The 60081-nt window shown below is 42.0% G+C and overlaps 3 protein-coding genes across 6 annotated transcripts; 1 reads left to right on the top strand and 2 right to left on the bottom strand.

The window, feature by feature from the left end:
• The first annotated feature begins 14034 nt into the window (after positions 1 to 14034).
• Positions 14035 to 26692, top strand: LOC109636551 (transmembrane protein 125). Of its 2 annotated transcripts, none has more exons than XM_020098321.2 (2): positions 14035 to 14263; positions 23997 to 26692. In XM_020098321.2, the coding sequence occupies exon 2, from the start codon at positions 24261 to 24263 to the stop codon at positions 24957 to 24959; it is 699 nt and encodes a 232-aa protein (XP_019953880.1). In that variant the 5' UTR covers positions 14035 to 14263; positions 23997 to 24260; the 3' UTR covers positions 24960 to 26692. The 2 variants fall into 2 exon arrangements, with proteins under 2 accessions (XP_019953880.1, XP_069377700.1); XM_069521599.1 differs by lacking the exon at positions 14035 to 14263 and adding an exon at positions 19386 to 20537.
• Positions 26693 to 28748: 2056 nt separating this feature from the next.
• ap1m3 (adaptor related protein complex 1 subunit mu 3) lies at positions 28749 to 49548 on the bottom strand. 2 transcript variants are annotated; one of them, XR_011240578.1, is made up of 12 exons: positions 49284 to 49524; positions 44978 to 45134; positions 44325 to 44392; positions 43954 to 44084; positions 40177 to 40324; positions 38704 to 38830; positions 35381 to 35523; positions 34771 to 34842; positions 34359 to 34517; positions 32812 to 33054; positions 32335 to 32410; positions 28749 to 30166 (listed from the first exon to the last, which is right to left on the bottom strand). XR_011240578.1 is itself a non-coding variant. In XM_020098571.2 (12 exons), exons 1-12 carry the CDS (start codon positions 49323 to 49325, stop codon positions 30144 to 30146), a joined length of 1272 nt encoding a protein of 423 aa, XP_019954130.1. In that variant the 5' UTR covers positions 49326 to 49548; the 3' UTR covers positions 28749 to 30143. The 2 variants fall into 2 exon arrangements, 1 of the variants encoding a protein (XP_019954130.1); XM_020098571.2 differs by having other exon boundaries at positions 32929 to 33054; positions 49284 to 49548.
• Positions 49549 to 50679: 1131 nt separating this feature from the next.
• c3h1orf210 (chromosome 3 C1orf210 homolog) lies at positions 50680 to 56837 on the bottom strand. Of its 2 annotated transcripts, none has more exons than XM_069521598.1 (4): positions 56607 to 56837; positions 52664 to 53253; positions 52259 to 52447; positions 50680 to 51594 (listed from the first exon to the last, which is right to left on the bottom strand). In XM_069521598.1, exons 2-4 carry the CDS (start codon positions 52719 to 52721, stop codon positions 51395 to 51397), a joined length of 447 nt encoding a protein of 148 aa, XP_069377699.1. In that variant the 5' UTR covers positions 52722 to 53253; positions 56607 to 56837; the 3' UTR covers positions 50680 to 51394. The 2 variants fall into 2 exon arrangements, with proteins under 2 accessions (XP_069377699.1, XP_069377698.1); XM_069521597.1 differs by having other exon boundaries at positions 56615 to 56837.
• Between the last annotated feature and the right edge of the window lie 3244 nt (positions 56838 to 60081).

Below are 60081 nucleotides of genomic sequence, written 5' to 3'. Positions count from 1 at the left end.
ATAGTGTGAATGAGTGAAGAATAGTGCTGTTATTGTGTTTTGCTGTATTTCTGTAAAAACTCTCATCTCAAGGTCGATTTACAAGATTTCTCCTGGAGCTTCTAACCACGTCCCATGGCTTCACCAGGAGCTCAGGTTGTCAGGGTTATGATTTGACTGTCGTCACATATATAGAAATTAGAAATTAATCATAGACTGTAAGATTGACAAGGCTCCTCCTCCCCAGACGGACGGAATGGACTGTGGCAGGCTGGTAATTGCAGAGGAGGATGAGTCTGGAAGTGGAGGTGAGCAGGTGCAGTGAACCTGAGGCGCAGACGGAGCATTGAACTAGAAAACAAACGAGCGAGGAGCAGAAAACTTGGCCAAGATGTCTGCACCACATTGATGACTGAAAGATCAGGTGGATGAATGAAAATGAGTTCTATACTGCAGAGGCTGCAGGAGCACAGGTGGACACACACACACACACACACACACACACACACACACACACACAGTGCAGTCCATAGACTTTCATTAATTTCCCCAGAGACCACCTTCACCCTCACCCCAACCACTAGTAATCTAATCTTAACCTTGAGCTAAATTCAGCCCAAAAAATTAACTTTTCTCCTAATTGGGACACAACTTTTGTCCACAATTAGAGAATTTGTCCACAGACATTTGGTCTTTAGTTTAGAAAGAAACACACACAAACATGGACTCAGACAGACTAGGGACATCGATGAAGCAGCAGGAAGATGAAACACTGGAAGCTAAGTCGATATCCTAACACAGAAAAGCATAGACAAGGCTGCAGTGGACAAAAAGCTGTATTCAGTACAGTGACTTTTCATATGTTGGTTGCTACTAATCACATTAGATTAGGTTCTGTGCCTAAAGGGAACGTGAATGTTATTAATGTCATCAGTAGTCGCTGCATTCGCATGTTTATTTACTATTTCATGTCAAAACGTCTGATTTATGAATCCAACTTCTTCCAAATCACAACAGGCAGCATTTCATACAGTTTGTTTGTGCCCTCTGCAGTGCTGCACCACTTCTCCTCTTCAAGGTGGAATATAATGTATCTTTTTATGGTGGCATTATATTCATGGTGTGTGGAACTCAAGTGTCTTTATGAAACATCTGCACAAGCTGAGGTGGAAAGACAAAATCTTGCATCGCCCCATAAGAGAAATGTGTTTCATGATATTCTTGTTTACATTTCATTGTTAAGCTGCATTTAAATGAAACGCTGCTTTAGTTTGGATGAATGAATGAATTGTTGTGGTTGTATTTGGCGTGAAGGGCGTACGAGAGATTCTGATTATCCCTCCATTATATACCCATTGATAAAGTCCTCTTCTGAAGCAGGGTGTGATGAGAGATCCTTTAAATCAATAATGGTAATTCTACAAAAAGTGACACTGGTGATGCATAAAACATGTTTATGCAAAAGGAGCCACTGAGGAAAAATTATGATAATTAAGGACCAGTTGCAGACTCTAGGGGCTGAACGGGAAAACATGTTGTAGCATCAATTTCAAGTAGATAAATCCAGTTAAGCAATCATTTAAAACAGCTTGAATTCTGGGACATTGATATGCACACACTCCACTCACCATCAATGCTGCATATGAGTTGAGACATAACGACGCAGGTTGAGGAATAATAGGCTTCATAACGCTCCACAGTTTGCCTCCATGGGAGTGTTTGACTTTTCAGCCGATCGCTGTGTTATCCCCCCCCCCCCCCCACATACCAGGTGTTCTATTGCCCTGCCGAGGCATTTTATGGCATCAGCACTTCTTCACTCGCTCCCCTCCCATCATCTGCTTTTTCCTCTTCGTCTCGATGAGGTGAAAATTGCACACTTGCAATCACGGAGCCAGGAGACACAATGAACACCGTACGAAAATAACAACCCCGAGTCTCATAGTCAGTTTCCTGTTATATTTCATGCCACGTCTCCCGCTGTCACTCCGGTTAGCTTCTCTGCCTCTTCCTCTCCCTGTAACTCAGAGCTTTAGTTTTAATTAACCTGTTGCTCATCGTTCTGAAATCGTCCACGTGTCCCCAACAGACGGGTTTTAGTATTATCATCTTAAATACTTATATGTAGGGGATTATTACACAAGTATGGACTTTCAGTTAGAAATCTGTGCACCACATTTATCCATCAGCTAATTCCACAAGTCTCTGTCTGTCTGTATGTGTCTCACATATCTCGAGGACCTTTTTCCTGATTGGCTTCACACTAAGCATTTATATTGTTAAAGGCCTAAGGAAGTGCAGAGTCAAATTTGGTGCAATTTGGACACAGAATACATTGAATATCAATGAACTTTGAAACAGGTGACTATAACTCTGGAGCTTTGTGCAGCTGCGGTGGTGCAGCTTCAGAGTTCTGCAACAGGTCTTTACTCGCTGCAGCTCAGTCACTTTTACAGTTTCAGAAATAAAATCTTGCAACAAGCATCAACACAGGACAAGCAAACAGCAACATAAAGTTTACATAGATGAACATCAGACCAATATTTATATAGCGTGTCACCAAGAGGCCAAAGTCAGAAGTTACCCATGAGAGCCAGACAGAGGAGACTGCCATGACGTCCACTATGAACAAAAGTGGATTCCAACAGTGTGATTTTATTCCTCCTTTAAAAGCTATTTATGATTTTCAGTACTTGATATTGTCTTTCAGGACGAGGGTGTTGTAAAAGAATCAGTGACTGTGCTGCTGAACCTCAACAGTGGACGTTATTCCTCCCTGTTCATTTGTTGATCTTTTGGGGTTCACTCTAAGAAGGTCTCCTGGTGGATCCTAATCAAACGTTTAGAGGCACCTTCCTCTCTCCCTTGTTTTGCTCTCCTCTCTCCTCACTTCTCCCCATCGCTCCTCCATCCCTGCGTCCCCTTCTCTATCCTGACACTGATTAGAAGCGAAGAGACAAATTAATCAGGGGAGCACCGGTTTGCCAGCTCCCTCTGACGGAGGACATCCACAGAATTTTTAAAAGGAAATGCGACGTCAACTTCCATCAATGCTGAAGGGCCCGGGGTGTGTGTGTGTGTGTGTGTGTGTGTGTGTGTGTGTGTGTGTGTGTGTGTGTGTGTGTGTGTGTGTGTGTGAAAGTATGGGAAGGAGCAGTGCAGGGCCCATGCATAATCACCTTATTATATCCCTGTGAATGGAATGGTGAATTGATCTGATTAGAGGTTGGATGAGAAAAGAAGGCAACGGGAGAGGTCTGGCATGTCGAGCAGCTTCCCCTGAAAGAGGAGGAAAGAGGAGAGAAGGGAGGGGAGAGAAGAGCGGCACAGGATGATGAGGAGAAAGGAGGATGACGGAGAGTGATGGAGAGAAAGGAAGGTTGAAAGAGAGGATGAGGACAGGGGAGGCTAAAGGAGGAGCAGTTGATGAGGGTGGATGAGAGAGAAGGAGAGAGGAGGAACAGAACTATCTCACCTGAGGTCCGTTTAATCGCTGCTCTGGAGCGTTTGATTGAAACACATGGTCTGAATCAACTGAAACATTTTGTGAACAGACAGTATTAGACATTACAAATACGTTTGTTTCTTCACATGGTGTTTATTTAATATTGTATGGCTGCAATCTCACATCAGTTTGAATTTCATTCTGTATAAATCGAATCAAAAATCAAGATCCCTTTTTTAACGACTTTGGGATCTGAACTAGATTTTGAAAATTAAGTTTCGTCGGTTGCAGAGCGGTTTTTACCATAGACTGTAGACTATATAAAGATGGACAATGCATCTCCACTCGTTGTTCAAAAGTCAAGCCAAAATATCCCAGAAACAGGTGACGCCATCTTGAACTTTTGATATAATACGTGTGTCTTCACAAGTCACGTTATTGAGATCCCACCTTTACATGTTCTCTCTAATTAGAAACAAACAAATCAGAAAATGTGTAAATGTAACACAAAGCTTCCTAAAATGACTTATCTATGACTTGTGGCCTTTTAATTTTAGCACATGTTCTACCACTAACATGGAGGAGACAGGGTTTATGATGTATAATGTAGCCAGCCACCAGATGATAATTCGGCTTCCCTGTTAAGGTTCTTACTGTTTGACTCCATTGGGTCATTGAAGAAGCTGCACAGCTCTTGCACACAGAGCTGAGAAGAGTTTGATGCGAGTTCATCTTAATGTTGATCTACGGAATTTTTGTACTCTAGAAAATACCTGTAAAATGAACGTCTTTACAAAAAGAGGCTGTTGGATCAGTGCAACACATCCAGTTCTCTGCTGAGACACTGAATCAACAACTCTTCATCTCCAACTGCTTTTCACGCCGTTGCTCCTGTTTTCCCTCTGAAAACTCTGGATTCACCACAGACGAGCGGGCGAACACACATCGACCAGTCAGCAGTTCTCCAGGAGGCTGGGCAGTAGATCATAATTAGAGCCAATCAAAAACAAGCGTACGGCCTGTTACTTCCTGCCAGCCAGCTAGCCAGTCCATCTGGCCGTGCTTATGCCGTCTGTGCTCCGCTAACCCCGTCACCACGGCTGACAGGTCACTTTCATTTATTGTGGGAACAACTTCAATGCATTTCTTGGCAGCAGATTTAACACATGCATGACACCACTCTTCAACAGCGTGTGTGTGTGTGTGTGTGTGTGTGTGTGTGTGTGTGTGTGTGTGTGTGTGTGTGTGTGTGTGTGTTTTAGAACATTTATAGTTTTTGCTCCTTCATCATCCAAATGCATTTATCATCTGCATGTAGGTTTGTGTTTATTAAAGATCAGAATTAAATCTCTATTTGAAACGGTGTGTTGAGAAGTGACTGACTGACTGTGACTTGTGGTGGTGACTGATGACACTTATCTCACCCCTTATCTCTCCCTCACCTCCTTCCTCTGCAGCCATCCTTCCATTTATCTCCCCCTCTCTCTTCCTTTGTTTTAAACCTCTCTGTCTCTGTCTGCCCTCCTCTCTTTGCCCACTCTTCTCCATTCCACCTCTCCTCCTTTCACTCTGTTCCATCCTTGCACATAATTGCCTTCCTCACTGACTCATCTTCCACTCATTTATCTGCTGTCTCCTTATCTTTCTGATTACCGCTCTGCAAATCAGGTTCCTCCATCCCTCCACACCTCCCCGCTACTTCTTGTACTCCTGCATACTGCAGTTGTACGGCCTTCAGCGTTCTTTCAGGTACATGTACACAATGTTCCTGCATTACCGTTTAACAGAAATACAATAGTGTGATTATAATGCATCACGTAACTCCCATGAGAAGATCATTTTTACACTATTGTGTTCGTCAGGATCATGAGGGATTTTCCACTTGAATACATATTTAACACATCTTTTATCATGTGCTCTTTCAAGTGCAGATAGAATCATAATGCAGTGCATTCACACAAAGCAGTACAGTATTCATCCTCATAATAGAAAGAACACCACACTGACCTTGTTCCTCAGACATACTGTATACTTCATTGTTCTTTTGTTGTTGTCATACACTGAGATGAATAACTGTCCGTGCTTTAAAAAACAGCCAACTGAGATACCGCTCACTAATTTCATCACTATAACGATCCTTATATGTATATTCCTTGCTTATTGTTACGTCCCCTGGGTGGAACTACGATTAAAGAAGGACGACAACACACAACGACCCTATAAATTGATGGAGTCAGAGCGGATGTGACAAATAAAGGTATCTTTTATTTTAATTATAAATTCAAGTCTAGTGCGGACATAACTCTAAGGCCTAAGCTGATTATCTAAAACTGAGCTTCACTGAAATAAACACAAAGGTGCCAGCGACCAAACTGACAAGTGTTTCTAAATAAAGAAAGAGCACCGACGTGAGTGAGGGTTCAGGGTTCCCAACTTATCTAGTCCCTCCCTCCCAACACATCTATCATTGAACTTTAACAAGTCTGCTCTAATACAACAAATGCTCAGGGTGCTGCACACAGGCTGAGGTCAGAGAGAACCAAGAGAACGAGACCGTCAGGTGTGCTCCTTTTGTAGACCCCCCCCCCCCCACTGCTGGTTGGACAAGCTCTAATTAGAGGAGGAAGGAACCACGCCCATCTCACCTGGAGAGAAATCAGGGGGAGGAGCTGAGACAGCAGGAAGGGAAAGACACACACACACACTCACACACACTCACACAGCACTATGCCCACTGGCTAGTCAATAAATTGTCCTCTAGAGCGTAAATTTGCGAAATTACACAAGTGTTGTGATCATCTGGAGAATGTTAACAAAAAAAGTAAAATCTTCATTGAAGACTAATTATTCCCTGATGTTTTCACTCTGATCAGACCTCCTCTCAGGACTGTGTGAGTGTGCACGTACTGTTCTGCATTAACATCGTCCTCTGCTTCTTGATTTGGTTGCAGAGGAAACAATTACACCTTGATTTCAGATCCTTTATATCTCTTCCAAAAGGGAATTTATTCAATCTCCTTCTTCTAGCAGCAGTTTTTTTTTTACATATGGGCATTAATGCTGTAGACTTTAAAAACCCACAAACTGAACACAGATAGTTCAAAGGTGGGACATCAGCTGTGCCATGAGATTTGCCTTTGAGTCCCTATGCGTCTAAAAGCTCAGGCTTGTAGCTGAAAGTGTGAATGAACAATAATCTACTTATAGAAAGTTCATGTCTCCAATTATCAGCTGCAGGTAAACATCTGGCTGTACTTCCAGCTGTGGTGCTAATGAGGAAATCTTACTGTGAACACCATGAGTCCAGCTTCCATCAACACAGTCCCAGACCCTGGTTTTGGAGACACCGGGGACTTTGAGACCACCGATGAATAATCTGTTCAAACTTGTTCTTTTCATCTGATTGTGAAAGTGTGTCGTGACTCGAGTCAGAGTTAAATGAGTTGCTCTCAGCCTTGAAGTCTTGTATACACACTTCAACTGTCTCGGGTTGACTCACACAGACATGAGCTTTGTCCATTCAACAGCCTGAAGGATTGTATCTTGGAAACTGACGAGATGGGCGGCAGAGTATCTGAAGGTGTCTTAAGAGAAGTTTCAAAAGAGTGAAGAAAAAACATTACTGAGATAAAAAGCATTTTATTTCAAAGTGCAATTGTGACACATTAAGTTTTTTGAATTCTTCCAAATTAACCTGAACGCTCTAAAAACTTGCTCCTAAAGCACGAAACACAGTTTGATACAAATACATTTCCATATGTGAATATTTCTAATACACAGATGGTTGTTTGACAGTGTTCCGCACTATTTCCCCTTTTCCTGACAAAGCAGTATTCAAGGTTATGGTAATCGAGGTGGTAGAAGTTGCTTGGGATGCAAACCAAAATCATATAGTTTGAAATATGGCTGGAAGAGCGTCATCTCATCTCATCTCTTCATCCATTATATTTGCACAAGCTTTTCTAAAAACTCCATGAAGGTGTGTACACTAATGAGGTGGGGGTCATGAATGAACACACTGAATCCGCCTGCACCCAAAGAAACACAGTAAGAGATGGCAGCACATTGTGTCTTATTTTTCACTGCAAGTAAAATGAATGTGGTGGCCAAATGTTTTGTGAGAGGTCATCTGACTTACAGGGTAAAAATAGAGACAATTGATTTTGGCATCAAGAACAGCGATTTAATCAACCTCCTTGACCAATGCAACCATGCTGTGGTGACTCCACGCCCGATAAAGATCAGTTATACTGGCCCAAAACTCTGCCCATTCATCACAAGCTTTAGCAGAAGTCGGATTGTCTGTAACAAAGCTCAGTGCTGTCCGTGTGTGACGGTCTGGCATTTGCCTTCCCTGGAAGTCCATATCTCATCAGCAGCACCACCGTGCTACTGTCCAGCAGACGGCTCGAAATTTACATCCCGTCTGTGGTCGCTGTGTGTCTGTGGCTTCCTTTGTGAGCCAAGGAGGGAGTGTGTGTCTGTGTGTGTGTGTGTGTGTGTGTGTGTGTGTGTTCAGGGTGGTCATTCAATGATAAGTTGTTTTCTGTGTAAATGTCAGTTGCTGACTATGAAAAGAACAGTGAGGATATGTATCTGAAAACTAATTGGATGAAAAACTAAATTTGATTTTCTGTTTGAATACAGAGTTGTGTGTGTGTGTGTTTGTGTGTGTGCGTGTGCGTGTGTGCGTGCATGTGTGTCAAACAGGGAAGAGTTTGTACATTCACCGCCCATTCATGAATAAAGATTTGCTTGGAGGGCAGCAGCTGCTGTTCACAGGCTCTGTTGTCAGATTGGTTTGTGGATGTCTCTAATTATATTCCATTTAAAAACTGCTGCTTACATTTCAATTGGGTTTGATTTGATCACATCACTGGGTTTGAAAACACAGGTCGTATTTATTCTCTTCTATCAGAGCATCATAGGAGAGAACTAAAAATAAACCCAAACTTTGAATGTACTGTACAATACGACACTTTAAATGTAGATAATGGAGCAGACTTCATGTCGACGTGCTCTTGGTTTGATGCACAATTTCCCATATTAGCCTTAAAGTTGTGGCAGAGAGCTGTGATTATGAGTCATAATGAAAGAGAGTCGAGCTGGAGGTTTTCAAGGTTGTTCTGGAGTAAAACGAGAAAAATGCGATGAAAACATGTTGAACCTCAAGAGAATTACATCGGAGAGATAAAACACACAGCAAAAGCCTGTCAGGTGAATTCAACTCTAAAATTGTGTAAGTGAAAAAGAAATGAGGCTTCGAGCAGTGTGAGTGAACGACCGTCAGAAAACTTCCATTTATTTTTAAGAAGGATCCGAACCCAAAAGACAAACCTCTTGATTTAAAGGTTGAAAGGTTTCCCAACAGAAGACTGCAAATAAAGATGGATGCCATGACGGCTCCCCAAAGGTGAAGCCAAAGTACCTAGGTCGCCCCCTGGTGGCTACAGTACCTGGTCATAATGGATTAGACAAATTAATGAGGTCAAATAAATTGTCAGATATGATTTCTGTCGTTTTTGGTAGTGACTGACTTGTGATTGAAAGTGTGCGAATCTCTGAAGCTTTAATTCTGGAGCTACATCAATTATTGGTATGACGTGGACTCTGGCTCCAAATGACGTCATTCGTATCCAGAACCTTTTTGCTTAATTGCTGGATGGTGGGAGGATGGTTCTGATTCACTGTCTCACCGCACCAACACCTCCCCACCAATAACGCAGCCTCTTGCCCTGTTTCAGGTCTGGGTGTGTCGAAGCACTGAGGGCTGCCCCCCTGATGATGGATCTGTAACTGGAGGGATGTGGGGAAATGGACATACAGTATTATTGGCTACCGCTGCGACTCAGACTTAAATATGCAAAAGAAAATCGATTGACGTTTTCTCTAATTTATCAGCTGTATTGAGTATTAGCCTATAGCTTACAACGGAAAGAGAAACGTGAATAAATGCATGAACAGTAACACAAAGGCTTGCTCTTGAGATGATGTATGGACGATTTATGCAATGATCGATCAAATAGTTCATTTTGTTGCTGTTATTGGGCAAGAAAAGATTTCTGCTCTCCTCATCGGTGGTGATAGTTTGTAGTGTCCTGCCAACTTGGGGTATCTTTAATTTAAATGGAAATGAGACACTGGTTCTTATAGATCGAAGATCAGGTCCCTGATCATTGCTCGATCAGCCTCTCCTGTAACCTTGTGTCTGTGTGTGTGTGTATGTGTGTGTGTATTTCCTGTATTTTAATGCATTTCTCACACACACACATATTGAGAGGAGCATCTGTAAACAAGAACTGTGCACAGGTTGTAATCAAAAAACCTGATTCCAATGTTTTACAACAAAATAAACAGGTAACAGAAGTAATATTTACTGAATGCTCATGCTCGTCCACTCTCGTATGTCAGAAACAGGCACAGATGGATTGGAAGAGTTAGCATGTCCGATCATTTACATTGGGCTAATTTAGATTAAGTTAATTACATTACAAAATTCCTTTCAAAGCCCCCACACTGGTGAGAAGACGAGGCAATGCCCAAGACAGTGAGAGAGTTTAAGAGAAGGTTCTGGTTTCAGTTTTCAGTCGCAGTCTCTTTGTGTTTTGACTTAAAATAGAACCTTTCAAAACTTTAACCACGTGTAACGGTTTCCTGGCAGAAAGCCTCAGAGGCAAACCTTTCCCATGTGCTCGTGCGCAGCAGGATCCCTGAAATTCAGCCGATCAGCATGAAGCATGTGCCAATGCATGTTTTATACCAAGAGTGTGACTGGGAAGTGGATGTAAAAGGAGAGATTCATCCACGTGTATTGTTCAGAAGTTGATCCAAAATGTGTGTCTTTTTGTGTGTGTGTAGTCATAACTCATGTCTCCCTCGTGGAGACAAAATCCAGAACCCACAACAAACAGTATTAAATTCCAGGGTTTAAAGTTGGTTGATGAAAAGGTTGAGGTCACTGGGGAATAACTGTCAGTCAGTGTGAAATAGTGTGTTTGTTTGTGTTTGTGTGCCATAAATTTAAAAACGGAGCCTCTGTGCAGAATGAAGAGTAATTGTATTGTATTCATTCTTGTGTGCATTAGTAATAAATACAAATTGCTGTAAGACAACCACCCTGTTATCTTTAAGTGATGGATGAACATCTGTAGTTTTTTAAATAAAGAATACTTCACATTTTTTAGGATGTGAATATGTTTTCTCTGCATTTCAAGGATGAAAGTGATTTTCTTTTTTTTTAACAGCAGTGCCACCACTGTAAACAGACTGTCGTACATCTGTCCACGGGAACACTCCCCCTTTCTCCCAGGTGGCGCTAAAGGTGTAATAAACACAGATGGAGTTTTCCTGCCACAGGGAGCAACAGAGGGGAAAAAACATGTCAGCCCTGAAATGACATGATGAAAAACAAGTTACTGAGATTTGCAGAATGTCGATCGTTTGGCAGCTCGATGCTGTGTTTGCAAGAATGAAAAGACCTGATTCTATAATAATAATGATAAAAAAGTGCCTTGTATTTCAATGCTTTAAATGGATTATCAAGGTTCTAAGAAAGGAATGACTGTTTGAATAAAGGTGTGTTTGTGTTGTTTGTGTCCCTGTTGAGATCCAGTCAACCCTCAAACAAGATCTGGCCTCTAGTGCAGCTAATAAACTGTGTAATGTGGTCTCTAAGTCAGTCAGCACCTCTTTCATCAAAGTGTTTTGGATTTTCATTAATTGCAACTTATATTCGGTGGTTGAGCTCCGTTCTTGGACCTTTCTGCTTCTCCACATGTAAACAGGGAAAGCCCGAGGAAGGGAGAGCAAACCTCCCCATACCGTAATATGAGCCTTTATGGAAGTGAGTATGGGAGAGGATGAGCTGAAAGACCACTGGTACAGAACAGAGCATCAGACATGAGTGACAACACAAGACATTGATCGGGTCAGATTCAGCACAAAAAGGAAATGCTCGAGCGCAGAATATGAGCCGTCAGCTGACGCACTGGATCGTGGTTGAACTCGACTTTGTGACCTGACTGAACTGACGCTTTGCTCAATAGGCAAATGAACTGTAGCTATGTCACAATCCAGGGAACGAGTAGACCACGAAAACCGAGCGAAAAGAGACGGTCTGTCTTCAAGGATGCAATGAGTGAATGAATGAGTGAGTGAGTGAATAAGTGAGTGAGAGAATAAGTGAGTGAGTGAGGTACCAGAGGCTTTGCAGGATTTAAATTAAAGTGCTGTAATCAATATAATAATTATGTGTGTACTGTAACAAGTGCTGTGTTAGAAGCCTTTTTAAGCAAACCTGATTTTTTTTTTGCAGTTTAACTTCACTTGGTGTAAAACATGCTGCTGTGAGAATCCATCAATAACTATTTACTTCCCACTGGTGTTTCAGCCTCCCTCTTTGGGGCCATTTGGTGGCAGCTACTTTAAATTCATTCATTGTTGGTATTTGGTCGAGATCAGTAGGAGGGAGCATAATGCAACCGGAAAAAAAAACACAAAAACAAGAAAATAAGTGAGCTGCTAATGTAACCAAATGAGACTGTCTTTGTTATTCTCAGACATCTCCCTCTACAGACCCCTTCATCGCGCTGAGTGAGAGCACCGGCAGGATCAACAACACCGCACTGCATCCACACCACATGCAAAACATGAACCGGCACTTGAGTTTTGTCAAGTGTCCACTTGTTTATTTAAAAACTAGAAGTAATCGTATTTGGAGGAAATTATAGGCACTTCCGCCTTGATTTAACCTCCCAGACCCAGAATGCGTCCAGATTTATACACAGTCTATGACAACGATGAACATTACAACTAATGGAATTAAAGATAGATTAGCTTATACAGAGCAAATGAAATACACCAGTCAGGCTGTATATTAGTGCTCTGTGTTTATATACTCTGAGCACGACTGTCAGTACGAATGATGGTGTCTTGCTCTTCCCTCCTCCATTATTGGACTTAAACACATTTAAATCTGTTTTACATGCTGCTTTATTCACTGGAGTGCGATAAAATGTTATTTTTACATTAGTCCAGTTATGTTGCATCACTGAGCCATAGAGGAGGTAAATTAATGTGAGCTTCTCTTGGCACAGCCAAATAAAATCAATCAATAACAGCCTTTGTGTCAGAGAAGCCATGATCGATGGGTAATGCCACAGGGAGGCTATTTATTACAAGAAGCAATTAACTGTGAAGGCATTTTTCCTCTAAAAAGTTGAAATAGTTTGCATACTCGATATCAGCAACACAAATGCATGTTCACACAGCACAACAATGTACAAATATAGGAACATACAGAGTTTTTGCATCCACGTGCACACTCTACATGCACAGTACCCAACCAACACAACGCCCCTGATCAGTTCTCGTTGCTTTGGTCTATAAATAAGACGCCTCTGTCTGCATATGCCATTCTGTGGTTGTACCACAATCTGCAAGCGACTAACTGTGAATGAAGCACTTGATCTAATTTTGGATTGTAGCCCTAAAGAGGATGAAAATATCAAACCTGAAGTAATCGAGGAGAAGGAAGCCTGCTGGAAAAAAAAGAGGAACCTGATTAATGTGATCCAGATTCTGAAGAATCATCAGGCGAGGAGGCACATGACAGAGCTGAAGCAGTTGGTGCATTAATTAATTAGGTAGTTGAACTACTTTTTCCTGCAAAATACCAAATAAAACATTTCTCAGTTGTGAATATTTGCTGCTTTTCATTGTTTCCTATGAAAGTAAAGAAAGCACATTTTGGTTTTGGACTGTTGATCAGACAAAGAGAAAGACAAAAGCAGATGAATTGGTAATAATTTAATTGAAAATGTTCACATGAGGGTAATTGTTGTGTAAGCACTGCGTGTGCACTGCATCAGCACAAGAGCTCTGCGTGAGTGGGACTTTGGGGGCCCCGGGCCAAAGGGACCAGGAGGCCCCGCATCGCACCAAACCAATATTGCTGTTGCTGTGGACTAATGTAATCAACCATTCTCAGGGGCCCCTTCTCAGCTCGGGGCTCCACGCAATTGCCAGCTTTGCAACGTAAGAAGCTGTGTGCGTATGGAGTGATGAATGAAAGAAATGAAATAGTGTCAGCAGATGCTACGACCTTATTGGTAATCGTTTATGGCCATTTTATTACAATAAATAAAACTTTTGAGTTTTTATGACTGAAGCTACCACAGGTTCTCCTTCATGTTTGGAAAGGGAGGGTGAGGTGAGGGGTGTTCAGCTGCAACATGCAACTCCGCCACTAGATGTCACTAAACCCCACACACTGAACCTTTAACTATTATTGTCATTACACTTAAGTATTGCTTGTTACTTATTATTACTGCTTCCTGTTTTTGACTCTTACTGCTGTAAGATTGCAAGTTTGCAAGTTTCCCCAGTGTTGTCTAATAAAGGATTGTCTGATCTTATCTGTGGTCTTCATTGATGAATGTTCTGTATGAGGATCATCCCGCAGCTCTTCAGTCTGTTTTATTTATTTATCCATCAGAGTCACAGCCGCTGCTCTGAGCTGCGGTTCATCCACAGCACGGAGGTCGATCCACCGGCTCTCTGTCTCCTCCCATCGCCGTCCCCCCGCTGCCGTGCGCGGCCACACCTGCAGCAGACCGGAGGGGGGGGGGGGTGAAGTCAGAGCCAGAGACGGTGTGGAGGAGAGAGGAAGCCCGGACACATCCAGCAGCTCTCACCGCTTCAAGCTGGACGAACTGACATGAACGAGGGTCAATGCACGAGACACGAACAGCGACTGGAGCCGGTGACACTTTAAATAATGGGGATTAACGATGAAGAGGAGGAAGAGGAGCAGAGGCTGAGACTGAAGAGAGCGCACAGGTAAGAAAGGTTTCCGACAAACAAGACAGGAACTGTTCCAACTTTTTATCATCAAACATCTTCATTTCATACTATGATGAATTTAACTGATGCTTTATCCCTGATTCAGTCCTTCCTCATTTTATGTCCCTGAATTATGAACACATGCACAACAAACACAACATTTGATAGTTTAACACACTGAATCATCCCTGTTCAGATTCATGCACATCTATCTTTGGTAATCAATAACCCACAGTGAGTTTATATTCAACTTGTATCACTTGTATGTTCCTGAATCCCTGCAGTTCTTTAAAGGATGACATATTTCAGTTATAAAAAAAATAGAGGCTACATCTCTAACTCATCGGTTAAATAGCTCATGTATTTGTGTCTCGCGTAAATGCATCTTATCTCTTGTAATCCAATGTAAATGAATGGTGACAGTGATGCTTTTTAAAAAATTCATTTATGAGGAAATCTCCTGTGTAACAGCAGCAAAAAGGAAATTCACACTCAGTGAGGTAAAGCACAAGGAACTTTAACAGATAGAATCTGTATAACATGTCAACGGTAAAACTGTTTTGCATATAGTATATGATAATAATTTACTCCTCTCAAAGAAGACATGATGATTTCACTATCTGGCCAAATCCCACATAGATTTTCTTTGTGTAACCTTATCATACTCCTCTCATGATCTCCACAGTCACCCTGCCCAACTGAAAAGCAGCCTTTGTTGAGTGTGAGGAATTTCTGTACTGCTCATCTACAATAAATATTAATAGCCTTTTCGGATGGGTTCTCCAAGCACAAACTGTTTAGTGTCCTTCTATCTGGAAGTGAATATTAAATCATTATGAAACAATACAAGCAAGCCCGTTAACACTCAGAGGAATTAACCTCTAAACACATTTAATCGCGACTTCTAGGAGAAAATTACTGCATCTTTAAATGATAGGAATCTAAGAAGTGGTTCCCCTGTTTTTTTTCATAGAGTGTTTCTGTGTTTGTGAGTTTCCCAAAATAAATGAACTACCCCTTTTTACCATTATATGAACAGGGAAGTAAAACGTGTTATCACTGTATCACACCCTGATCTTTGCACTTGTGGAACGGCCAACAGTCGCCACTCGTGGGCCCTGTAACAGTGAAGGCCTCAGATGCACTGTAGATCATCAATTCATAGGGTTACTGTCATATAGTTGGAGGTCAGTTTTTGCTGCATTGTGGAAAATCCATAAACCACATAGAGGGGAAGTGTTGTTGACGCTGCTTTCAAGTTATCGGATCAATGCAGCGTCCAGGCATGACCCGCTGTGCCACATAATCTACAGAGCAGGGACGGATCATGACGGGGCGACCGAAGCAGGTTACATTACTAATGCAATATACCAAAAACCACGTTAAAGATCCTCTGAGAGGGAGGCTAAAAAACAACTCAGGCTGAAAACAACATGTGATAGACCTCATTAGGAAAGAGCCTGAAGTCAACACAAAGCACTGGATGAAAGAACAGGAGAAAAACAATGTGAGCTGGTGATTGAGTCTGTGGATGACCGTGCAGAGCGGAGGGGTTATATGAGAGCTGTGTATAGGTGAGGTGTGTGTGTGTGTGTGTGTGTGTGACATAGATGCCAGACAGAGTGGAGCAGAGAGTAGGCCAGAATCTTAAATATCCCCGAGAGGCATTTTGTTTCACAGTCAGCAGATACACAGAGTCAGGCATGTAGAGTGTCATCAATAGCCGCTGTGGCGAGTGTGACCACCTCTGTCCCTGGACGTACAACACACCAGCCAATCAGCATAATCAATCCAATAAACATGAGAGTTGGTGACAACGGGTACAAGAGACTTTCCCGTCTCAAAGCTTTAAGCTGCTCATTGAGCTTTAAGCTTTGTGCACCTGTACTGTCCTAAACATTTAGACATTGGGTGAGAGGCGGGACACACTCTGAACAGGTCGACAGTGTATCGCAGGGCAATGCTAAAGTTTAGTAGCGTACCATTTTCTCCATCTTAGTTCACTGAACACAAAGTGCAACAAAGGCTGATGGGAAGGTTATTCGCTTTCCATGTGTCTGGCTGGGACAATATCTTCGCCAGGTTGCTAAGCAACAGGAAGTTTCTGGTCTTGGCTTATACAGACTTTATCCACCTCGCTGCTGCAAACAAATTCACGTGATCTACGCGGCGGAGTTGATACATCACTTCCTGACTCTGTTTGCTGCGCCCGGCATCTCCACCTCTCGCTTGAATAATGTGGAGGATTTGTTGCTGTTGCAGAAAACCTCCCGCCGTGTTGTGCATATGTGAAAGGCAAACCCTGGGTAAACGTACTAACTCTTTAAACGGACTGGTGAATTTTGTTGCCGGTGGACGGAGGCAGGCTAAATGTTTCCCACAATTTCTAGTCCTCGTGCTGAGCTAATCTACCTGGCTGCTGGCAGCTGTAGCTCCTAGCTTTAGTCTGCAGTGAGAAAGGTATCAGTCTTCTCATCCAACTCTTGGCAAGAGAGCGAATGAGCGTTTTTCCTTAAAGCTCCCATATCATCCTGTGGGAAACATGAATGTCAAATCTCTGTAAATGTAATTCATTCAAGATGTTTCACATAAAACCACAAATGTGAAGCTCATGGTGATGCGAGAGAAAAAAGGCCAAAACTTAGTATATGTCTGGAGCCTGTATGGCCATTGGATGGAATTGAGGATGTAGTTACAAAATGAAAATTACATGGAATGGAAATGGTTCGTTGCCTCGTATTTGCATTCTGCCGAGTCTCAGCTGGTTTTAGCCCTGGACTGTTTGCTACTCTCTTACTTTGTGTGCTTTTCAAATTCCCAGTAAAGCTGTTTACCTGAGGCGGTGAAAGACAAAGAAATGTTGGTTGAAAACAGTCAAAGTCAGGCTTTATCTTGCATTCCCCACGAAACATTACAGACTCTTTTTCATGTAAACTAGAATGGCACTGAATAGAACGCATACTTTCAAGTAAGCAACACTGCCTATCAGTGCCCCTCCTGACCAATTAGTCATGGTCTATGTACGTCATGTATGTCAGCAGGCCTTTGCTGCTGCAGGCGATCAGCACGGAACATGACAAAATCTCTCCACTAGCTGTGGCTCAAAATTCCAAAACACCAGTTCCTCAGCCAAAATCGTGAGGTCCACTCGGTCGACACCAAGCTCGTCATCTCATTCATTACAATCATTATCTCCAGACAGCCACTATCAAATTAGAATATGCTGAATATCACCTCTGAACCCGCAGAAGGATGTGATGATGGTTAAAAACAAAGACTGAGACAAAAAAAAGAAGACGGAGCCTCTTTCCCATCGTCAGCGCGAGTGAAGCATGAGGGGACCAGAATGTTAATTGGTGATTTGATTGGCGGTTCATTATTGCAGCTGTGCACGACAGAGGAAAGCAACCTCCCGCCCAGAGGTTCGTTCTTTCTTTTTCTTTATCAGCAGTCAACTCCTCTGGGAAGGGAGGGACTGAGGTGGTTATCACACAGCCTAGTCATTATGCATGTCATTCAGTTCATTTCCTCCAACTTCCAAAAGACACACAAAGAGAAAAAGAATCGTTTCTTTGCTCTTGTTGGGTAATGGAGAGTATTTGACAGAAGCAGAACTATTCAATTTTGAATTGGCCGCAGCATCTAAGAGCCCCATTTGGCTCCCGCTGTAGAAAAGTGGCTGAAAAGGATCCACATCCTGTGTTAAAGTGAAGTAAACTGGGCTGGGTTACGTTTTTGTCAGCAGCAGTGTGTGTCACCACCTCGAGGAGGAAGCTCTATTCAAAAGGAGGGAAATGCCATATGTCATATTTGATTTAAAATCGTTTCTCTGCATTTGTGTTTTGATTATTTTGTCCTGTATTGTTAACCTGTGTTTGTGTTGGGGGTTAACAAAACGTTACACATGCTGATGAATATGGTTATTTTTCATGCTGGGAATAGTGGAAAGACAATGCAAGAGGGAATGAAGGGGTAATAACATGTCACATTGTAAACACAGGTGTGGCTCACTCTATGTATGTGCTTGCGTGCATTCTGGGCTGGAGCCAGAGGGGAGATCTGTGGCAAAGACACTAGGCTGCAAAGCAGGTCGCAAACAGGAGAAATAATAATTTAGCTGGAAAAAGTAGCTTCAGTGGAGAGACAGAGGAGGAGAGGAGCTGAGGTAAGACAGGAAGGAAGGTGCGGAGGGCTGATATGAGGAAGGATAGGAGAGTAAATAGATAGTGTGTGTGTGTGTGTGTGTGTGTGCGTGTGTGCATATGAGTGTGATAAGATGTCAGACAGGTCCTGACTGGTCGTGCCAGTCGGGGTGATGCTGTGTTGTAAACTGAAAAATGGTCTCGCTCAGAGATGGTGGGATTAAACCATCTCGCAGGAACCAGGCAGCAAGAGGGAGAGCCGATATGGTAAAGGGTCTGTTTGAGTCTCCTGAGGCGTCAATGACCATTAACGATAAGGTTTGCATTGAGCATGCTAACAGACCCACGGCGACCAAGCAATTCTGATGCAGACAAATATTGACCTTGTTATTTTAGTGCTTGTTACAACCTGATGATGCCCAACAAGGACTCAGAGGATCATTTAAGTGGTTATAATTCATCCCGAGGGGGTTCATCCTATGAGGACCAAAAATATCTGTACAAAAATGAATTATTTGTCTGTGGAACCAAAGTGTTGGACCTATGGACCAACCCCCCGACCTACTATTACCATTTCACAAGCCATGGCACCATTGTGGCCAAAACAAAATCACTACTTTGTGAAATGGCTGCAGCTGCAGCATCTTAATGATTCCAGTGGAGGGGCTCATCTGTGCATCCCCTCCCTTCTTTATGGGACTAATTTTGATGAAGCTTGTAAATCAGGACGTTAATCACACCACTGCATCTTTAAGATTTGAACCAAACCATGCATTTGGAAAGATAGCGGCTGAAATTCATTGGCAGCACAGAGCAATGAAGGACTAAATAGATAAGCCAGGCTAAGGTGAGCCGCAGGGCGAGTTTCGTACAGTGCAGTATGTGCAGCTGATATAAAGGTCTCTCTCTCTTTCTCCCTTCCCTTTTGCTTTTGCTTGTGATCCCTGACAGTAACACTGACCATTGTCTCCTCACAGCTCGCAGCAGCGCGGGGCTCTCTGGTTGCCTCGGCTGCCCATTGTGACTGTAGAGAAGAAAGAAAGATCCAGCTTGTCTGGATAACGACCTATTCAGCCTCATTTCTCTTCGCCACATTAGAAACCCTCAGAACAGTGAAGGCTCAGCACTATCCTGACCTCCCAAAGCTTTCCCTACATCCTCTACCCGCCTCATCCCTATACTCCTCTCTCAGCTCCTTCCCTCTTCCTCTATCTAGCTTCATCCGCAGCCTCTGCCCGGTTCAGAGTCCCAGATGACAGCCATTACCCTCCCTCACCGAAAGAGCCTCCTTTCCACTCCTTCCAGTCCCTGTGGCGCTTGGCACCAATGCCCATCACACAGACAGATGGAGCCAACCCTGACCCCTCTCCTTGCCCGTGGGGACGCAAAGAGAACCAACCCTTAGTAGAGGAGAGGGGGTGACAGGAAGGAGAGAAGAAGAGAGTATTGCTTTGTCACCACAGCAACTCATCATCCGGTCTCCCTCGGACTCCCCGTCAGCCGAAGCGAAGGACCTGGGATAAAAAAGGCACACAGCGGGAACGTCAACAACAGAAACAGAAGGAGCTTTTTTCCCCGCAAATTGTGCCTGACACATTTTTGCTTTGATTATTTGGCAGAGAAATGTTGTTCCGTCGTGTGTGGACAGAAGAGGCGAACGCTGACAAGAATTCTAAATATGGGAAATATCAATCGAAAGAAACAGGATGCCACAGGAAGACAAATCTCAAAACGCTGAAGGAAAACCTGCTCTACACATTCTCAAGTTTGTCTGAACACCACAAAATTCTAAGCCCTGCACTTTCCTTTAGCTGTGGCCTCTGTGGTCTGAATGAAAGCAATAAAAAGCTGCAAAGGCTGTCAAAAATATCACCAATTTAAACATGCAGCCACAGTAAGCAAGCTTCTTTTTTCATTGTACTTCCCCCACCTGCATAAAGCTTAAAAAAAAAAGCTTTTCACTGACAGTAAAAAGGAAATATATATGGGACTCAAATCAGTGTCCTCGGGCGTGTGTGTATACATTCATCTGAGCTGTAACATCTTCCTTGCACCGCATCAAAAGTCCACTCTGTGTCATCTCCTCAGACTGAAAAACTGCACCTGAGGCCCTGCGATTATTACAAGAGGTAATGTTGTTTCCAGATTTCTAAGCGACTCTGCTGACCGGCATTCTGATTAGACACACAATGCCAGACAGCCAATTTTTAAGGACCCACGCATCAACAATAAAATGAGACACTAATGGCTGGTGAAATGAATTCAGCGGGCCAACATAACAGAGGGGGGAATACCGGAGTCCCAAAGCTTCCCAGGTAATTGGAGTGCAGTAGTTTTTTTCTATTACTCCAAAGCACAGCTCCTCTGGTGACCTTGCAGGCTGAAAACTTCGAGGAGACAGACGCGGAGCGGAAGAGAGAGTGTGAATGATACTCCACGTCCAAGGTTTACAATTATCTTTGGGATTTTTCATCATTACTCTCGGCGCATTAGCATAACAAAGAATGTTTGGTCTGTTGGCTTCAGCCTGTCGTCAGTCATTTCAGCTTTCAGTGCAGAACTGAGCTTCCAGGATACATTTATCATTCCTGTCACTTAAAAGACGCCCGTCCTTAGTATCTGTTTCAAATGCAATGTGATAATGATAACGGGTGCAGCTTTCTATAGGTTCTGTGAGATACTTTATATGGAGGAATATCTTTATATAACCAAGTATGTTACTACCCAATTCCCTAATTGGTCCAAAATGAAAGATAAAGCAGGTCCATAAAGTTTTTTTCTTCTTTTTACAGTAAGTTTATTTTACAGTCAGGTACATCTGAGCTTCGGTATTTCGTGATGATGCGAAGAGAGTAGGAGTAGTGTGAAACTTCACAGCTGAGGTGTAAAGACTCGTCCTTTCACTTAATGTACTGAAGGGTTTCAGTGCACAGGTGTAAAGGAATGAAGTGTTCAAACAAAATCTTCCTAACTGAATAATTTCTAAAACCTCAAAAGATTATTCAGAAGGTGACACAGTGTAAAGATATGTTTAATCACTCTGATTCCACATTTCTATAGAGCACTGTGGTCCTTGGAACAAGTGCGTTGAGATATTGTGCGGAGAGTGTGTAAATTGTTTGTGCCTCTGTACCTGTTTTCTATTACATAAAGGAGGCCAGCGGAGAGTGAAGCAGTGAGTCAGTGCTATTGTAAAGATATTTATGAGGCTAGTATGACACGGCTGATGTAGAGTCCAGAGGTCATATAAGTGATAAAAGAGGAAAGGCAGACATAGTCCATCAGTTGTGTGTGTGTGTTTGTGTGCGTGTCTACAGGGATCACAGTGGGAAACATGGAGTAAGATATACTAGAGTCATTAAGAGTTCGATTTCTTCTTATGATCTTTGTTGCGTGCCGTCGCCTCCCGCTCTATCACCCAGTTGTTCCCCCGCTGTTCTTTACCAAGAGCGATGTAATGAAACAGAAAATGATTTTTCATCATGAGGATGATATTTTAGTTTTGGATGCTGCTTTTGTTTTGTTTTTTGTCATAGTTGGGTTGGAGGCTCAAACACATGCACGCACACACACACACGCACACACACACACACAAACACACACACACACACACACACACACACACACACACACAAATAGATATGCATCTCAATTATTGTGCTATTTCTGTCGCACTACCTGTTAGTGACACCGAGCTTAGACCAACTGGGATTAATTAGTGACTCAACAAACACTGTGTTCACACATGCACATGCGCACACTCATACACACACACACACACACACATACAAATGCTGCTTTATGTTTTTCTTTCTGTGTGAAACATACACGTGCACTAATCTTAAAGTGACTAAACACACATGCCCACACACTTTTCATATTTCACCTCTTACTACTTGTTTACAACTGTTCACTTTTGAATAACACACACACACACACAAACACACACACACATACATGCACTCACACACACAATATCATCCATCAGAGACAGAATGTGAAAAGCTTCCAGAACAGCATGTTGCCAATAAACACCCCTCCTCCTCCTCCTTCACTGTAATTACCTCGCTCTTCATTTCACACCTTGTGTATGCGCCTCATATCTCTCCGTGTCACCGTGTTAGCGTTCTGCATCAGTACAAGGCGATACCCGTCCACGCTGATATGAAATGTGATCCTGGTTGTGGTTTATAGTCTTTTCTAAACAGGCGGGAACAGTTAACCCCTAGACAGCATTTTAAATGTTGTGCCACAAGTTTGAAAACAACATTTCTAGTTTGAATGCATGCAGCAGTGTTTGTGTTCGCAAAATGTTCGGCCAGTGAGGACAGGCTGTAACTCCTGTCGGCTGGTGTTGGTGGCGCCGGGCACGTGCCGCGCACTGCTGATTTTCGATGGAAATAAAGCCGCTGACAGGTTTTTAAAGACAAGCTGTCGACAGCCATAACCTTGAGGATGATTGCGTGTGTGTCTGTGTGTGTGCGAACTGTATATGTTTACATTATTGTGTTATGGGGTGTGTGATGAAGTTACAAACTACACTGGAGAGATTCAATATGCTGATGTAAGGACCTAAGACTGAGGGCAGAGAGGATGGGGAATGAAAAGGAATTTACCAGCCTTTATATGATATGTAGAAATACAGAAAACACAAATACAACAATGCCGGCATATATATTTATACATAATATATATATGTATATAGGATGACAAGGAGAAAATTGCATTTACATTTATGCTGTCTGATCTTGTGTCCCTCTGTGTGTGTGCGTGTGCATGGACATTGTTTTTTCCATCGGCAGCTGATGCTTGTTTTATTTTATCCAGCCACCTCTGAAGTGGAAACTCATTAGCATAGTGATAATGAGGGATAGAAAAGGTTGCCGGTGTCAGCAAACACCAAGTTTTTTACATGACCAAAACAGAAATTCGAGTTGTTCAAAGAAACTTTGTGTTTGAATGATTTTCATCCACTTTGTTCTGTTAACAAACTTGGTCTCTTTCAGCTGCATTCAGACTCTGAGCTCTGGAGCTCCTGCACAGTTTCTCCAGAGGAGGTGTATGTGTGAATGCATTCGAAGCCTCAGTCTGCACTGTACTGATTCAGTTGTGAAACTGTGGTATCGAGATTCTGCTGATGCTCTATTATGAGTCAGTCCCAAGTGACAGAAACCATTTAAGAAAAATGCATTTAATGTGCACTTTGACATTTGGTCCATAGTCCCATCTGTTAACATGGGGGAGGCTGAGTTTATGACCTATGAGACAACCAGCCACCTGAGGACGATCATAATGATTTGGCTTCACGCGTGAGGAGCTGTCATGTTGTCCATCTTAATATTCAGACTATATGGAGAAGACCAATAAATACATTTTAGCAGCTAACAGCTAACTAGCCTGTTTGTAGTTAGCTGTTAGCTAACTACAAACAGGCTAGTGGTATTACCAATTTGTAAAAAGCAGGTCAAAACATCACATTCTTCATATGAAGTTCTTATGAAGCAGCAAATCCACACTGCTGAACAGACAACATGTGGAATCAAACACTGTACGAACCCTGTTACATCATCATCTGTCTTCTCTTCCAGATGATTGCTGCCACTCTGCAAAACCAAACTGGAAATTCTGTGGAAGTTCAGACTCTCTGCTTTGGAAGTTGATGCCGAAAAGAATTCACAACGCAGCCTTGAGTTCAACTGCAGCCACATTTGAGATTTCTGGGATAAAACAAGGAGCAACTCCTCTGAAACCTCTGGAATACAGTTGTGGTAACTGAAATAAGACTTCATAGAGCATTACCTGCATTTCGTGGTGGTGGCTTCCCTATTCAGCAGGCTGGGAGTGGCAGTAGGATGCCTGAACTGCATAACTTTCCCCCCCTGAGGGACCCCAGAGGCCCTGAGCTGGGTTTAAATGGAGCCGCAGACCCAGCTCAAATTCAGCACAGTATCCTGGAGGAGCAGGTGGAACTGTGGTGGTTCAGAGATCCCGGGAAGTCTCTGCTCTGCTACTGTGTGGCCGTGCTCCTGATCCTGGGCTGTGGGCTGGGAGGTGTCGGCCTTCTCTCGACCACCACCAGCGTCTCCAGCGAATGGCGTCTGGGCGCAGGCACGGCCCTCTGCCTGCTCGCCCTGGGAGTGCTGCTCAAACAACTGCTCAGCTCGGCCGTGCAGGACATGAATTGCATTCGAAGCCGCCAGCGCATCGACATGCTAAAGAGCGGCGGTTTATCAGACCTGCTTGTGGTTTCGATCACGGGGCTGTCGCTGTTGATTTGCGGAGGAGTTCTGCTGCATCTGGCCCTGGCTAACCACATGCCGAAGCCAGGGCAAGCCCTGAATGACATGTACATCTCTGGAGTGGTTCTGCTGGCTGGAGGGGGGGCTGCAGTAGTGGGTGTTGGGATTTATTCTGTTGTGGTGATCCTGCTTGAGAGGACAAGGCACGGACGAAGGCTGGTGGACCAGGTGTTGAATATCTTCACCGTTTCTGGACGCATGGAGCGCCAGGGTCGCAGAGAGACAACCTCCAGTCTGGCTAACCTCATATGAGACATAACCACAATACAACGGTGTAATCTGGCCCCTTGATTTTACTATCGGAACAATTATCCTCACGTTAGGGGAATAATGAGTAAAACACTCTTTAAATACTGTAAGTCAGCTTTGTCACATGTTCGCGTGTGAACGGGAGAAAATAAGTTGACTTTGCAATATCTGCTCGGGGAAGATGTTATTAATGAGTTCTCTCTTAAGGATGAAAAGACTGATGAGTAACACACAAAGGAAGAATTGATTACTACATGGCTGAGTGTGCCAGGGGAGCGGCAAGTATTTTTACACATGAATGTAAAAATCTTTTTTTTGACAAACTGTAAATCAGAAACCATCCACATGAGGCTGGACGCCAAAACACTGGTTCCTGTAGCAGCGTGGTCACTGGTCAGGTCTCTGACATAGAAGCAGGCAAAACGAGGAGGAACGCTGACTCCATTAGTATTTAGGAAGATTTTTCTTTTCAATGAAAAGCACAGATTCTTTCGTGAGAAATGTCGGTTCCAAAATGGGAGCTGACGTGTTTTCATGTTGTCATCACACAGAGTATAATAATCTGCGCATCACCTACAATTTGTCAAATAATCTCTGACAATGTAACACAAAGTTGTATGTGTACGCTACGGTGGCTGAGACGTCAAGCGCGCAAGTGCATTAACGGAAAACACCCATTCAAAAGTCACAGCACGAATGCTAACGCCACAATTTAGATGCAAAAGCCACAACACAAGTGTAAAAGCCACACAATGGAAACACAACAACAATTCGTACAATTTAGATAAAACACTAACATCACAATAGATCCCTTTCAATCGAATCTTTCACCTGGACCTTTAAAATGAGACGCTTGTCTATATGAGGTGTTCCGTTGTGTTTCCGTTGTGTTGCCTTTGCATTTGTGTTTTCTGTTAATGCCCTTGTGTGGGTGTCTCAACCTCTGTACTACAAAGATGAAGAAACACAAAACTGTTTTGTCAAAGGTGATTAGAGGTTGTGGTTAAAGGGGCCATTTACACGTGTATAATGTATGTGTTATAAACATGGATCCTGTCAAAGTGCTCTTGGACCACACGTCTGTCCACCACCTGCACTGATGATCAATGATTGTAAGTTGTCGTGGATCAGAGCACTAGCTGAAAGGCTGTAAATAGTAATTACAAAAGCAGTGATACACAGGACAACATAAACATGTTTTTTGTAATTTGTAATCCATGCACCAACCCTCACTCTGTCCATATGTTCACATGAAGTTTTGTGCAGCTGATGAATTTGACTGTGGACGTAATGAGGTGAGAGCTTCAACGTGGCTAAACTCCTTTTAATTCAAAATTAATTCCTCAGTTGAATAATAATTGACTTTGATCCATGCAGCAGGACTTTGATGTAAAATCTGTTTGCCTGTAACACGAGAAGACAACATGATTGTGTATCAGAGAATTATACGGGAGCACTTTATCCACTGGATCATTTGTGGACTCAGTATTGTCTCAGCTGTGACGCTTGAAGCACCTTCTATATTTTTGACATTACACTGAATCAATTGATTGTGTGGAATGTAAAAATGTTCACCCACATTGCAGCAGTCATGGAGAATCACCATCTCATCTGATCTGTTGAGTTTTTTTTTTTTTACATCTTGGCTCATTGTCTTTATTATGATTTTGAATGTCAGTGTTCTCATCAAACCATGTGGGCAGCAGAGTTAAGCAATAAAGCTCAGATAAACCAAACTGTGCATCACCGACTTTGCTCCAATCGACAAACAGACATTGAGTTTCAAAGTATGGAGCATTTGTCTTTGGGGCATTCACAACAAGGCTTGAATAATAAATTATCTTTCAGTCAGGACCACGTTCATCAAAAATAATTTGATTTGAAGGAATTGCAATAAGTTTGGCGGTTTTGCTTTTTTTCTGGGACGTCCCTGCTCGTCCATCTGTCTAAGAAAGGAGCCTGAGGTGAGGGAGAGCACACCTGCCTCCCATGAGCCTTCAGGGAAAGTAAGGCAGGGAGACCAGCAGCTAAAAGACCCAGAGATCAGAGCAGGCGTTAATGACGACACACAACATCGAGGAGGTCAGATTCATTAAAAAATGAATAGAATGCATAGAAGGGGATCAGCTGTTTTCTGATCTTTGCTGGCATACAATCAATTAATGCAACTTTAAGTATGCAACCATGAGTGCTTCCAATGATTTTAGAGAAATGGGACATATTTCCAAGGAACCAAGATCCTTTGACGAGAAAACTAGAAACATGGGGCAAATTTAACGAAAGAAAAAGAGAAGGAATTAACAGCACAATTAATAGACTTTAATTTCTGCTGTGTTTTTGCTGGGACCAATTTACATTTATTTCGATCCCTGAAGCACTTAAGTGAAATAAAGTTTTGCCTCATGAGGATTAAGAATCTCCGTGCTCTACTGTAACCATGACTTTGCCTTCAGCATGGGGCTGTAGTTGGAGGTGACAACTCTCCTCCCAGCACCTCTGGATTCATTAGATGTATTTTTGGCTCAGATAACAGAATTGATCAGCCCCCACAAGGCAGAGAAGGAGAAATGAAAAAATCACCTTTCACTGAATTAGGTAAATCTACAGTCTGCTGACACGTTTGCACTGTTATTACTGAGTCTCGTTTCCAGAGGTGTTAATACAAAATAATAGAAAAGCAAAAATTTCATTTCCATAAAAACAAAGAGAAACACATCATGACACTGACGAGACACAAAGAGAAAAAGCGACATGTTTGTGAAATGTTCCCAAAAGCTGTGAAGAGTAATTCCTCACGTCGCCTTCCAGAAGAACCTCAGAGAAGGTCCTGCTTTGTGTCACACTAGTGTGTGTGTGTGTGTGTGTGTGTGTGAGAGACAGTCAAGCTTCTTTATTTGCCTGCACACACACACACACACACACATAAACACAATTGCCTTGAGACAAAGGGGCTCACACAGTTAACCATTGTTGGTGTGATGACAGACAGCAAACTGAAGGCACAATGCACAAGGCAGCAATCTGCAGGGGCTGGTATAAACTAGCACCACTCTCTCTCTCTCTATCACACACACACACACACACTCATAAATCCTGCAATCCTTACTTACACAAATGTGTCTTTTGACCTTAAGTATGCAGTAGCAATGGCAGCCTGTGTATCCGTGCATGACAGCGAGAGGTGAGCAGAGCGAGGAGGGAGGCAGGTCTGGTGCTGAGGAGAGACGTGTGTGTGGGAGGAGTCAGAGCATCTCTGTGAAACTATCCGAGCACAGACAACACGACTACATGTGACCTGCTGAAGCTGACTGAGTCCCAATGAACATTTTAATAATTTATTTCCCCCAACGGACACATGTTTAGAAAACGTGTGTGTGAGATCGCGTTTCTGACGTTCTGTTAAATCCTAAATGTCAAGGTTTTATTAGTTTGGTTATAAATCTGCTGTAGGTCGTCTTAGTAAATTCAGTAACGTTGATGTTATTACCACCTGAGTCTGCACAGGAATAATCTGTTTAGTTTATCTCCATGCTTTGCTTAACAGCAGTACGCTCTGAGTGCTATAATGTTTTAAATATGTTTAATTAGACATGTTTTATTCTTATACATTTGTTTTATATGTTCATATGTGATTCTGTGGTTAGGTGTTTATGCAGACGTCACAGCAGATCTGTCCACAAGGTCATTTCCAGGGAATCATATTATGCATCTATAACTAAATTAATGAAACATAACTGATAGAAAGTACAAGCAAAAAAACAAACAATTGTACTTCAAAATAAGATACAAAAGTTTATAGTAAATAGTTTATTTCCAAATATATCCCTTTTTTTTTCTTCCTATGGACAAACAGTCGATAAATTACTGAAAACACACATTTAACACAAATCCTCACTGGTGTCTGAAATATCCCCTGACACGAGACAACGGGCTGATTATAATCCGAGGGTTTTGTTCTGGATAGCAGTGATGCAATAAAATGACTCAGGACTCTCTCAGGAGCTTTTGGCAGCGCAGCTGAACCGAGGCGGTGCGATGCATGCACAACAGAGGGAGTGAGTTACACCACAAACTGCTCTGAAGAAGAATATTGGCCTTCAAAGGTCGACATATCAAAGAAAAATAAAGAGTCAGCTCAACATATTGTCAATATTCTGAGATTCTGCAGAGACACAAATCCCCTCAGGTTATTTTACCTCTGTGCTCTCCGGCCTCCTGAACCCCACTTTCTTGCCCTTCAACGCAATTTCTTTAGGAGACCGCCCAGTATGATATAAACAACAGTTAACAAGATGAATAAAAATGTCTGCGCTCTTTCAGTCTCTGCCTCAAAGCAGCGAGATGATTTCGAACACAAGGACGAGGTTACAGGCCCCACGGGACAGTGTGGACAATATAATGTTACACTGCCAACGCCTCCGACAATATTGTGCCTTATTAATCATTGATCTGGTCGCTGGTGTTAGTTTCAGTGCACTGGGGATTATGTTCACAGTGCTAAAGGTAAAGATACATTAGCAATTCTTTAAGGCAATGAACGTATAGCAGAGAGGTTCCAGCAAAGTGCGAGGGATGAAGATTAACCGCAGAGTTCATGTAAAAGTGGACAGAAGAAATAAAAACCCTTCTAATTAAAGATACTGAAGGATAGAGAAGTTTCTAAAATGCTGTTTTTGACAACATGGCAAAATTTTGATTTTACAAATTAATAAAATAATTTAAAAAAAGCTACTCATGATCTGCAACCTTGGCCCTTTGAAAAATGAAAACTGACAATGATCCATTATAGTTCCAGTGTGAAAAGCAGAGAAGTTAAAATAAAGTTTCACTCAATTGGATATTTGAAACAATGAACTTCTTCTGCAAATGAACCTCATGGGAAATGAGAGCTTGCCAGAACCAGACAGCAACACCAGGTTATCAGTTCATTATTCACATTTTTAAATATTCAAGTCCTGAGGAACCTTTAAAAAAAAACAAAATCACAGGTCAGAGGTGACACAACAGCCGTTCCCATCTTAGCCGGAAGGGATGATGCCTTGTTTCCACTCAGAGTGGGTAAAAATGTCCTCCTGCACTTGTCCTCTGCTGTTCATTAGTGATGGGAGGTGGAGAAACAGAGGAAAGGAGAGGAGGAGGAAGAAGAGGAAGAGGAGAGATCCATTCGTCTAGCAGCATCTGTGCCCTTTAGTTTGTCCGGAGCTGGTAATCTGCCAAGAGACGTAGCAGAGCATTAACACAGCTTTCTTCCACTCATCACCCCTGCACATCACATTACTGCCAATATAAGCCCCTGTTAAATCCCCAAACAAGATTTCCACTAATTCTAGTGCCACTCTACAAAATCACATTACCGATATTTAATACACTAACTTACTGAAACCTGAGACTGCGATGAGTCTCTGGAAGAAAATGATCAAATGACATTAATAGATCACATTTATTACAGAGCAGTTTTGGTAATACATCACAATCTTTATTTTCCAAAAACCCAATGTTCCGAATTATCTAACTGCAGAAGTAAATCCAAGATTGCTCAACAATAACAGATGATGCTAAATGGACATAAATATGTGGACGGGGATGACAGCATATTTGTATGTTCTTTTTCTTCATGGTTTGAACATCCTAGTTTCTATTTGTGCTAAACGAACAATAATAGACAATTACATGTTTACAGTTTTGTGGAAAAGCAATGTCCTCTGTCAACATGACAGTGAAAGTTAGGTCCGTGAATCTGTGCTAGATTCTAGAAGCAACAAAATAAATCTCATTTAAATTCTAGAGGAGGTTGGTGACGTTTCTTAAAAACAATTAATTAGTGTTTACTTAGTTGGTCTGTTTTTCAGCAGCCTTTGAAAAGCACTATTTCCCATGAGCCCTTGCATGTTAATAGCAAACATTTCAGTGGATGCCAGTATGGCTTTGAATATGTCCATTAAACTGTGAGAACAAGTTCAGAGTGGTTATGAATGTTTCTTTTGAAAGGCAGGAACTTCAGCTGCTTAGAATATGTACAGCAAACTCCAGGTACACCTTCCCCCCCGAAACACAAAGGAATTTTGCTTTAATGGTCAGAAATCTCTTCCAAAATATTAAAATCTGAGATGTTAAACAAACATATAAAGATGTAGAGTTTGAAATCAATAAACTCCTCTCTCATGTTATGACATCATGTAAACATCCATTGCAGCAGAGCTTGTTATTCTCAGTGACGTGTCAGTGAAGTCGTCACGACCTAAACGCCTGCTCATCACTCATTAATAAGTCAGCACAGTCAGGCTACAGTCTCAGGGTATTGAGTAATCAGTCTTTGCGTAGCTGACTGAAATGGGATCGGCACCATCTTCCCTCCCTGTGTTGCTGATGGCAACAATAATAGAAAGGTGATATCCTCCCTCTCCAGTCCCCCTCTAACTTCACCACTCTTCAGTCTCTCACTTTCTTCACCCTCCTCCTCCTCCTCCTCCTCTCTCTTCTGCTTCCTGGTCGATGTCATGGCGAGGCGACAGTAACCTTGGCATTTGCTGACTGCCGCCCTGGGAGCCTCCTGGCACTCGGCGGCATCACTCAACCTCCGCCACCCTGACTCGCACCCGACAAAGTCAAGTGACAGATATGACTGATCCAGTAATTGAGCCAGGTTCATTCCTGGGCTGCAGGTGTGAAACTTTTTTAAGATTTCTGCCCCCCCCATTAAAACAGGTGAGCGAGTGAGGAGGAGTTTGCTGTGGTGTCATCGATATACTGCAGCTTTAAAGGATGCATAGAACATTCAGGTTCCTAATTCTAATGTAGGTTATTATTATCACATGCTCTTATTTTCACAGAACGCATCAGTTTCCTCAGACTGTCCGTTGCTACAGCTCCTCTTTTCAGCCTCTGTCTGAAACACTTGGCTCCTGTCTCTTTAAGGCCCCTCCTCCTGATAAAGCTCCGTCTGCTCTGATTGGCCAGCTTGGCCCAGTCTGTTGTGATTGGTAAACTGCTTCCAGCGCATGTAGGAAATGTCGACTCTGGTTGGACACCAGACACTTTACCCCGACCTGAAATCTGCTGCGAGCTAGAAGCCGTAAAGAAGTTTCTATCCCTGGCTTCCTGTGTGGTGTCACTCTAAACCCCCGAGGCCACGGCTCCTGGTGATAGAGCCAGGTAATGGATATGATGGATGCTACACAGCTGGGTTCATTCCTGGGGCACACGCTGAATAGTGTAGAGCGACTGATTCTGAGACTGATTCTTGCTCTCACAAGGAAAACATTACTTTTAACCTCCGGTGCAGACTTGAAGACATCCTGCTTTTAACGAATTCAAAAGGTTTATGTGTATTTATGATTGTGTGAGGTGTGGATGGTATTTCACTGTGTTCTTTTCTCACCTCCACTTTGTGTGATGTAGCGTACCCACGGTAACGCCTGGTAACCGCTCTTCTCTATGATCTTCAGGTATCGCACCTGAGGAGGGAACAAGGGTTTAACTCACAGGGGTCGTTTCAGTCGCCGACACAGAAACACTGCGTGATGTAAATGGTCATCGAGGGAAAGTGACCTGTTATGTTCACATTTAAAAGTAAATGAAAAAGTAAAAATTCCACAAAATAAGTAGAGATTTTATTTTGGAGTTTCCACAAGGCATCGCTAAAATGTACAAAGGTAAATCTGACTGTGACCAAAGTTTTTATTCTAATGCAGCAGTTTCATCATTTAGCCTACAGTATATTTCATATAGCATTTGCTTTATTCTAAGTTTTACACTCCACCTGAGTGGCCAGTGAGCAGTGATATAAAGAACGTGAGTGTTAGTTGATTTCAAACAACAGAAACTTCCCAGATTACGAGAAGACTGAATAAGTCACCTATTCAGTCTCGTATTGGTAACGTTCCAGTTTGCATTCTCGTCACGTGTGAATGAGTAACCGTGGATTGTTGAAACTAGGATTCAAAAACACAAGAGCACAAACAAAGGGTCCAACCTGAATTCCAGACACAGTGAAATAAGGGATCTCAAAGTTAACTGTGATCGGTCTCTTCCCCTCCAGCTCCTCGCTGTCCACGCTGGGCAGCCCAAAGTGTGCCCGCATAATGTACTCCTTACCACCCTGTACACACACACACACACACACACACACACACACACACACACACACACACACACGCGCACACACGCACACACACACACACACACACACAAAGTTGTGTTATCAGGTCAGATAAGGCAGTTTTATTGGTTTGATGAATTCTGTTCCCAGTTGTCCGACTCCCAATTAACACAGGGTTGTTTTGTCCAAAATCAAAACAAACTTGATATTCATGGCAACGACTCCCATGTCACCATCAAGGTGAATCAGACCTGTCGTAATTCAGCATTTGTCGAGCACATCCAGGCCATAAAAACATGAAGCAGGTTAATCATTCTTTGTACGAGTTTGTTAGTTTGTACTTTGGTTTTACTTCATGAAAATCAGTTGCTATTTTGACTTTTAAAGCCCAGAATTTTTTTAAACATTTAAGATTCATGGCTGAACAATCAAGAACCACCACATTACACGCACTTAACATATCAGTCCCCGAAATATTCCTGATTATTTTAATCAAGATCTTTGAATTATTCCATTTGAAATTGGCGAACATGTCAGAAAACTGTTACTGTATGTTAAAGAAAGTGAAAAACTAAATCCTGGATCCGGATCTACGCCAAAATTTAATGGATTCTTTCTTTGCCCATGTCCGATCCTTCCACCAAATTTGTTGTAAATCTGTTTGTTAGTTTTTATATAATTCTGGTTTTACTCTTTTTGTTGTTCCAGAGCGTGTTTGTCTGCTGTCACCAGAAAACAAGTTCTTTAAAGTAAAAGGTCAATGTTTTAAACTATATCTACTCAGTATTTCATTGCACCTTCGGTCTGTCCTGAAGAGGGAAACACTGCCATTGCTTTTGACTTCCTGTCCTCCTGTTTGTGCGTCGCTCTGCAGAACATTGTTCTGCGTCATAGTCAAACTTTGACACAATAAAATGACGTATCCTCAAAGAGAATCCCAGTTATTGTGTGTTTGATGGGGAACAAATGTAAAATGGTCAATTTACTTCTCTGTTCTACAAATCATCCATCGGCTACCTTTTACTGATTTCTCATTTATTGTTGGGTACAATTTTCAAATATGTCTTATCAGCTTGTAAACAGGGACGGGAGTGATAAGGTTTTCCACAGCAACTATGTCCACAAGTTAAAACATATTTAAACAGAAGTTAAGGAAAGAGTTTTTGTGTCAGTCAGACAAGTGACAAACCTGATAAATGCACATGGTTGGGTTCATGTTAAACTACTTGCTCATTACCTCACCTCCACCAAGGAGGCTAAAACGTCCAGATGTAATTAAACTTTTCTTTCTGTGCCGTACTGACCGCGAAAGACTTGATGTTCCACTGCACCACGTTCTTCTCGGGAACCCACTTGGCGCTGCCTGTGCTGGTCTTGAACTTGGGAGAGTCCGCATCACTGGGCACTGGCACCATAATGGACACGTTGTTGGCAGTGGAGCGACTCTTAAACTGACTCCGAGCCTGCGGCGGGCGACAGAGTTCAATGTCACCAACAAATCCAAATCATGGAGGTCGTCATGATTATGCAAACTGCAGCGTGTTGTTTCAAACACCCATGTGGCCGTCGCTGCGTCAGACAGATGGGAAGCTGTAATCCGCCGGAGATGCATGTGTCGTAAATACTAAAGACGCTGCAGTGGAGACGGGACTGGGTGAGTGAGTAAGGGCACGGTGTGTCTCAGTTTGTTTATTTTTGTGTGTCACTCGTCATTACCTTCACCTTGATCTCCACACGGCTGTGAGAGAACTTCTCAATCGCGCTCTCGATCCATATGAGAGGCTTCACCTACCAGAGAGAGAGAGGGAGGAAGGGGGAGAGAGGGAGGACAAGGTCAGAGGGTGAGTATAGAGCTGAAATGCATCACTACAAACACACCTCCAGAGAGACAGTGGACTGTATAAGGGACAGGACGACTTATACCACTGCTCATATGATTGTCAGTCACATGTGCAACCACAATCTGTACGACTAACCCGTCACAACCATCGTTAAAGTATTTATCGTAAATACTCAAGAGATTGAAGCAAATGTATTGTATTGTGTTTTTTGTCTAAAGTATTTTTACATTGATTTACTGAAACAGTTGCTTATTAATATAAAGTACAGAATAAAATTAAAAAACAATCCTGTTCATACATTCACACAAATCAGATACTTCAAAAGAGAATGTCTGTCAGTCTGTCAGTCTCTGAACAGCATCACTTGTTTATGTGTGTTAACGTGTCAAAATGTTTCATATGTTTTCTGCAGGTGAGTAGAATAAAATGTAATTTAGACAAAATATTGGTGTGTGTGTGCGTTGGTTTACATGTGTCCCACTCACTGTTGTGTTAAGGCGGTACGACATGAGCTCGCTCTCGCCGTCAGGCGGGATGAAGGAAATGGTGCGGTCGTTCTCGAAACGTGACAGACGGACGCACTGGTGAAACTTCACGTCCTCCAGCTCCACTGTCTTGCTCTTCTCTCCTGACACACACACACACACACACAAAGTCAAACACAAACAATACACAAAGATGATCGAGAGCTTTCCACGCAGCCTTGGGGAAATCAAGGTCGAGATAATGATGACTGACAAACATTCAGTCTCTCACTCTTTCTCTCTCTCTCTCTCTCTCTCACACACACACACACACACACACACAAACACACACACACAAACACACAAATCTGTCTGACCTCTTCTTGTCCCTTCACGAAACAATTATTAAGCCGCTACACACAAACATACTGTACATACATACACATGCTGCCATCACCTTCCCCTCACTGAAGCCCATTCAGCTGACACACACACACACACACACACACACACACACACACACACACACACACACACACACCATCATGTCCATCAGCTAGTTGTGATCATAAAATAACTCCTCTTCCTTTTAACCTGTAACTTTAACGCTGAACTACCACAGAGGCTGCAACAAACCAAAATCAGCACATTGTGTCGTCTTGACCTTTTTCCCCCGGTAAACAAAATTGGACTTTCCAGTGCAATTCCCCTCAAGAGTGGAGCAGCGAGGCGGCAGCTCGGTTTCAATCGGCAGTTAAAGGCGTGACCTCTTTAATGGTGGTGTCTGTTGTCTGCAGGAGGAAGCTCAATGTTCTCCTCTGTGTTTAATGGAGGGTGATGAGAGGTGGAAAACTGCTGAAATCATTGTGGGCCTTCCCCAAATCTCCCATTCTACAGTGAGCTACAGTCCAGTTCACCCGCAGGCGGTGACGACCTGTCAATGAGCGTTCGTACTTGTTTTCACTTCCCTGTTCACTGCTCTCTCTCTCTCTTAAGTGTGTGCACATACTGTTAGTGCTTCCTCCCACAGTCCAAAGACATGCAGACTGCAGATAAGGTTAATTGGAGACTGTAAATTGAGCACACGCTGCTCCTGTGATACGCTGGCGACCTCTGTAGGGTGCACAACACCTCCTGCCCAGTGTCAGCGAGGATCGGCTCCATGCAGCCTATCATGACCCTCAAAGGATCAGCAGTCCAGATAATGGATGGACGGTTGGTAGGAACAGTTTCATCTCTATGAAGTCAGAAAATTATGTCTTTTGTAACCGATAAGATTAGAGATGATCCACAACTCATTTAAATCAACAATTTGTAACACACAATTGATGAAGTCAATACAAAATGGTATTGAGACAAGGTAAAAAAAAAAGAAAAGATAGACATGTATATAAAGCAAACCACAGGGTGTGTATATCCCCTCCGATGCTTTTTATTTTGCTTTCGTTTGTGTGCGTCTGCGTGTACATGTGTGACACTTCCCCATGCGTGTCTGAAGACTGGCTGAGGTCAGGTCTGGAGAGAGCACAACACTTTCAAACAAGCAACGTAGCAAAGCCCTTCCTGTAAGTCACTCACACACACACACACACACACACACACACACACACACACGCTTTTGCACGCAGTACTATCAAGACAAGACAAGAAAGAAAGGTCACACTCTGTCACAGCTAGGCCCTAAGGGGCTGGAAGAAGAGACAGGTACGTGTGTGTCTGTCTGTGTGTGTGTGTGGGTGTGTGCGTGTGTGTGTACCATATACTGTATATACATGTGTACGCAGAGGACGGTAGGTGCAGCAGTTTCCCTGAGGTTCACCGTACAGGCTGCTCTCACCTATTTCCCTACTTTAATGCACAACACAGACACAGGAAACAGTTCTACTGTGACATCTGGTCAATTCTTGTGTCTGAAGCATCTTACACAGCTTTGGTGGCCTAAGAGACAGTTTAATAAACAATTCTCAGCATTTGGAGGTTGGACAAAGGAGCCGGTTCATCCACTACACAGAAAATGAATCCCTAACTATTTTGACGGTCTCTCAGTCTCTTAAGCAAACATGTCCGATGCGTCTCGGAAACGTCCTCATTGAAACAAGCAATCCAGAGATGTCACCACATTCATCTATGGGATCACTATTTGGGAAAATAATTAGTGGATTAATTGATAATGAAAATATTTGTCAGTAGAGAACATGTTCCGTCAACGTTGGGGGAAAAAAGTAAATACTTCCAAAAATTAAAAACTCACATCCACATGATTTTAAACAAACAGAAAACCCATCTAATGAGTAAATATGAGCTGTCAACAAATTACAGAAATCATTGTTATACTTGGATAAATGATGTTGAAATCTTGCTTTTGAATAGGATGATTAATTAAATGTGCCAGTTTTCAATTAGTAAATAATAGGAAAGTCACTTGTTTGACATTTATATCCGCTCAATGCCGGACTCCTGCCAGCAGAGGGCGGTGTTTGATGATTTATGTGCTCTGGCTTCGGCTGCATCCAGCGGTGATGGAAAAAATGTGGATCATGCAAATATGATAATCACCAAATGACTGGGAAATGATATGTAAAACGAGAAACTGCACAAGCTCAGCGTGCAAACACACATTTTAATATTTGTATAAACATTCCCTGTGTGTGTGTGTGTGTGTTTGTTTGATCATTATTTCGGATCATTATTACTGTGGATATGTTATTTCCCAGACGGAAACACAGCAGGGAAAGTGTGGGCTGCGTACACAGGATATCCACGGACCCTCACCTTTCATCTTCAGGGCTGTAGCCCGGGGTGAGGATTAACTCAAAGAGACTAGACAGTGATGAACCCTTTTCCCTTTGGTGAGGAGCCGGGGGGGGAGAGAAATGTAGGAGACGTAGAGAGAGGGCGAAAATGAAGGAAAGGAGGAGGAGCAGGGAGATGAAGCAGTGGGAGACATTATTGGAAAAATTGGGAAAAGGAAGCTGAGCAAGGATGAAAGCTAAGCTGGGTGTGGGATTGTGGGAGTGAAGGGTTAAGACAGAAAGAGGAGGTGAAGGTGGAGGAATGAATTCAAGGTTACAAATATCTGTTTGCACTTTGGCAAAAAGTAAGTCAAGTATTAAATATTCTATTAAATATGGAAAAGTTGCTGTATATTACTATTAATCAGGTGAGTAATGTGTCAGAGTTGTGTACTATTGCAACTACTGTAATCAGGTGTGTGGTATTTGCATAATCCTGCTGTTTTACTAACTAACTAACAAACAAATGCAGATGGAAACAAAACCTCGGTGGCAGAGGTGCAAGACGAGAGACCAAACCTAAAAATCATCAAAATGAGAAGTATAACTTACTGCCTGTGATTTCAAACAGCACTTTGTCATTCAGGCCCAGTCTCAGTTCAGGCATCCCCGACAGGACCACTTTGAGCTTTATGCTGCCCAATATTTCACTGCGCAGGACGCCGCCGTTAGCATTCACCTACAGGAAGAAGAGAAAAGTTTAGATTTATATCTGATTAATGGAATTCTGATCATTCTCTAATATGTCCTAATGATTATCAGCCTTTCTGCTCATCTGGGTGATAAAAGTACAAAAGTAACTGTGCACTTTAAGATACTGATGATCGGCAGTAGGACAGAATCACAGAGACTCCAGCGCATAAACTGGGAGAAATAAACAAGCCTTCAGCAGATCTGAAGACCGAGGGACACGACTGAGAAGCTCTCAGCGTGCAGTGAGAGAAATGTAATCGGGGGACTGGTGCGAAGGAGGATGAAGGAGCTCTGAAGACATTTGAAATAAAAAAAAAAAAGCCCCTGGTCACAGAAAAGGAAATGGAAAGTGCTGTAAAGGTTAAACACCTTTTATTTGCACCACGTCTGTCTGTTTGAATCACAAACACCAACAGTCGTACGCTGACACGTCCTTGATTCAAGGACCAGACAACTGAGTTTTGTCTCTTGTTAAATATGTTTCTTTAGTTGTGTAGTTTAATAACATTGTATTATTAAAAAACACACAATCTGATACAAACTCAAAAAACCTAATTAACACCCACTAAAACCAGTTGATGATGTTGTATAGCTTCTCCTCACTGTGCACAATGAAGAAAAAATAAATAAACACCACAACGTGCTTCACTGAAATAGAACTGAGGCTTGTTGATATTAGAAACCATTTCCTTCAAAATTCAATTCAAGGAAAGAGGAAAACTGTTCGGAGGAGTCAAAACATGTCAGGGTTTTAACAAAGATGATTTTAGCACGGACACACCCACTTAGCCTCAGTTCACACAAACACTGTTCCAAGAAAATCAGTTAAGAGGACGTTGATGGACAAAAAGAACTGATGCTGTGAGGAAATTTGATTAACTATCAGAGTAACATTACAACTTTATTACATTTTAACCCGTGTACAGCTTGTACTTAGGCTGCACAACACACAGAATACTAGTGAAAAGGAGAATAATTATAGATTTGAAGAGATAGAATTGGAGTTGGGAAAATAATTTCACAAGTATCAGACAAATACATCCTGTCCAGCTCATCCTGCTCACTGAATAAATGAGATCCATATAATAGTAAAAGACAAACCAGCCAATTGCTAGATTATCAGTCATAGACATACTGAATTATTTATAGTCAAATACCTATAATTCCTAACAGCATGGTATATGACAATATAACAATTTATATACCCAGAAAATGTAAATGTAAATTAAGGTCAGGATTATCAGAGATGATAATTGTACAAATGAAAATCAATATGAAACTTTTTATTAACTTTTTACTTTCTCCAGATATTTTTTGGTCACGTGTCCTCACCAGTAGATTTACAGACTCAATGACGTCCATGAAGACTTCGTTCTTCCTGTACTTGATGCCCTCTGACCGCCAGGACACGGCGTTGGTGACGGTGGCCGGAGGTCGAGGAGCGCCGACCTCTAATTTGTGACCCTGCTGGGTGATATACCTGAGAGAGACAAGGGCAGGGAGGTGTTTTAATAAAAATTCAGTCTGTAAACCTGCAGAGGGGAACATCTGAAAAACACAAGCAGCAGCAGAATGGACTGTGGTGTTAAATGTAAAGAGTTCTCAACGGGGAACCAGCACTGATGATTGTCTCTGGGTGTTTCACCATGAGCTGTCACATTACATAGTCATTTGATCTGTCGTTAATATAAAATATTGACTGGTGCAGCTCAGATCCATCAATAGTGGATTTAAATGCCACGTACTCCACGTAATTAGGTGTAAAGAAAACAAATCAATTCACTCCATTTATACATCGCTGTTATTGAGAAGAATATTCTTTGATCCATCCTCTGATCCGTCCAATAACCGTGCACTGGGTTGTCTCTTGGTTTCTTAGTGTGCGAGTGGAGGGGCAGATTTGTTTAACTGATTCTCTCTGACTGCGTCCAGGGAAACATAATGACTCAATGTCACCATGAGAATAGAAGTGAGCTGTGGTGAGATAAACATCATGTGACCGGGACGGTTTTTGCTCAAACACCTGACTAGTGTTCGTTGCTTCTTATGCTGTTCTATTTGATTATTTTACATTTCAATCATTAATAAAGACCCACTTCTTCTCACTGGCATTCACTTTAAGTTGAGTGCGAGACCTTGATTTCATCTGCTATTGCACAATTTAACTTTAATTCTCAAATATTTATGATCTTTTTTTCAATTCAGCTTCACTTGGCAAGCAAACCAATGTTTTTTTGGCACTTGGCAGAATGGACCATGTCATACAAACAATAAATAAAATCTATTTGGAGTAAATGGACGTATTTATTTAGCACTCGGTAAAAACAGCCGACAGTAATTTCCCTGTGAATGATGGATTTTTACAGAATCTGGATGGTTAACAAATGTTAGGCTCTTTGTTATAAACACATTTTGACCTTCACTTGAACCAGATGTGGGGAAGAGACTAATAATCACACCGGGACATGATACAGATGTTAAATAGCCATGTTTTTCTAGCAGCTAAATGTTCTGCTGGTTTTTCACTCAGTCTGTCTGCTGTTAGGACGTATATACAAAACAGAACTGTACCAGGAGTGAAAATAAAAAAACAATGAGGGCAGTTAGACTGAATGTAAATAGTGAAGTTGTGGGTTCAACAAGAATCTGAAACTGACTGTGAACCTTCATGAAGCTGCAGAGTCGGGTGTTTATTCTCTGCAGGTTCCACATTACGAGTTGACTATTTGAGTATTCACCAAACGTCACCACCCATGTGACAATGAAAGAGCTACGACATTTACATGGACAACAACGACTACTGACCTTATTCTGAACAGAATAATATATTTCTATTGCTTTTATATAACTGATATATGTACATCAAATCAGATATACTTTATTGTCCCCATGAGGAAATTTGTCTCGGGCAGTTCTACAGCAGCTGCAGAACAGTACAACAACAACAAAACACTACACAAGGACATATCATGTTAGACCCAGGATAATAATACACCTACATATATGGTACACTTTTCACAGAGAATGTAGTTCATGTAGTATTATTTGATTTTCTGATTTGTCCTTTTTATCAAAACATTTTAAAAAGTTTCTCATTCTCTTTATATTGCTCTTATTTCTAAGGCGACCTGTCCTCACATACATTTTCACTGAACCGTCGACCTTGTGTCAACTTACATACAACAATGAAACTTGAAAACTTGAATGTAACAGAGCTAAGTCTAAATACGACGTACGTCCACATCCATCGTACTAGTTGTTAACACTCAAAGGGCGTGCATCCTCAAGCATTTGGTTTAAGACTATTGTCTTAATTGGGTTAATATTGAAATAGGAATGTAAACATATCGACTGATCCTAGTGTCTTGTTTTCAGTTGTTTTGTACTTTTCCTGTCTAATGTCAACAACAGAAAGTGCTAAATAAACAGGGTTTTGATTGACATACAGATGGAGGCAACACTCCCACTAAGAGGGTCTCGGGTGCATGTTGACACACAACAAAAGTCTGAAAGTGCTGATAGATGAAAGGCGGTGACAAGTGGGCTCGGGGTCGGCGCGAGGTTGTTTTGTTGCTTTGCTGTTTGTTCTGTTTCACCCTGATTTCTCCTCAGAAATGCTAATGAAAGCTGGAGGCAGAGTTGGCAGCAAACTGACAGCTTAGCATAACAATGGCAAATCATAACGAACAAACAGACACACACCCACACACACGAAGGCTCATATGGAGGTGCACACATGAAATACAATAAAGCTTGCTCAGTCTCTGGCATCCACCCAGATGCACACACACACACACACACACACACACACACACACAACACACACCCACACTCGTTGCTGGTAGATAGGTGTTACAATGAAAGAGAAAATGGGCATTTTTGTGGTTGGGGGAATGAAAAGGTCAGAGAACTGAACTATGCCTACAAACAGAGTGTGTGTGAACCGTATGTGTGAACAGTGTGTGTGTGTGTGTGTGTGTGTGAACCGTATGTGTGAACAGTGTGTGTGTGTGTGGTTGTGTGTGTGCGCGCGCAAGACATAGATGAGACTTCTGTGCTCGTCTGTCCAGCTGATGGTGTCATTGTGTTTGAGTGCCAATAGGAGCCTGGTAGGTATCAGCCCTATTCAGAACATATATATTGAGCACATGCGTGCGCACACAGGTGCATTTCCAAGTAAATCTATAATCATTACAGGACAAATAAAACCGATATATCATACAAATTGGAACGTTTTAAAATACCCAGTAAAGCCGATCATGTGAAAACTGACCCATGTTGCCGTGGCAGCACAGGCTCACTTAAGAGTGAATGTTTTTTCCTGGAAACAAACGTCTTTCAAAAGGAACCCAGAGGAGTGAAAAGCAAAACAACCCTGTGCACACTGGGAAACACTAAACACTGCCAGAGCCAGAGAATAGTGGTTTCAGTTCATTTCACTCGCTGAATAAAGATCCACCATACATTACAGGGTTAGTCACCAGCTGTACGGTGTTGAATGGAAAGAAGTCGACCCATAGCACAGAAGCATAGTGTCTCTCTTTCCCTCTCTGCTGGTCACTTGTACTCCTTTAAAACCAAAATAAGCACCCATGTAGTCTTTTTAAAATATGGGTTACCCTGCTAATTACACAATGGACTCCCTTCACATTGAATTTGCTTCTCTGTCAATGTTGGAGCCACCGTTTGAGATGCTTAGACGGGTAAATTTGTGTTTTTAAAACTGCTTTGGGTCCTGCACACACTCAGCAGGCAGCTACAGAATAGCCGTACTGTTCTGTGTGTAGCCTTTACAGTGGATAAAAACAAGGGGAGCAGCAGTGTTTCTGGTTTGACAGCACTGTACATTTACAGGGTTGTCCAATCCCTGAAGGAACATAGTGCAGCAATTATGACCTTTGACAGTTTGAAACTTTGAGCCTGATTGCTCCGATGACAAAACACAGTACAACACAACTCCCCAATTTATACCTGTCTTATGGCACCACCTTCAGAAAACTAGTTTTACAGTAACTGCACCTTCTGATTTATATTTCTGCACATGAACATATTAGAAAGAGTAGTTTTTTGTTCTGTGGACTATTACAGGCTGAATAATCATTTTCTTACTCTTGCAGGATTTTGCTGTCTGTTGTCTGAGGGAAACCGAAGTCCATCACTTCATCCATCAGCTCATACACCGTCACAAAGTTGTCACGAATGCTCTCCTCCTCCAGCTCTTTAAAGTACTCCTTAAATACCTGCACACAGACACAAAATACATAGCGTGAGTACAGCAAAACGTAAACAGGAAGTTATAGCCTCCAGACAATTAGCTTGGCTTGGCATCAAGACTAAAAACAGGAAGAAGCAAACAAAGAACAACTCCAACTACCTTAAAAGCTCATTAACGTGGTGTGAAAAAGTGTTATTGTTTAATAAGTGTAGAAGAATATCCCACAAATGTCTTTGGACCAGTGTCTAAAAATAACAGCTCTCACCTGGATTATTTTATAAAGAAAGGCGTAAACAAGAGCAGCGTTGGCGTTCTTCTTGGTCATCGCCACCACTGGAGAAAAGACTGTTAAGAAAAATGGTCCCTGAATCATAGAAAAACAAAACATGCACATTGTTCTAAATCAGAGGTTGTAGACATGTGGTGAAAATCTTTCAGATACTGTGGTTGGTTAAGAGATGAATGCAAAGAAATCAAGTCATCAGAACGAATGAGAAAATGATCCCAGGGCGGTTAAAAAAGCTCACTTGTCCCACTTGTCGACTGCTGCAGTGCACTGGGAATACCACTTACTCACAACTGCAATATCATGCTGAATTAATAATATGTGAGGAAGTTTGACTGCCCAATTTCACAATGAGAATAGCTCAGACCATGAATAACACATCACAGTGAATCTGTGCTCAATTTCTCAGCCCGGCCGTGAAACATGTCGTGATAAAACCGAAGCTCAGGAGCCGAGTGCTGCAGAGATCTGAAGCACAGGACGGCCTACGGAGACAGCTCAAGAAAGAAGCCATTCATAAAATGCTTTAAATCTCTAAACACCCATGACCGATGAGGAAAGTAGGGACGACAATCACTCTAGGAGACTACGCTAAGATAAATTCCCACAGGTCTTTGGGCTGAAATGGATACGGTAAATGTTGCTTTGTTTGAGCCACATGAAGTGTGCGGAGCCATGGCAGACGAGCGGCGTCATCTCAGCCTCTTCCTCCCTCTTCATCAGGATGGGCATGAAGTGGTCGATCTCGTTCATGTCCATGTTCCCCATGTAGTTACGGCAGATCAGCACCTGGACGCATCACAGAAAGGACAAATATAAAAAGGCAGGAAACGCTGTTGTGGAGGCAGAACCCTGATATAAAATATTCACAGGTTTTGGCCGACTGACCAAACCTGAGCACTCAACTTTAAAAGATGCTTCAAAGAACCACTAGAACTACAAAAACCCAACCGCTTGGATGGACCTAAATTCACACACTAAGGAAATGTGCAAACTGTGTTTCCAACTTGGATCTCCTGGCAATGAATGATGAATGACCAGCTTCCCAACAGGAAACTGGTAACAGAGCTTGGAAATGTGGCAAACAAAGGATTGTGCAAACTACACAAACTCAAGCACTGAAAGTTAGAGAACATGCGTTATCAATGACATATGTTGTATGATTTCACCCAATTTCCTTGAAGCAGGACTCAATATTTACTAAACACACAGTTGAGCCACTTTCTGTACAATGTGGAAGCACCAGAAAAGGGAACAATGAACTTCCAAATAACAAGAGATGACCCAGAAACTCAGGTTCCACTGTGAACAGTTGTTGTTAGAAGATAAACGACACACCTAAAGCCCTTGTGTCCTGTATGGTCACCTCACCTGAACCATCAGCCACGATTTCTGGTACGACTGCTCCGTTTTGTCTGTTTCGCACATTTCAGAAAATGCACATTTAGGAATTTAAGGAACACAGAAGGACAGAAGGCTCTGTTTCCCAAAAAGTATCTAGCATTGAGCAGCCCTCACCCTAACAAAACTTATTCCAGCATTTCATCAAGCTCAATTTCTAGGTCGGATCAGTATTAGTGATGTGACTGTGATTAAGAGAGGAACAGTATCAGATCACAAATTACTGCAACACGATTTTAATCAAGCTACAACGTTGTTCAATTAGCTCTGAGAAACCACCACGTCTTCTTCTTTCAGCGCACACAACGAAAAGAGTCAGCAGACTGAGTCCAAACCCAGAGTGAAGTAAAGAAAGAGATCAGAGATTTTACGCTTGAGGGATGTGACACACACACACACATACACACAGACACACTCACGCACACACAAAGCTTCCACCCTTTCTTTAATAGAAGAGTCTGTGTTGCACAGGGGTCACACAGGAGCAGATACAACAAAGGCAGGAGGAAATAAGAAATAAAAAAAGAGGAAATTCCAGGAACGTAAAGTAATCTTGGGGAGAAAAGGGATATGAACAGGCCACTGCACGGCTTCAGTGAGAGGAGACGGAAACCATAGAGCGAAAGAGTTCACAGGTCAGCGGCATCACAGAATGAGGTCGAGACAAATCTTCGTTTGGAAAAGAGGTGCAGCACTGAAGGACCCTTCAGGAATGTCAAGAGACTTTGTAGTTCTGAAGCCAAATGATGAAAGGAAAACATGACAGCATACGTATCTTTCTCATTAGGCTGAACTCTGCGTTACTTATTCAGCCTCTCTTCATCATAATTATTGACAGATCTTAAATCAGAGTGAGTTTGATCAACAAGCTAATAGACGATGACAATGAAAAAAAATCCAGATATTTATAAAAAATCCACAAATATTCATACACCCCCAATTATATCACTGAAGCCAGATTATGTTTTATACAAAAAAGATGAAGTGATGAGAAGAAATATCAATAACTGAACACAAATTGAAATGAAACCATTCAATACGAACATATACAAGGTACCTTGAATAAAAGAATACAAAAGACATTTTCAACTGCTGGTTAAACTCGAAATAATAAACATTTTTGTTCAGTTGCAAAACATAACAACAATGAATTCATTATTAAATATTACAGCCGATAGTGGCCTTAAATATCATCAGAGGAAATCATTGCAGGGATTAAGGGAAAGTTTGTTATTGGGACACACAAGGCAATCAGCGACCGGGTGAAATCAATGGGAACCATTCGCTGCTGACCTCTAAAGCCAAATGGCAACAAAACCCTGACTCTCACTGGAGCGAATCCCTGGAAGGCAAACCAGAGAGTCTAAAGAGCTCCTGTCAGTTTGTTTCACCATCAACAGTTTGGAAAAAAGAAGCGTATCACAAACCTCAAAGCAGAACTCAGAACGTTTTTATTAGCAGATACAGAAATGTTTTCAGAGCTGTTGGAAGTTAACAGTAGTTTACTTGTAGATTAAATAAAGGCAAAACACATGCCACTGAGTTGCTTCATCGATTGCAGCCATTTAACACTGTGCACACTCACAGTGCCTCAGCTGTAGGTTCATTTAAACTGCGCAAGTCTTTACTCGGAACGAGAATTAAATGATTAAACAGACGAGAATTTCGGACTTTAATCAGCATTATTGTGGATTCATTGTGGTGTGGTTAAATGTTGCTGTACACTATGATGTACAGTAAATATAAATAATTCATAGAAATACATGTGGAAGACATTCAAATAAAATGGCAGGCAGTAAATACAGTACACTAAATATTAAACAGCAACTTAAAGTTATTAGGATTCATCCTCTGGGCAACATTAATAGATAGTCTGAACCACAGTGAAGGATCAAGTGACTAACCAACATTTAACATCGCTTACGTTTTCTCATTGACAAGTTTGACTCTATGTCAACAAATGTCCACAAGTAATCAAAATGATAAAATAAGCTCAAAAATATATTAAAAATGTATATTGGCCACGTGAGTCTGATGCTTAATATATCAAACTGTTCTCAAAACAGTTCGGACATAAATATGAAGACAACAGGATCAGTCTCTACAACCCTGCCTATACCCGGTTATATGTTATCTGCGGTGGAATTCTGAATATTTGAGAGCATTTATAATCACAGGAACACTTAAGTATTTTCTTTTCATCCTCAGCTGTAATTGAGGACACGGGACCTCGGCTGGTCACGATACAGTCTATGGTCAGGACGGAGGGAGGGAGGGAGAGGACTGAAGGTGAAGAGCTGCTGACTTGCCTCAGGGCAGAGAACGACAGTTTGGGAGAGGGAGAGAGAGAAAAGCTTTAATCTGTACAATCAGACATCCAGGCTATGAGGGACTGATCCTTTTCCCTGATGGGTATTGTCTAGTATATAAGGCTTCTTCAGATATTCCCTTTCTTTCCTTGAAATAAATTAACCCTGTGAGGATTGAGATGTAAAACTCAATGAGGGAAATATTCTGTGGCCTCTTTTATTCCTTGCATGCTAGGCTATACATCTGTAAAATTCCAAATACATATCAGAGGGTTTTCTACATGTCGCAAGGCGTTCTGGATCTGGGGCGCTTGAAACAACACCTTCAGGGATGCAACTATGGAATATTTTTATTTCATTTTTACCATTTTTACCGATGTCTGTGCTGACGGACACTTGGGTGACATCACAGGAGCAGTAAGGAGGCAATTCATGTTTTTTTCTGTTGTTTTTTCCTGTTTTCAAGAATCGGTCACCAATGACTTTGATTTGGCTGAAACACTAAAACTCCAAAGAGTGTTTTGTGGACTCAAACACTTCACCCACCCCTCCATCGGCAAAGTGGTGAGGAGATAATTAGGCAATTTTCTTTTTTTGGGTGGACTATCCCTTTAATATAATAATGAAAATGTTGAAAATAAAACACATGACGGACTGACAAGTATGTGTATACATATTTTTTTTTTCTGAAAAAAATTTCAATATGATATTAAGTCACAGTGATAATTTCTGGTGTGACGTTATTGAAGCTGCAGAGAGTAAAGTTTTAAACTTTGAAATGGGACACATCACATATAATAAAAGTTGCATCACTGCACAAGAACAAGCGTCTCAGTGTGTGTGTGTGTGTGTGTGTTGTGTGTGTGCATGTGTTGTGTGTGTGTGTGTGTATGTATGTGTGTGTGTGTTGTGTGTGTGCATGTGTTGTGTGTGCGCATGAACAAAATGTTGATAAACGAGTAGAACTAGTTGAGCTGCTCTCAGTCTGACGTGCCATCTGGAGGGACACGTACAGGAAACACATGTAACATCTGGTTCACGAGGAGCAGCTCACTAACTAACTAATTAACAAAACGCTAATTAACACACAAACTGATCAAGTCAACCTGAACAGCATGTTAATTGAAAGCACTGACACTCATCGACCCGCTCCTCCTGCAGCAGGTGCTTCATTGAACAACCTGGCGTCAACTTCCCCAACAACAACAACGAGTCGCCACAAACTTACCTTCCCCTTCAGGTCCAGGATGAAGATCGCGGAAGCAGACATGTTGGTTGTGGAGATGAAACCCTCCGTCAGAAGAAGTGTCCCGGGTGTGAAGTGAGTCCGTACTCAGAGATGTGGGTCATTTCTATGAGGGAACAGCCGCTGCCATCCTCCTCCTCCTCCTCCTCCTTCTTCTTCTTCTTCTTCCTCTTCCCCTCCTCCTCCTCCTCCCTCCACAGCGTCTCTCTCTCAAACTGCGTCTGTTCCACTGCGTCAAGTTACCGGTGATGAGGGAGAGGACACTTCCGGTTAAGAAGTACATTTACTTCATAACTACTTTTGCTTTTTAAGTACCTGCACTCTCTCTCTCTCTCTCTCTCTCTCTCTCTCTCTCTCTCTCTCTCTCTCTCTCTCTCTCTCTCTCTCTCTCTCTCTCTCTCTGTGTGTGTGTGTGTGTGTGTGTGTGTGTGTGTGTGTGTGTAAGTTTCTCTCATTCTTGAATAAAAATAAAAAGGAGCACAAGGAAGAATAATCTTATATAATTGATTCCATTAATCATGAAATTACAACTATAATAAATATGAAATATAGTAATTGTATAGTATTGTTAATTTGATTTAATTGTTAATAGTTTTTTTAAACTTTTAATTGTTTTTTGTAGATATATTGTATTCTTATTTTTACTTCAATTAAAGTGTACATATCCACAACAATACATCATAGCCCTTTAAGTGTTTTATTTCTGAGGCTCTTAATTCTAATGCCATCCTTCCAATGTTTTCTTTTTAGGTTAGATCAAATGAAACACCCACTTTTACTATCAGTGTTAAATCCTGGACTTTTACTTTGAAGGTTGAACCCTCACAGTTCTGGTTCCTCTCCAGCTCCTCTGTGTAAACTTGATCATCTGTGTTTCCGGGTGAAGCAGCTCCTCTCAGACCTGACGCACCTCCTTCATCAGCTGGATCCTCTCTGGCACTCCAGGCCTCTGTCCATTTTACAAGTCCTGTCTTTAGTATATTACAAGTCCTGTCTTTAGTATATTACAAGTACTTTCTTTAGTATAACCGCCCTATTCTCATTTGGAAGTTGTCATACTTTTTCACCTGTAGTCCTACATTTAAAAATCATGGTACTCCAATTGTGTCAGTTGTAAAAGAGTTGGACAATATAAATATCTTTACCTTCAGCCTCAGCGTACCCTCTGGTCCGGCCTGTATCGTTGATCACGAGGCCAAAACACTTGATGACGCTGAGGTGCACAACTGAGGTTGTGTCCCTAACATCTGCTGGTGGTCGCTAACACATGCTAACATCTACTAGTAGTTGGTAACTTCAAACATACAACGGATATGTCTTGTCACTATCTTGTCCCATATTGTAAAAAATAAAATCCAACCTTTTTGAAAAGCATCCAAACAATTAAAACAGCTTTTTAATCAATTAATTGAATAATTTATACATTTACACACACATTTGCTTATTTATCCCACTGACAACACATGAGAGTGGAAAGTGAAAGTTTCCTCTCCACAGCTGAGATCGTCCGTCCAGGATATTTTTCAAGACCTGTAATGAAGCATCCGCAAATCAATCAACCAATCGACAACTGTCAAGACACACAAGTGATTGGTTAACGTAAATATATACAGAAGACCCTTAGGCTGTATGTAAAGATAGACAATGTGTCTTCACATTACTGGCCTTTACTGCAGCCAGCCACCAGAGGGTGCTAATAACATTTTGGCTTCACTTTTGAGGAGTCGTTATGTCGTCCATCTTTATATAGTTATATAGTTATGTCGTCCATCTTTATATAGAGTCTATGAGAAGACCTGTTTATCTCTTTTCTACTTATATATTTCCAGTTTATCCTTTTGTATAAATAAGTAACATATAATTTGCTGTTTCTGTCGTCACTATGCTGACAGATAAAACTTGACCACTGTGACTCGTCATCAGACCAGACGTTGAGAACTAATACACTTCTGTGCTTGTTTAAAATTCAGACACATGCAAGCCCAGGTTTTTACATTTTACAAAACTTAACCAGTGTCACTTTTGTAACTGACAAAAACTAAAGAAAAGGTACGAGTGGATTCAGTGGTTCAGCTGAGAGGAGACACTCGACACTAAGCGATGGTAAATTCAATCTCATCCATCTCTTCCTCAGTGTCCTCCATGTTCTCCGCTGCTCTCTCTGCCCTCGCTCGCTCGCTGGCCGGGATGTAGTTGTCCTCAATGAAGCCGTCGTCGTCTTCCTCGCTCACGGGAGGGACACAGTGTGGGTTCACTCCACGACCACCGTGCATCGCGAACACTACGTCAAGGCCTGAAGTAAATGAAACACAAGAGTTCTACTGGATTACGACTAACAACAATTAAAATGTAAGAGAAAGATTAGATACATGAGACAATTTAAAAACAAACGAAAAACACACCTCAGGAATCCAACAAAAATCTAATGACAGCAATTGATATTCTTTTTAGCTGTAGCATATCATCACTGAGAAGAAGAATAACAACAGAAGGTACAGATTGTCGCACTTTAGAAGAGAAATGGACCCACAAGGACGTGCTCACAGACACGGGAGAGGTCAATCTCAAGTGTCATTGACGCTCAACTGGATGAGTTGCAACAAATGCACTTGTGTGCAGTTAAAGCTCTTTGGTTGAGTTCAGGAGCCCAAAGAGCAGCTTTCACTGTGTTCTGTCAGAGACAAGGTCACATAGACACTTGTCCACAGGGACAATGGACAAACTCTGAGAGCCTGTAAAAGAGGGAAAAAACGAGGCCCTGGATTCTGGATGTTTAAATGTTCCGTTAAACACCAGAATTTCTGTAATGAAAGTTAGCAAGTCATACAGGTGCAGCATTTGTTGTGCAGAAGGAGCGGCAGGCAGGTGGCGGCTGAGAACTGATCATCGCTCACAAATGCTAACATCCACTGTCGCCGAATTGCATATTTCTTATCTTAATTTAAAAAATGACAAACCTGACGGATCGAACTGGCTGACCGTGTCCGACTCCCTCAGCCGCGTGTGCCGGTAGCTGGCCAGGTAACGCCGGATCACGTGGCATTTAGCCAGGAGGGCGATGACGATGGAGATAGAGATGGCTGTGACCAGGACGGCCACCAGGAACTCCCAGTTGTGATTGGTGTATTTGTCTGTCTGTCTTGTGCCTGAAAGAGAGAAAAAAGAATCACTTAGTCATTGTGTTATGGTTGTGAGGCAGCCCCACTGTGAAAAGCACCTAAACGCCCAAACTCAGTGCAACACCAACTTAAAGGAGAAGTATTATATTATTATACAGGTCGATGATTTAATGTTTTCTAAACTAATGGGCAGATTAAAAATACATTTTTCTGTTGATAAATGTGCATGAAATGAATTCTCACCATTGAATGCTGTTGTTGGTGTCGCTGTAGAGAATGTGCCGTTTGATGACAGTTCCATCTGGCTTTGCTCTTATTGGATAAGAGTGACTCGTCCTCTGTGGCTCAGTTTGCTTCTTGTTGGATGAGACCTGTTTCTGGCTCTGGAGCACCATTAACTCCAGTGTGAAGCCATGGATCATGGGAGTATATCACACACACATGTATGTCAGGGGACAGAACGGTTTCTGTGACCCACTGGTTAACAACTCCACTTTCTATGAGACTCTTGAAATTTCAAGGAGGTTTTAAATCTTTGATCGACCAAAGTCTGATGAAATCAAACTCTGCTCAGTGCTGTATTGTCTCCAGGGGGTAAAAACAAAAAATGAAAGGGATCTGAGGGAGATGTTGCAGAGCAGGCGCCTCCCCAGATGAGGGAGGTAGTGGAATAATCTCTGATGACCAGGAGGGTGATCAACCCTCACAGCTCCACTAGGTGGCCACGTTGAGTGACAGGACTTCAGTAACAAGCGAAAGGTGGTGGCAGCTGTATCGTCTCGTGAACGAGTGGAAATATCAACAAAATGTTTCTTCTTGCTTGAAATGAGAATCTGGAGGAAGAAGGAAACAGAAGAAGGAATTTAAATCAGAATATTTTCTTTTTACACAGTTCAATACAAAGAAAATCTATCAGTAAACCACAATGCCCCCACATCCCAAGTGCATTGGTGCTTTGAATTCTTTTGGACTCAATGAATTTTTCATTAGTGAATCATACAAAAAGAACAAGAACAATCAAATGACCTAAATATCTCAGTGAGCATCTGTGAGGAGTGAGTGTCATCAGAAAAGTGGTAGACTATACCCGGATCCCTTAAATCCAGTAATTGAGTTTGAGCTGTCTGGAACTCAGGAGGATATCATCCACAACAGGAAAAGTGTGTCGCAAACAGGAAGTCCTACATACAGGACCTTCCTCCGTCTATAGTTCAGCACTAATGTGTCTGTGTGAACAATAAAAGAAAAGCTACTTGACGTTATTTGTTTAGAACAATGTCATTTAAAAGCTTTTTTATAAGAATTCATGTTACGATGAGATATCTAACATATAAAGGCAAGACGACCAACATTAGGTTTTAAAGGAAGAATGATTCATTTAGGGAAATTAGCTGTATTTGTATAATGAATATGAAGCTGGAATTATCAGACGGTTCCGCTCTAAAGCTAAAAACATGTAAAGCAGTTGATTTATCTAACCTATCAGAGCCTGGGAACATTTCTCTTTCATACACTTCAATACCTCATTTCTTGTTTGATTAATTTATAGAAAATACGCTCTTGCACAATGCATAAGCATGTATATTGATTGTATATGTTGATATATATTGGACTTTTGTTGACTGATGAAAATCCTATTTTGATAATGATATTGTATTTTTGCCCACCCCACTACATCATAAACCATCAAGTGGTTTGTTATTCTATATATTTTCATGATATAATTGTGTCATAGATTAATCTATTCATGATGCATGTTCACATCAGTAGCTCATTGATGCATCTAATGCAAATATAAAGCCATCACCTGACCAGTTTGTGTTTGAAAGAGAGAGGAGCTTTCAGTACGTTGTTGCCAGATATTTGCATGAGTTTGGTTGGTTCTCTTTATTTAGGGACAAGCAGCTGTGGAGAGGTCAGACAAGTTCCATGCTCCACTTTGACTTTAGAGTTGTGTTTCACATGCTTTATTTAAAGCTGAGGAGATATTAGATAAATCACATGATATAAATATTTTTCTTGATTCCTTTCTTTCCTATCATTAATCATGAACTATAGCATATTTCAGTCACAATTTTCTCATGTAAAAATATGACATTTCATCAGCAAAATGACATTAAAGTACCGACAGTGTTCTCATCAAGCACAGACACGGGCCACTTTTAGTAGATGCTATTACATATTATTTTATTGGGCTATTATCTCTGATATGCTAACATGTTAATGTGTGGAATTTTATTAACCAATCATAATCCAGGGGAACTATCATATTTACTGGTGCATTTATCATCCTCAGTGAACTGGGTGTTTCTCCAAGTATCCAGCAATAAGACATTCAGATGCTGTGCTTAGGGCTTTGCACCATTAGGCCTCTACCCCTTTGTCTTCTCCAGCTACTCTCTTCAGTGGTGTGAGCTGTAAACACGGCACCAGAGCCGCCTTTATCTCTTCCTGTTCTGTCTTCACATGAGTAAAGCACACCAAAAAATACACACTGAGCAGCACAGGGTGAGAAGCCTGGGAGTGAGACGTGCACTGCATGTTCCACAAGTGTAACGATGTTCGTCTGTGAGATCTGCTGCTCCTGTATTTGTATGGGAGCATGCATGTGTAAGAGGCTACATTTGCATCCCTGTCTGCATGCGTCTGTGTTTGAATATCATTCTCAGAGGAAGGAGTCTGTTTTCTCCACCGTCATACTTTGTTTCATTGCCCCAAATTATGAGTTGAGTGTCAGGCTCTGGTCTAATGATGGCCACAGGGCGTGAAATATTATTTCTGTCAACAAACTGAATTAAACATCGAAATTACATTCTGCTCGTGGATTTTGATTGCGTTCCTTTGAACTGACAAATTAACTGTAAGCTACTTTATGGTTTGAAATGTGATTATGCCACTTGCAGAATTTAATGTCAGTGTACATAACAAAGAGTTTGATTAAGATTAAAAAGGAGACTAATAAAATCACATCAAAGTGCATCGGAGAACCGCTCACTGCAGAGTGCATTTGGCTTCTATCACAGATTATATGAATCATACTCGTGCGAGCATACATCTTTGCCTCTCCCTCCCCGGCCACAAATAATCACGGGTAATCATTCTTCGCAGATAATAACTGAGCCGTCCTTCAGCTGACCCTCGCCCCAACAATCCACAGAGCAGCATGCGAGCCTCCCTCTATCCCTCTTATCCCGCTGCCAAGTCCTGTATTTTCATCCTGCTTTAAAAATGTGTGAAGGAGTCAGGCTGTGCCATTGTTTGTCTGGGATAAGGTCTGATAGAGCAGCACTTTCATACTTTGTTTACGAGCCTGATTATCTAACTGACGTTCTGTAGATCAAACTCTCGGAGTCTGGCTTTGAGGTGAAACCAAGCATTTACACATGAAAACCACACCTTTGAATTACGACTAATGTATTTTACATTTGTTTTAAAGGAAAGTCATAAAAGAACATATGAATGTCATGTTTGGTTTTTGCCTGTCGGCCGTGGAATCGTGGAAGTGTCAACAGAGACACCGCAGCGGTAAAACAAGGAAAAACCAGCTAATATAACAAGACACTGCATAACCTGCATTTCTAACCACCAGAGTGATATTTGATGTTTAAATATTAGCTTTAGCTCCTGGTGCACGGTTTGAACAAATGCTGTTAAATTGATGTGTGTCTTTAGAGACTGAAGGAATAACAAACAAGTGTAAACCAATGACAGTCAGCTGTTAATCGTGCAGCAGTGTTTTGGGTGAAAACATCAAGTGCCTAGCATCAACGTGTGGGTAGGTGGTTCCCACATAGTAATATATGACTAGTAGATATGAATAACTATTATTTTATTAAAACTATATATGTTTTAAAAAGAAAGAGCCATCAGCAGAAATGGTTTAGTGACCAGACTGTGAGATGTAAATAGTTTGGTTCGGACGCTTATTGAGACAAGATGGCCTTCAGCAGCCACCACAACACAAACACTGTAGTGTAGGAACATTTTATATCCAGATGTTATCTACTGTTATAGTATTTCAATCCTATTATAACTCAGAAAAAGGCACATTATTTGTTAATTACCAGTTGGCATGATAAGCTGTAGCTCAAAACCCAAGCCATAGCAGTCATGTGACCTTTACACAGTGAAACACGAACACTGTCAGAGCTCTTCCAGGAGACCAGCTGTTCATATGAAGTCTTACCCGCTCACCTGTCTGTGTCGGTCTCTGTAGCTTCAGCGAGTTCACCTGCCGTCCGTCCGTCCACGTCTACATTTTCTTTTTCTTTTCACTGTAAAAGGGAGAAATGTTGTGCAAAGGTTGAATCGGGCTGTGCTCTGCAGCTGCTTCTCGGAAGGACGAGTTAATGGATAACTCTCTAACCAAGGTGTGCTCCCTCCCACACCCTCCCCCCCTCTCCGTCCAATGGCACTGCAGACCTGGTCACCGGCAGCGTTGTCCCTCAGCACCAGGAAGAGGCAAATGTGACTTGTGAGCAAGATTTCGAGTGTTGTTACTGCAAATTTGCATTCACAAGGGAAATTAGCAGCAACCCGTTGAACCTGCTTTTTTGAAAATAAAGGTTCAGTTAGTGGAGTTAAGGTTCCCATGAGGAGTGGTCATGTAATCTTGTTTGATATCTGCTTTGTTTGGTTTACACATGTGATTCAGTAAATGTGCCTGTCAGGTGCCACGCCTTTCTTTGTCTATCCCTTTTTCAGATGAGAGAGGAAATCGGAGCTGATAGAGTTTGTGCTGTGATGAGGACTTGTTGTTTATTTAAGATGTTCGGCCAGAGGCGGGGGGGGGGGGGGGGGCAGAACCTCTGGTGGCTGTGAAAGGAAAAGCGAGGGGACCCTGAAAACAATAGGTTTACTTCCTGGTCACTTGGCAGATCTTTACCTCTCCCTCCTTCCTTCTCCCTCCTTCCTTCTCCCTCCCTCCCTCCCTCCCTCTGTATGTTCCAGGATGCTTCAGCTGCACGTCTTGGGGCAGATGGCACCGACGAGGATGGGTTGGGAAAATAATATGATAACTCAGCATCAGCTGAAAGAAGCAGGAGGGGTTTCCCACTGTAGATGGGCGTTGATAGACTGTTCGATTGTGAAAGTCAGTGTCGTGCCTTGATCTGTTCAGTCTCTTTAAGCCACGGTTATTGATTATGTTAAATGGAATTGACTCTGTGGGGAAATCGGATCTTCTGAATTAGTTGGAATAAGATTGAGGCAAATAGGTCAATGTTGAACAACACAATTACAACAGCTTAAAGAATTTAAGTAAATAAGGAAAGGTACACAGTCTTTATTGTGAAATTTAGAATTGATATATTCTTAACCTGATTTTACTTTTTATTTCTTCTTCTTCAAATGTTGTATAAGTGTTTGCAATTTTAATGCTTGGTTTTACTGTAAGTATTCATGTGTTTACTTATGATATTTTCTTTAAGGTGTCCAGAAAGTTGGCATGAAATAAAATATAGTACTATTGTTATTCATTGATAAGCAGTTGTAAATGCTAAATGATTAATTTAATGAAATATTTACAAACTCGTCTTTCTGTTTAACTGCTCCCTTGTAGTTCCTGTAGTTATTTGATCGAACCAGTGTCAAGTGTTCCATTATTTTCCACTTACAGCTAGTTCATCACTTTGAAAACAAAACAATCTGTTATGCAGGAATCTGAACCTCAACTTAAATCAACACAAAATGTCAACGTTTACTCAGTTTATGGAGTTTCGATCGTACAGAAGAGCAGAGGACCAATATTAATCCAGAACAATAGCGACTGTTTGCAGGATTGTCTGGTTCTTTCATGATGTGTGATGTAATGTGCAAAAATTGACAGCTGTGATTGTGTTATCAGAAAGTCATCTGCCAGGAGAGAAGACAGGTCCAGATGAATGCTCATGTTGCTGGTAATGATTTCTAATACGATCCATCCCTTTACAGTGGGCAAACATAAACAAGGTCAGGGTCAGTGTCACCAGCAGAGCTTCACTCAGACGAGGGGTTTCCCCCACTTTTGCCACCACGGGATGTTTATTGTTTGTCTCCTCGGTGAAGTGAAGCAGCGAGGGTCCGAGGTCACGACCTCGTATGTGGGAGAAGAGTGGAAAGCCTTGCCAAGTCTCTCAGGACGGGGGAAATAACAACACGTGTCGCACTGTACAACACAATGGACAGTTGCACTTAAGGAGGAAGAGCGATGTGACAAACAAACCTTCCACCGGCCATTTAGCATCGAGGGGGGACAATCCTCAGCGCTCGGCGGGGTGGAGCCATCGTCACCTTTTTTCATGCCTCTCGCAAAATTCCCTGTCGTCACCGTCTCGATCTGCCACCACCTGAGTGTGAGTTTTACGAGGTGAGGGCTGCAGCTCGTTCTCATTTTTGCGAGTCCATATGTGGCCTCCATCTGGAAACAACCTGAGCGGGGCTCTCCACACATCTGCCTCGGAGCTGTAAATCTCTAAAAGAAACAGCTGCAGCTTTACTGAAATTGTGCATTATTCTCTCCATGGTCTGGTGATGACTTATATTAAATGTGACACTTGATCTCGAGGATCTAATTTCTTTAATCAAGGTGCATGTGAGATGTTCTGCACACTTAAAAAGGCTCCTTTGTCTTTTTTCTCCCTCACATCCTTCACTGTGCCGCGGTGATGACTGAGGTTCAAGGCAGAGGTCATTTAGTTTCATCTCATTTAATCTAATAAAAGAGTTTCCTGAATGTATATGCTCAGCGGTCTTACGTTACAAACCTCTCTGGCACTAACATGCAGCAGGAAGAGCACGGAGTCTGAGTTTGTTTGACTTGATCTGCTGCCACTTTTTTACAGGTGTAATTCTTGTTTTTTCTCTTTGAAGGCAGGGGATGTTTTCTCTTCTCCTTCTTTTCAATCTTCAGGATAAATGAATGCTAATTAAATAAGAACCTATAGGGTTTAGAACACAAGGCTGGATACTTACACATTCCTGAATGTTGCACTCAGGTCCACGTTCAACAATGTGAACGCTTCCTCTGTGAGAAGAATCATTTACCCAAATGGTGCGCTAATCAGTAGTTTGTGTTCCTCTCATTTGTATTGTGGTTTGAAGACATCTCCCACAGAAGACTGTTTTTCTAACTCAAACACGTTTGCGACTGCCATGTTTTGGCATTTATCTTGCAGAAATGAGAAAGAACCCAGAATCAAGAAAGTTTTGCCTGAAATATGCATTGAAACCTTTTTAGTATAAAGAACAAAGTCTAAACCCATCAATAATTTCCTTATAGACCATTATTCATTGGTAAGAAAAACCGAACAGACTACTTGACTTTACCATTTCACCCAAAGTCTCACCCTCGGACACAAGTGTTGCATTTATGCTTCTTTGTGATTAAAATCCAGTTTCTCTGACAAAAGCAGACGTGCAGTAAAATGTGGATATCCTACTTCAGCCTGCATTAGCTAGGATACTGTGTTCATGCACTGTTGCATGTAGGAATGTTGTTTTTGCCAACTTCCTCTGTAACTGCGGGTGCATGCAGGCTTTGCAACCAGAAGTGGCCCAGCTCACTTCCTACTCAATGTGTAATGGGAACCCATACGGGCCCGTGGAGCTGTGTGACCATGCCTCTGTGTGTGTGTGTGCTGAGCAAACAGCTATCAGACAGGAGCCGAGGCCCTCCACCTCCA

Source organism: Paralichthys olivaceus, chromosome 3 (genome assembly GCF_024713975.1).
Source record: "Paralichthys olivaceus isolate ysfri-2021 chromosome 3, ASM2471397v2, whole genome shotgun sequence".
Taxonomy (NCBI): domain Eukaryota; kingdom Metazoa; phylum Chordata; class Actinopteri; order Pleuronectiformes; family Paralichthyidae; genus Paralichthys; species Paralichthys olivaceus.
This window is presented reverse-complemented; position numbering and strand designations above follow the sequence as displayed.

Bases quoted from the DNA above. Each gene is read 5' to 3' on its own strand.
- LOC109636551 (XM_020098321.2), top strand. From the start codon at position 24,261: ATGCCTGAACTGCATAACTTTCCCCCCCTGAGGGACCCCAGAGGCCCT.
- ap1m3 (XM_020098571.2), bottom strand. From the start codon at position 49,325: ATGTCTGCTTCCGCGATCTTCATCCTGGACCTGAAGGGGAAG. The intron at 45,135-49,283 runs GTAAGTTTGTGG...TGATGCGTCCAG, and splicing joins TCCTGGACCTGAAGGGGAAG to GTGCTGATCTGCCGTAACTA. The intron at 35,524-38,703 runs GTAAGTTATACT...TGTGTGTGTCAG, and splicing joins GCTGTTTGAAATCACAGGCA to GAGAGAAGAGCAAGACAGTG.
- c3h1orf210 (XM_069521598.1), bottom strand. From the start codon at position 52,721: ATGGAACTGTCATCAAACGGCACATTCTCTACAGCGACACCAACAACA. The intron at 52,448-52,663 runs GTGAGAATTCAT...TCTCTCTTTCAG, and splicing joins ACCAACAACAGCATTCAATG to GCACAAGACAGACAGACAAA. The intron at 51,595-52,258 runs GTTTGTCATTTT...CATTTACTTCAG, and splicing joins CAGCCAGTTCGATCCGTCAG to GCCTTGACGTAGTGTTCGCG.